This window comes from Accipiter gentilis, chromosome 28 (genome assembly GCF_929443795.1).
Source record: "Accipiter gentilis chromosome 28, bAccGen1.1, whole genome shotgun sequence".
NCBI classification, from domain to species: domain Eukaryota; kingdom Metazoa; phylum Chordata; class Aves; order Accipitriformes; family Accipitridae; genus Astur; species Astur gentilis.
The window spans coordinates 13,518,556-13,587,282 of NC_064907.1; the positions used below are offsets into that span (position 1 = coordinate 13,518,556).

The following is a 68,727-nucleotide window of genomic DNA, read 5'->3' on the forward strand; positions in this document are numbered from 1 at the left end:
TTGAAAAAAGCTTATTTTCATTCCAAAGCAGGCAATTTTGAAACCTTAAGAGGTTTTGCTGGACAGCAAAACTGTTGCGCAGTTCCACTATCCACTAACAATTCACAAGGACACAGAAACAGATGTATTGAGAATAATACCTACTTCAGGTTCAGAGCAAGTAAGGTATTGCTTTTTCCATATTCCTTCCAGATGAAAGTAAAGAGCTATATATTTTAATCCATTAATTAATGGATTAACTGAATATTTTACTTACAGCCAATAAGCTGATTCTGGAAAGTGCAATGCTTTCTTTAGCACATATTGACTAATAAAAATAGCCTGTGTAACATTCTTAATAAAAAGTCTTATTTTTATTTAGGAAATGGTAAATTCTCAGATTCTTCTCAAGGCAGAATGGAATATAGGAAATCTGGCAACAACAAATAAGGTAAAAAAAATTAGGATATGGTGGGAAGGCAAGAGATTCCGTAAGTCTGCGTTGGTAGCAACGTGAATTCTATCTTATGTGTATTGTCCATTTCACTCTGTATCATAAGTTCATTTGATAACTTTAGATGATTTAATTTTCTTTATGTCATAGCTTTGCAGAATCAAGGTCCCATCTCTGAATTTTCCAACTTGTCCTGCATGCCAAATGCTAGGCACCGATTTCTTCCTTTTGGCCTTCCTGAAATAGGAAGAGAGAAAAAAAGAATTAAGAGAAACAACAGAAAGTCAAGAAAATGCTTAATATGGTGAAAAGTGTCACCTATTTATGCAATCAGTGTTTAGTATTATGGAATATCAAATCATAGCAGGTAATGACCCGGGAACATTTATTACCTGCATAGCCATTCAAAATTTGCAGCACATTAGAGAATGATTTAAATTTTAAAAAGTTCAGAAACACAAAGACTTCTGGATAGGGAAAAAAGATAAAGAGTACATTTCAGTGAACCAGCTACACTATGATTAAGAATGCCACTTCACCTTTCAAGCCTCTGTATACTGCAGCTTATGTTCTGCAGAAATTATGCGTCAGGGCTGATGCTCTGAGTAAGTGGCATATCTTAGGTCCACACACAGGGACTTCCATCCATCTCGCCTCCAGCTGCAGTGTTAGACATGTTGGGGCAGAACTGACATATTTTCAGTTAACCTGAGTAACTAAAGCCTCCGAAACTGCTAGACACAGAGCAACATCCCTATTTTGTGACAGTTCTTCTCCAGCTGGGGAAGTTCCTTCCACTGTGATCTGCATGACTTCTGATACAAGGCTGTGCATAGTTAGATAGGGGAAATACAGTGGGGAGGCTATACAAAAGCAAGTTAGTTTTAACCACGGCTCACCTCTCCTGTTCTTTCTTCTTCTTCTTCTTCTTAAGAGAATCACCTTTATGTTCCTGTTTTTAAAGATACGTATTTTAATGGAAAAGGAACAGAGCATCTTGGCTGAACAACCATCTCCACCCAAAACACGCGGTAGCCTTTGCTTCACAGAGCAGCAGGCATTTCAAGCAGGTTGGGAGACCTTTGCAGAGTCCAAGTGATACAACGCGTTACGGAGGCAGTGCTAGGAGTGCCCAGAGCCCTTCCTGTCACCTTACGGAACGTACAGCCCTCTCATGACCAACATACTGCCCCTGCCACGTGAAGAGGCACAAATCCAGCAGCACGAGGAGAGAGGCTTAGCTTCTTTGGCATGGGACAGATCCTTGGGTCAGAAGATGGACTTGCTACCGGGCAGGCATGCCTCATCGCCTGACTGAGTTTACGTGGCAAAATAACAGGGTTCAACTGTGTCTGGTCATGCACTTTGAGCCACACGAGAAAGGAGAAGTAGGTCCCTTGGGAAAGAGGGTGGTAGGAAAGAGGCTGATAGAGCGATTACCTGCCCTGCAGCCTGCTCCCACCTACGTGAGAAGACTCCATGAGGAGGCAGGGAGCAGGCTCGGAGCCAGACAGGACGGGCTGTGCTAGAGGATGGATGCAACAGAAACCTCACCCTTGCGTTAAATAATGAGGCAGGATCCTAGATGGAATTGCACTGATATGAAACCAGCTGAAGATCCGGCTCTCTGTGGTTAGACCACATGCAACAAACTTTAATTGAAGACCATTTTTTTCCCTGAAGAGGCAAGGAAAAAAAAAAACCCAAACCAACAAACCTGTTGTTTTTGCGTCATCAATCTATCAACCTCAAGGGATGAGGCAGGGAAACCTACAACACAAGCCTAACTCTGTGCCCTTCATACTGCACACAACCAGCTTTTGCGATGAGATCAGTGCTGCTGGAGCCAGGAACCCACTCCATGGGGAGCAGCAGGTGTCAAGCTCGGGCACTCCTCCTGCGCCCGAGGCATTATCTGTCAGGCTCTTGGGCTAGCTCTTACATGCGGCCTTTTTATACAGAGAATTTCACACAAACCTTCCCCTTATCGTCATCCTTTGCCCTTTTTTTCTCCTTCATTTTCTCTTGGTAAGTCTTGTAGTTCACGTGTTCCTTTTTGGGGGGCTGCAATAAAGATTGGGAGGGATATCACTGATGAAATTTTCAAATGGGTTCAAAAAATATTCACACACTTGCATGGACAATATTTTTCAGGCGGTGGTGGTGAAACATTAGAAATCGTTTATTTCCTTTTTGGTGAGAGGAAGGGACTTAAGGAATGTAAGATACACACATAGAAACCGTATCTTTCTTGGTGGAGACAGTAGAGAAGGAGGTTCATGCTCTGTATCAGTCCTACAAGGTTTCCACATACACACTGAGCTAGAAAGAAAATCCATACCCCTCCCCACGCACCAGGAAAGACCTACAGAATTATTTTTTTCTTTTACACTACTGATGATAAATAAAACTGAAAAGTTTTCTCCACCTTTAACTCACAAAGAGTGAAGCTTTAAAAAACAAGCCCCTTCCTCCAATAATTTAGTTTTGAATGGCCTGATTAAAAATCAGTAAATGTTGTTTTCCACCCCAATCAGTCATCTTTCATCTATACAACATCTCTGATAACACAATCATATAATTTTCTGAATGTCTACAGGAAATAGACAAGACAGAATAGAAAACGCAAAAGTAAGGATGAAGTGAGAGAAGGGTCAGGGCAGGGGATCTCGTGTTTTAAAAATGTAGTGCCGACGCCCCCCCCCCCCCCCCCCCCCCCCAGCGTTTTTTACTGCTTTCCTGCACTGTAAGAGCTGGGTGACCGCTCGGCACAAACCAAGCAACAACTACCTTGGCACCCAGCATGATAGCACGCTCCTGTTCCCATACGCGTTGTTCTTGCTTCTTGTAGCCAGTGATTCCAAACTTGTGCACTTCCAGACGAGCCTAGAACATTACAGAAAATTGCAAGCACTTCATAATTTGTCCAACAAATAACACTTGACAGACCACAACAAAGTCATACTCCCAAAGAAACCCTGGCTAATACCCAAAATCAGCGTGCTGTAAAATAAAACTAACTGAGTTTGGAGCTATACTGCAGAACAGTTAACCGTTGTCCATCTAATGTCTAGGTAGCGAGGACTGTCAGGGGACAACTTTCGATTCTGCTCATTTCACACAGAACAACACGTGGCATGGATCTCCATATAAAAATGAATCACGTTGTGCTGCACAAAGAACAACGAAATGTGCTACCCAGAGCAACCAACATTTACAGAGTGTCCTCATTCCTTGGCTGCAGAGAAACACGGATGGGCAGATGGTGAAGTGGTTTGACTACACACACACACACGTATAGTTGACACCATACAAGAATAACCTGGCAAAACAAGTGGTGAATTCATAATCTTTTTAAAGTCAGTGGTTAAATCCCCCCTGTTCTCAGCAGTACAGAGCTCCACGGAGAATCTCCAGTGAGACATTTCACCGGCTCACAGCACATCCCTGAGCAGAGATCAGGCACATAAAACACCTTGCACAGATCTGTAAAGGGAGCAGTATCTAAGAAGGCCAATGCTAGCTGCAGTCACGTAAGAACAGATGAGAATAAAAAGACACATGGAAAGTCATCTGCTGTTTCAAAAATAGGTGCCAAGATACTTTTTTTCCCTCCCACATGAGACCAGAAATCCAAGACTAACACCATGGGCCTGACAGACCCATGCTAAACATTATGGGTACTCACATGGCTTTACACAGTGATCCTCCTCAAATTCTCACTGAAAGATCAGAAAGAAAGGCCACAGAGTTCTAACATGCCTCTCTTCACACAGAGCAGCTGACAACAGCCTGCATGCTGCTTCTTTGGCAAGGCACACAGCCAAAATTACCAATTAGAAAATCCTCACTTACAAGAGATAACCTTTTCTGGAAGCATTTCCCATCAGTCCCACCGTAGGTTTCCCTAGGATATAAATACACATACCTGCACGTTAAAGTAGTGAGATTAAATAGGTCCTGCTGACTTACTTTTTCAAAGTTAAATTCTTGTTCATTTGCATTTTTCTCTTCATCCACTATTTTGGTCTATAAACAAATAAAACATTTCAAATTAATATAACAAGTAACACCAGTCTGAATGCTGATTGTGGTAGTTTTTTTGGAAAGCAGTGAAACATAAAATGAGTTGTAGGGAAGAGTATACAGCTTTCCAGAAGTATCTTGTTCTACCTTTATTACCTGGATTTATTAAAAAAAACCAGTCTCAACAGCATCTTTAGTGTGTAGATATTACAGGGTCTTACTGGAACAACCTTGCACAATTTATAAGGGTACCAGAATAGCACAGCGCATATAGCTTTGTCCTGCATTTTTGTGCCTGGATCATCTGCTAACACTTAGAAAGAGTTTCATAATTCAGAATGATATGAATATCTGCAATTAATTTTTATACTTTCAAGTATATATTACATTTTATAAGAGAAAAACTGCCACGTGTGAGCTACGCATCACGCATAACGCCATTTCCAAATCCGTACCAAACTGCTAATGCAGGATAGGATGTGAACTTGAAGTCATTTTGTTTGAGACAGAGCACACAGCAGTAATAGTGCATGCGCTGATGGCAACACACAGAACAATTTGCAACTGCATGGACGTATATTAGTGCACATATCCAGCGTAATTAATGCAAGAGAAACCGCTCCAAAGGATGCAGTCGGCAAACAGCAGACCCCACTTAATGCTGTTTAACAAAACTACTTGCTCAAGACGAGATCAGTAAAAGCCACGTCTTTTCTACTCCACGATTTACACGGAGACTGTCCATCAGCAGTTCTCAATCTGCAGGGGAAGTATCCAGTGGGGACAGACCATATCCTAGGAAGAAAAAGAAGCGCAAAATCCCCAGGGAAAGCTCCACGCCTGCCCGCTATGGGACTGTCCCACATGGGACACTTCAGAGCAGTAACAAATCTCCCAGAGTTATTTTTGATTGTGTCCGACTCCTGATTTCAGGGAGGACGTGCTGAACCACCTCTCTGAGCAGATGCTCTGCCCGCTCCCAAGCGTGCCGATGCAGGCAGGCAGCACGGGTAGGGAAATGGCTGGCTGTTCGAGTAGCATCCGCTCGTCTTTCCCAATTTGCTGTCAAGGGCACTGTGCCCTTTAAGGAGGCAGGAGTACTACACACGTATTAAAACCGAATCTTTTCACTCTCCAGGACGTTAAGTCACATTGGGTCCCAGGTTCACGTCAGGGCTTCCCTCTGTATCCACCAGAGCCAACCCCAAACTTCTCTCAACTCTGCAAAAGCTTCTATATAAAACCGTCCATTTCAACCACAAATAAACCTGGTTATTTTTAGATTGTTTTACGAACAAGCCCAACACCAGTCTTTTCGGTCAGAAAAAATTAAGTTGTAAAAAGCATGAGAAAATAAACATCTAGGGCAACTTCTAGAGGAGAACATGCCAGAAAAAGCACAAAAGTTTATGGATTCAACCAACCACTCAAAAAGTTTATCAATTCAACCAACGTCTCTTGAACGTCCCAATTCCCAGCAGTCAAACCCCAGATCCCAGTAAGTCTCCTTGAATTCAAGACAGTCACGTGCTGGCCTACCAGAGCTTATTGTAGAATTGGGCTTCTGATGTAACGGCCATAAGCTCAACTCGGAAAAAAACAACCAGAGAAGCTATAAAATCTGGAGACCAATCAACCAGCAAGGGACCCTCTGCTCGGCGTGGAAGGCAGCTCAGCTTCCAGCCAAGCCTACCCAGGCCTCTCTGTTGAAGCAACTCAGCTACCGTTTTTGGTAGCACGAGGGAATTTGGCACCAACAAACCACAGCAGAGGACTGAGATGTAATGCTGTCATGCCTTCCCCCATCGACCACCCAACACCGATCCTCCAAGACGCACATTGCTTGTGAACCGCTAAGTGTTGCTGTGACGCCAGAGAAGAAAAAGAAAGTTTTGGCACCTCGCGTCCACACCTATTGACAAGAACAGAGCAGCACACAAAACACTTAGGGACAGAAGTAGCCAAGAGAAGTTTGCTTCCCATATCATTCACTTCTTGTCCTATCAGCAGTCCTACCTGCAGATCAGTTTATTTTGTTGGGATACAGCTATTTCAAATATAAGGTATTTATGCAGAGATGTTCTGAAATTGGGGGAAAAAAAAAAAATGTTTTCAAGTCCTGCCCCCACCCCTGCTTCAGCCTGCCCCTGCCAGCAGCCTTGCTGGAAATCAGCAGGACTGGATGCCATCGAGCTGAGCCCACCGTTCGCCCAAGGATCCCAGATTTCCAGGTAGCTGGATTAGCAAGAGGGAAGAAACTAGGTGTGGGACAGGGGAATTATGGAAGGTATCTCACAATTTATGGTAACAGACTGGGGAGACAAAAGAAAAAAAAAACCCCAAAACCAACCAAACACGCAGAGGGTTTGGTTTTAGCTGTCGCCAGAAAAGAGCATCCCGGTCCAGTACCCGCTCAATGCCAGCTCTCGCTGTGGCTTTAAAAAACAAATATAAAGATATCTGCGCTTTAAAGAACCAGCAAGCTACTGACGGGTGCCGTGCCCGGGGAGCGCACCCCCTTACGAGAGGGTCCCTGCTAGGGGCCAGGGGCACCCACGACCGCAGGAGAGGGCGGCTTCGGGGCAGCGGGGACCCCCCCGCACCCCCAAACCCGGTCCTACCTGGGCACCGCCGGTGGGTGCAGCCGAGGAGCCGGGCCGTCCCCTCCTCTTCCTCCCGCGAAACACCACGACCTCCACGGCCGGCGGCGCGGCGGGGGGCGGCGGGATGGCGGCGGCGCCCAGCTCGGCCCGCAGCTCCCCGAAAAAGTCGCGGGCTCCGCGCCGCCCCCGGCTCTCCTCCTTCTTCTCCTCCTCCTCCTCCTCCTCCGCCGCGGCTCCTGCGCTCGCCTCACCGTCCTCCGCCGAGCCCCGAGCGCTCGGCTCCTCACCTGCGTGCCGGAACGCGTACCGCGGGTCAGCTGGGCGCGACCACCGTCACTCCGCTTCAGAGTGAACCCTCCAACCCCCCCGCAGGAAAGGCCGCGGCCCCGCCGGCCCCACTCCCGCCCCGCGGCGCGGCCCCCGCTCACCCACCCAGATCGTAGAGGGCCCCCAGCACCGCCTCCAGCCGGCGGCACGGCTCCCCCGACCCCATGGCTGCCGCCGCCGCCGCCGGGCGGAAGGACGTTTGATCCCCGGCGGCTCCCGTCGCCCCCAAGATGGCGCCGCCCATCGCGCGTTCCCCCCGCCCTCCCCCGCAACGCTCCGGGCGGCCCAACCGGGGCGGCGGGGGGCTATGGGCGCCGCGGGAGGCGGCCGCGGGCGGGAGGACACCGCGGCGGGGTAGGGCGGCCGAGCGGGGCGCGGGGCGGCGCGGCGGAGCTCGCAGGACCATGGCGGCGGCGGCGGCGGCGGCGGCGGCGGTGCCCGGGCGGGCGCGGCGAGGGGCGCCCATGTACTCGGTAAGGCAGCGGCGGGACGGGGGGAGTGGGGGGCCGCGGGGAAGGAGGGGGCTGCCCGCCTCACCCCCGCGCCGGTGCCGTTCACTCTGAAGCGGAGCGACGGCGCTTGGCGCAACCCTCCCCCTCTGACAACCCCGATTGCCCCCCTGGTTTGGGGGAGCGGAGGGTCTCTTCTGGCCCTACTACCCCCCTCGCCCCCCGTGGCCTGGGCTGTGCTCTGCAGGGGCTCGGGAGGGGACGAGGTCTCTCCCGGGCCCCAACGGGGACAGGTAGGGGCCGAGCGGGAGCCAGGCGTTTCCCCTCACGAGTTCACCTTCCCCAGGCGCTGCGTGTCCCCCGGCCCGCTTCTCCTGCTTCCCCAGTACCTGCCGCGTCGGATGCGACAGGACCCCGAGCGCCGCTTCTCCCTTCGGATCCGCTGCGAAAGGCCAAGCGGCTTTAAAAACGCTCAGAAGCGGCTGAAACTCCGCTTTAGAGAGGTCTCGTACGACAACCCCGCGACCAGGCCCGGCGGAGAGGCTGGCTGGGGCGGCAGGTGTCGGAGGGCAGGGGTGCCACGCGAGGCAGGACGGAAACCTGGCAGCGGCGAGGAATTCGGCGCTCAAAAATTGTCAGGGAGGTGGAGTGGCTGAAGCGGGTTTTCCCGTGTTACGTGGTAGAAATGACTTCGTTGACCTTGGGTTTTGCCCCTGCAGCTCCTACGCCAGCCTCAGACAAGGAGATTTGGGGGCGGGGTGCTGAACCCCCCTCTCTGCTTGCATTTGGAGGAGGGGACCAGGGGAGAGAGGGGAAACAGCTCCTGGTTTCGGTAGAGATTCCCAAACTTCTCTTCGGTGTCTCCTTGGCTGTACGCTGGTGTCCCAAGAGCATCATGAGCACCCTTGGTTTTTTGCTGTCAAAGGTTGCATGGAAGCGGAGGAGTTCCGCTCTCCTGCTGTTTTGCTTTTCTACTTCACCGGTGTCGCAGTAGCAGTGCACGTAACTGCATTTTCTGATGTAAAGGTTTCCAACGGCGTATCTTCTAAACGTGCTCTCTACCAGTCGGTGATTGAAGCTGGAACAGCTTGGCTGTAATGCGTAAAAGCAGTTATTCTTCTTCAGTGGTTGGTAAAGTGTGTGTTCTGGCTCCCTCAGCAATACTTCAGGACAGGGCGTGAAAATAACTATTGCCCTGGGGAGAAATCAGTTGTACGTCAAATGTGGAAGCACCAGATGAGGAGCAGTGGCAGAGAGGTGACTTTTCAACTGGCCGTGGCCTTTGCAAAACCCCGCTCGCCAGAGCCGTGTTGGGGAGCGGCTGTAGCCGCGCGGTGACTGCTGATGTGGCTGACGCTACCCGAGCTGAGCGCTGGGTTTCTTTGTCTGCGCTTCGTGTAGTTGCACACTGCAGGGTTTAAACTTTGGTAATTGGCATAAATGTTGCTTAGATTTTTCTGAGCCGTGACTTGTCACATACTGATCTAAGTAGGTGTATGCTTAGAGCCAGCTAGTACTTGAGCTATCTTTTTTGCTAGTACAGAGCATAATGGATTGGTTTTTTCTGTTTTATTTTTGATCAAGGGTGTTGATTTAATGTGTCAATGGCAACAGATAGCTAATATAAACTATTTCCAATCTTAACAGTTGTTAGGTTACTTGGCTCTTGCAAAACACCAACTAGTTGAAAGCTGTGGAGGAAGAAAGATTGAAAACTCTAATGCTAAACCATACCGGAAAAAGACCCTTAAAGTTTTAAATGACTATGGGCCTGGGTTTAACACCTTGTATAGGATGTTTTAAAAGTCCCTGGAGGGTTCGTTCTGCAGTTATTTTGGGACAATTCTTTAAACTACAACAGCAGAAAGAAAAGTTAGACATCTACCAAATGCTACTGTAGTAGGAGGATGGTATCCAAGGGTGACTATACTGTGTGGGGAAAAGATTATGAGAAGGTCAAACGTTATAGCAGGATTTGTGTGCGCTGATGTTTGCTCTCTACTCACTTTAAATGTCAGCTGCTTTGATAGTGTTGCTGATGTGGCTGTGGTCAGCTGGCAGAGAAACCCGACTCCCTCTCCCGAGGTTGAAAACCCAGCCGCCGCTGCTGCTGGGCATTTTGCTTATCTCTTCCTGGTGTTCTCCCATGTGTTTGCTGGCCAGGCTTTCCTCCCAGCACCAGAAAAGGTCGCTGTAAGAGCCCAGGAAGCGACATGTTTTATCCTTCGTTATCAGACTGGTTCTGCACAGGTTGTGTACAGGGAGAGGAGGCAGAATGAATAAAAGGGATGGCTGTGCTACCCTTCAAGTGATGCTGTAGAGGAAGAGACAAGCATTTTTATGTTTAGCATGCTCTTCTAATAAATATGCTTGCTCATAACCAAAAACTTTTATATTTGTGTTTCCTAGAGGCTTGCTCCAGTTGCCTTGCGTGTCTGGTGGCTATTGCTGCTGTTTTGAAGTTCAGAGAAATACAATTTCAGTTTTGAAAAGACTGAGGGGTCATTCATATGAACTGTGGTGTTATAGGAGGTAATAGGAGACATCTCTCTCCAGGGCAGGGGATACCTGCTGACTCGAGGGGAAGAATTTGTCACCGAGGTTTCTGCAGCGGGCGGGTCCGCAATTTGTTCTTGATGTACCCTTTTGCTGCTTAGCAGTGGTGTTGGTTACTCGGAGCTCTCTTTTTACCTACGTGTGCACCATATTGCATTTTGATCTTCACGTGGCTGATAATAAGGTTTTTCTGGTTTGTTCCTGCCCGGCTGTGTTTTATGTACCTTATATCCAAGCTTGGTGAAAGACAGCACCAATCACCAAGGTCCCAGATGCAACTTAAAGTAGCAGGGATTATTTTTGTGTGTTGATGACTGTGTTTTTATAACGTCATTCATGGCATTGTCTTCATGCAGCTGTGAGAGGTGTTTTAGTTAATACCTATTAATCATGGAAAGGCTGGAGGCAAGGCACTTTAGCTTTCAAAGCCCAGGTGTTCTCTCAACTCCTTCCTGTTGGGCAGAATTAAGTAACATGTGGCATAGGGTGATTTGGGCATCTTTGCAGTTGGAAAGGGTTGGGGGTTTTTTTGCTGGGTTTTTTTTTCCTTTTCTCTTAAGTTTCTTTCTGCAGCATTGTTCCAACCAGGTACTATTTGTTCATGCACTCAGAGTGCGGCATGCAGACGCTATGGAAAGCTAAAAAGAAACCCCAAATACTGCAAAAGTATTGCATGCCATTATTTTGGTATTGTAGTCAAGCAGACCACTGAATAGCTCGAGGCAGTGTCTCACTCTTTTTTTATATGTTCCCAGCAGAAAGAGCTCACATCAAAGAAAAGAGATGAGTTTGAAGATATCTTGGAGGAAAGACGATTGTCCAGTGACTTGAGATACGCGATGAAATGTTATACTCCTGTGATCTACAAGGGACTTTCACCTTGCAAGCCAAACGCTATTAAAAGTGCTGTTCTCCAGTCGGAGCAAGTTCAGTATGTTATCAAGCAGGTGAGTCTGGACACGGAGCTAGCTGCAAGAGGAGGTAGACTGAACACAGCTAAGGTTTGTGTGGCAGCAGGGGGAAAAAAAGATTATTGCTGACCCTGTCAAACATGATAGGTGTAGTTTGAAACATGGTCCAATAAATTGGTAACTTCAGAGCGGTACTCTTTTGGCAGGAAAAACAAATACTGATTTGCCATGGAGTTGCCACTAAAGCTGTTAGGTACCTCGTTCATAAACAGTATTTTGGTTTTGTAGATAGGACACTTCACCATCTAACTTACCTAATGGGCTTGACTTTTTTTTTTCTCCTCCTCCTCCTCCGTTGTCCTCGCCACAGAGCAGCCCTGTGAAAGACATAAGCACTCTTTCTTAGTAGACTTTTTTGTACTTTGAGGATGTCTTGTAGGAATTTTATAGGCTAGTGATGTATTTATGAATCAGTCATAAATGCTACTTTCCCTAAAATGAGAGTTAAATTTCACAGAGAATTCTTTGAATTAGAAACACTGTTGAAGATACAACCAAATTTTTGTTTTAAGGTGAAGGGCAGCTACTACTTTGTAATGAATAAAATATTTTGTAGTCAAACTGGCTCATATTTTACACTGTGTTGAAATGGCTGAAATAAGTGTGTGTTAGTTAGCAGAGTAACTATTTTCAGTATTCATGAAAAATAATTCCAGGCCAGTAGAAGCATATAAGATGTTTTGGTTAGTCCTGAGTGAGTGGCTACCATAAAATTTTTCTATTTATTTTTCTTTTAATGGTCAGTGTTACCTATGATATATCAAAATCTGTTACAATCTGACAAACTAAACCGTGTCCTACAAAGTAGTCCTGTTGCCATCATGAATTGCCAAGTAGTATGAAATCCAGAAAAATTAATCTTTCAACTTTAGAAACACTAAAACATTTACTGAAAGAAAATATTTTACGGCAGATTTGAAAGAAAGGCATTTGTGTGATATTTTCTGAAGTGCTGCTTTTTTGATGGGTATTTTCCCGGCTAGCGTCAAGAGGTTGAAGGGGGTTACCAGACCTGCCATTGCAATCTAGTTATCAGCTTTGCACTAGAAATTACTGGAAGTATTTAACTGAGACTGTCTTGGGCAATATGCCCAACAGGCTACGATTAGTGTGCCTCCTGCCTGGGCAGAGTTTACGCAGCTTTACAGAGGCATACTAGAATTTGTTCTTGTGACAAATTGCTGAGGTTACTAACGTGCAGTATGTAAAATTAAGTGCATTTGTTTGGTTTAGCTTGCTGTATATGACTGGTCTGGTTTTTTGATTCCTGATTTTGGGAAGTGCGTGCTTAGCTCTGTAGTGGATGTGCACTGAATTCAGACAAGATCAACTGTGTGGTAGGCCTTTTACTGGTGAATGAGAACAGTATCTCTCTCCCTAGTGAATAACAAGAATAATTTTTTTGCTTCCTAAGAGAGATTGATTTTCTCAGGCTCAAGTGGAAGCAGTTTTTTGGCTTCTTTAAGTGGTTAAAATAATCAGTTATAGCTACATGTGGAAATATGCAGGATAAAGGATAATGCATTTAATAAAACAAAGTTGAGCCAGTAGATATGATGGCAAGGTGGTGTATGGAGGTAGGTTGGGGGGAGGTGGATTTTCTCCTCTGTCTCAAAATAGAAATAATAATAATAAGCAGTGCTGGCCTCTAAACAGAGCCATGCTTTTTTGGAGGCTTTTTCTTCTGCCACTCCTCCTCTTTCCTCCTCCATGTTCAGCAAAAGGCATGTTCCTCATTCCGTAACAGTAAATGACTAACTTTTCAATTAAATATTTCTAGATTCAAAGTATCAAATAGGAGGGACGACCGTTATTTAAGTCTGTTTTAAGAAACCTCAAAAGGGAATGTGCATAGCAACAGACAAAAGATCACTGATGTGCAAAATTGGTAAAGACGGTGCTTTGTATGCATTTCAGCTAGCCGTTGCCAAGTAATACATTACAAAGAAATTGAAGCACGATAGGGCTGAGGTTCTTCAGTCAAGTCTTAAAATCTAACCCAAATGCACTTCAAAGATTTATGTTGTGAGATCTCTGCAAACACAGGTTTCATTTTATTAGTCAAAGAAAATCACACACAGCCTTCTTTAGACCGATAATATAGGAAATGTTCTTTGAACTTAAATCTCCTCTGAAGATGCTACAGGTTAAAACATTCAGATTGTGTGTTTGGGGGGGAAAAACTGTTGCACGCTCTCCCCTCCACCATTGACATCTGAGCTCATTCTTGATTTTGAACAGCTTTAACTTGGCTTTCTCTTGTTGGCTGACACTGAACAGATTCTGTATGATGAGATGCATGCCTGTCACACACAATCAAATCTTGCTGACTATTGCAATAGTTCTGCCATAACTGTTGTGGCACGTAGAATGGCGTGTGTGGGCAAGGAGAAGGGAACAACATCTGATTGCTATTTTGTTTGTTTTATTCCTCTTTAGTTAGCAAAAGAGATGGGAGAATCACCTGATATTATTCAAGAAGAAGCCACGGAAATCCTGGATGAGATGGGTCACAGTATGCAGTTAGGAGCTGTCAGATTTTTTGCCTTTACTCTGAGCAAAATATTTAAACAGCTTTTCCAGAGAGTTTGTGTGAATGAAGAAGGAATGCAGAGAGTGAGTACTGGTGGGGGAAAAAACAGCTATAAAAGTTATAATATTTTCATACCAGTCACTTGGACAAAGACTCTAATCTTCGCTCCAAGTAACAAATATGAAAAAGACCCTTTGAAAAAAAAAGACTGCACTTGTGTTTATTACTGCACTTCTTAGTAAGTGTGGGGAGAAAGACAGATGATATATAAATATTTTAGAGGCAAACAGTCAGCAGGACTTTTTCTACATTTTCCAAATGCTTCCTATGGTAAGAAATACCATGAGTCAGTGATTCTGTTAGATCAGCCACTGAGAGAGTTTTTCTATCTGATACTATAAATCTAATAATGCATTTAGGTGAATTGGGGGTGAAAACCTAAAGTTATGTGGCTGAGTGGGTTTGCTGTTCTGCAAAACCTTCATACAGCTAAGAGTGGTGAAACATTGTGCACCTCTGAGGCAGGAGATGCTTTAAGTTTGCCTCGGTTTCCAGGGGAGCCGTTTTCCCTGTTTCATTGCAGGATGCCGCTGTTCTGGAGGGTGCAGTGCGTTCCCTGGAAGACAGCAATGTCAGCCCTGACAGCCCCTATTGGGTTTCCCATCCCCATCAAAAGGGATTTGAATTAGACTATCATGTAATGAGGTGGCCCTGGCTTTTGAGTCCTGTGATGCTTGTGAACCACAGGCTGCTAGTCTGGAAACTACTGCTCCAAATTTCCGATGGTTCCATGCTCAAAAAGGTGTAGAGTATATGGACAGAGAAATCACCCTCAAACAAATCAGCTTCTCTTTGCTTTAAGCTCTGTGAAAGTCTGTATTTTAAATTTCAACAGTCAGTCTGTAAATATTGGAACAATATTGTTTGTGCTGGGTGTTTTTGGTTTGTTGTTTTCTGTTTTTTTTTTTTTTTAGTTGCAACACGCCATTCAGGAGCATCCAGTTGTACTGCTGCCCAGTCACCGAAGCTATGTAGACTTTTTGATGCTGTCTTATTTGCTATATACGTATGACTTGGCTTTGCCTGTCATTGCTGCAGGAATAGGCAAGTATGTTCTTTTAACAGTGTTTTCAGGATTCAGAGAATTGGTACCAAGGGGTCTGGTAGCTGCTACTATAAGTAGTTGTGTTTAACTTCGGTTCCAAATATGTCTTGTTAAAACCTCTTTGGGCGAGATGCTTATGGTGCCTGAAAGCTTCTCATCGGTGCTGAGTCCAATCAAAGGTGAATTTCTTCATAGCAAGTTTGCCCAAAAGTACCCCATCTGTGGACCCAAGGCCAGGGCAAAGATAGGTGAAGAAGACTTCTATATTGCTTTTTTGGCCTGGGAACAGGCAAAAACTTGCCCAAGAGCTACTGTGTATACAGAACCTTTTGTGATACTTTATACAGTTTTAAGTGCAGTCACAATAGCCAGATATGAAGTGCCAGTCACCTCATGCTTGTTGCTGATGTGACTTATTCTCTTGAAGTATTGGCAGAACTCTGTTATGTGAAGTGCTGAGAGCAGAGCTGGCTGGAAAACAAAATTTCACATCAAAGGTCCTGATTTTGGACGCACTTAATTCTAAAGCAGATGAAGCCAGTATATTTGCGGGAAATGGTTCTTGAAGACTTTAACAGTAAACATCTTCTGAGTTAAAGTGCTTTTTGAAAATCCAGACTCTGGCAGCACTTAACTGAGAAACCTGATCTTGGAAGTCTTGGGTATCAACCAGGTCTTCTAAGCAGGCAGACAACAACCTTGGGTCTGGTGCAGCACTGTAATGCACACAGGCAAGCTAGCAAAGATCTGGGAACCTACTGCTCTGCTGTAGTCTACTTTTCCAGTCAAGTGGTTAGGAAGACCAGTAGAAAATCAGCAGAAGCTGGGAGAACGTGCTTGCTAGAGAAGACGAGATTCTGCTGGTCTTTGAGTCCGTGGTATCTTGCCTCTGGGTGATGTGGGTTAGATTCTGGTGAATTCAGAAGTTAATGTCTCATAGCTGCCTTGATCAAGGTGTTGCAGCTGCTTACCTGTCACATATTGTTCAGAATCCGGTCACATGCTGTCACAGGTATCGGTGTAATCCTTTGCTGACTTTTGGATTAGAGCCTTTTTGAATTTTGGACCTCAAAACAGTATCTAAAGATACTATTGGTTTAGCTTAGAGGGATTTTTTTAGTGGTTAACATTTTTTTCAAGTGTTTCGGGTGTTTTGGGGTCAAAGTTCTTCAGAATTAGGGGCTTGCAGCTTGATTATACTGCTGCATGTGTGTATTATTTTAAATGCCTCTGGAGAAAACACAGTTCTCTATGGTTGTAGTTGTATTTACTGCATATTTTGTTAGAGGTTCACAAGATGCCGTTTACAAACTCGCTCTCAAAGTGGTACTTGTGCTGAGTGGAGAGGCACTCTCCTGATACAGGTGGTAAGTGCCTCTGCTTTGTTAGTTATCGACGGGCTTCAAGTAGCATACGGATAGATCGGCGGGGATTAGCTGAAGGAACATAACCAGTTGCCACTAACACCGGAGTACATGCTCATACAGTACTACAGTGGGAATCTAGCTGGTGCTGGGACTGTGTTTCTGTCTCAGGTCTTGGGAGCAAGTCTGAGAGGTGCAGAGCTGGTGATATGGTGTAGGCGTGAGGTACGTGAAGGGATGCGTTTCAGTGCCGGTTTATGGGGTGGGGAGAGGCGTTGGGCGTGCAGCCGGCATCCTGCTTGGGAGGTTGAGTATGCGGCAGGAGGGTGGAAGTAAGGGAGGGGATGGAGTCTATGTTGTGGTGAGAGAGGGAGGGTAGTAGGAGAGTAGGAAAAAGATGGACCTCTGTACGTGGAAAGCTCTGACAGCTGCTATTGCTGCCCAGGGTCCTGTAGCCAATTTCTTTTTATCTATTTTTCCTTCTCTCTCTGTATCTCACATATATGTGCGTCTGACATATGACATCTTCAAGGCAGTCACTGTCAGTGTTGCAGCTGGACATGTGAATTTATTTTACTGAGTGAATATCTGTTCTCAAGTGTTTCAAGGAGTGAGTGAGGTGGCAAGAAGGTTGAAGTGGCATGTGGCCGGCTGCTGTGTAGACTCGTTTTAAATGCTTCCCTAAGAAATTTGTTAATGTTAAGTGTTTCCTGGTTTTGACAAGTTAAGTGTTGACCATCATTGCTTAAAACTAGAAAACTATAAAAAATTTTAGCTGGTTTGGTATACACCTCCCAATGCGATGAGTCAGGATCATGAATGGTATAATGTAGTGTAACTGGTCAGTTAATTTCTGTCTTCTACAATCCATTCAGTGGTAACTGATCCTTCTGCAGATGAGTGAGACAATGTACTTCAAAAATGTAGTCATTATTAGGGTTGAAATCTGGCCATCTAAATAATGAAAATAAGTTGCTCTAAGTGAATGCTGCTTACACAAAAAAACATTGAAAGCATATTATGCCATTCCTGTTTACATAAGTCTTGGTAGACAATCTGAAGCAAATAAAGGTATTTGCAATAGCAGAATCCTTGAAAGAGATCTTCTTTATTCTGGTAATTTAATCAGTGTATTAGAGAAAGTGGTTGATTCTGCTGGCTGATATTAATCAACAAGTTTTCTGTGTGTGGTTTTGTTTTTTGTTTCATTGTTTTTCAGATTTCCTAGGAATGAAAATAGTTGGTGAGCTGCTACGAAGGGCAGGTGCCTTTTTTATGCGACGTTCCTTCGGTGGGAACAGACTCTACTGGGCAGTGTTTTCTGAATACGTAAAAACGATGCTAAGGGTAAATAAATTACTGAACTCTCAAAATGTACACCTAAGAAATACTTTGTTGGAATGATTCACGTGAGATATGCACAATGTTATAGCTATGTGATTGAAAGTCTTCACTGGGATCTGATTAAATGTGTTTTACCTCAGAATTGCTGTAGGTGAAGAGCATGCATGCACTCTGTTGTTGTTATAGTTCAGCAGTAGGTGGTAAACAAATTGCTGCTCATCAATTGCTTTGGATCATGAGCCCCTATCTCATGACAGATACAGTATTTTCCTTAATTTAACTATATGGTGTGGCAAATACAATGGATGAATATAGGCTTAGAGATTACTGAAGTTAGACATGCATGGATTCCATTAAAAGAAACTTACTTACGTTTTAAGTACTTAAAACTATTTGTGGGCAGTAAAGAAGAAATGTTTTTATTTTTCTGACCAGCTTGTTTTGTTTTGTTTTACTTTTGAAGAGTGGCTATGCCCCAATTGAATTTTTTCTTGAAGGGACTAGAAGCCGCACCGCCAAGACTCTGACTCCAAAGTTTGGTAGGTTTGTTGAAAACTCGGAACTTTTAATGTTTATTAGTGCTTTCATTAGTTGCTATGTGCTTCTTAAGTTCTTCAGACACAAGGCCTGTTAAAGTGATGGGAAATTGGTGAGGTCTGTCAGACTAAGGAAAACACTATGGTTGGAGTTCCAAGGTCATACAAAGAATGGCAATAGGTGTCTCTTGCACTCTACTGCTTTCTCTCCCTTTGCCCCATTGTGTACTTAATTGCGTAACTCTTCACCCTCTTCTTTCTAGAAAATAGGCATCCCCTGACCAGCAGAGAAATATTGTAAGCTAACTATAAAAGTAATGGGGAATCTTTAGAACGAAGATGCTGTGTGAGTGTAGAGCAGTGCTGCTGAAAAGAGCACAAATAGCTGTCCAAATGCGTTGCTTACATTTACCTTCTGTTTTAAAGTTTGGGCAATGTCTTCTGCTTCTACTTGCTTGAAGAGAGAACAGGCACAGTGCACGCTATTAGCAGTTTCTAAAATTTGAAGATATCTTTTTCAAAGTTAAATTGCAGTTGCTTTTCCCTACTTGAAAAAGACAAGCGATTCACTGCGGGTTTTTCCCGTTTTTTTTTTTTTTTTTTTCCAATTTGCAGGTCTTCTCAGCATTGTGATGGAACCATTTTTGAAACGTGAAGTCTTTGACACGTACCTTGTTCCCATCAGCATCAGTTATGAGAGGATATTAGAAGAATCTCTCTATGCATATGAACTCCTAGGAGTTCCAAAGCCCAAAGAATCTACATCTGTATGTAAATTCCTTAAGAACAGAACATAGGTGGATGTATACACAGCCTGTAGCACCAAAATTTGAGTTTTGCTTTTCCCATTTTCATAGGGGTTGTTAAAAGCCAGAAGAATCCTCAGTGACAATTTTGGTACCATACATATCTATGTTGGCCAGCCGGTATCACTTAGAACCTTGGCATCTGGGAGAATCAATCGGTGCCCATACAATTTGGTTCCCAGGTACCACATCTTTCCATGGTGTATGCACAGGAAAAGCATTTGTTTAGTCCTCACCTATGTAAAATAATTAAGATGTTCTCTTGTACTTTGTTTGCAACCTTCTCTGACTCTTCCCCCATCTGACTACTTAGACTGCTGAACCTGCTTTGTCTCAGCAGAGCCTTATCATGCTTGTGACTGGGTGTTCCTGAAACAGATTGTTACTTGGGTAGCTTCGTACTGTGTCGAGAAGATGCCATTTTAAAATTTAATGATGATGCATGAGCCAGGCAAACCTCTGTTTTCTGAGAATTCGGTGTTCTTGCCACTTAAAAATTCTGCCTTTCTCTCCCTTCTTGCTTTATTTTGGCAAACTGTTACGTGAGCATGTGCCAGGGAGCTGTTGTCTATGACTGGATTGGGTGGCTTTTGCAATTTGTTATATAACGTACATGTTTTTTATATATATATATACACACATATGTGTAACGTACTATTTTTTCAAGATAACAAGTGTGCAGCATCAATGCAGAGATCTGTGTTTCAAATACTGTCATGAAGCTACTGATGTTTTGCTCTGTAATTCTGTTCTACATAGATAGCACAGAGATCGAATCACCCTCCAGATCCTAGGTGCTGTAAAGTAGTTATGGATCTGGGAGCAATAAGGAAGAAATAAGGAAGGGTGTGATTTATATTCCAGTTTTTGGAGCTTTTTACCTTGAACTGCATTGTTCTTTTCAGGCATCTTCCCCAAAAGCCATCTGAGGATATCCAAGAATTTGTCAGTGACGTAGCTTATAAAATGGAGCTCTTGCAAATAGAAAACATGGTTTTGAGCCCGTGGGTGCTAGTTGCTGCTGTCCTGCTCCAGAATTTGCCAGCCATGGATTTTGAACTTCTAATAGAAAAGACCCTGTGGCTTAAAGGCTTAACACAGACTTTTGGAGGATTCATTGAATGGCCTGGTATGCAGAGAAAGTGTTATTTCTATTCCTTTCATTGCTTATGAAGGATAACTTACATTTCTGTGGAAGCAGTGTATGGTGACAACTTTACAGAATGTTTTCCTCAGAGTTGTAAATGGATTTTAGGATATGCAAAAAATGATGCTAAAACCTGACAGGTTTTGACTTAGCCTGTAGAAGATAATACTTTGAAAAACAGTTAGGTGGAAACGGAAAATTATAAGGTACTTGTATTAGGGTACTGAGATTTGCCTTGTGTCTATCTTTCTGAATGCTATGTAAGTCACAGGCAATTACCTGATCTGCAGCAGTTAACTTGGTGTAATGCTATGTTTATTGCTTGGTATTGACTATAGTATAAGTTGTTACTGTGGCAAAGAACTAGTGGCAACAAATGGGTGAGAGAAAAAATCAAAACTATTAAGTTGTCTATTTATTTTTAAATTTCACTTTATCCCCAGAAACAGTGATGACTTGGGGAGAAGGCTTCCTTGGTGGTTTCATTTATTTATTTATACACACACACACACACACACACACACTCTCTTTTTTATATATATAATGTATATGTATATATTGGCTGCTGAAAGGTTGATTTCTCCTTCCAAACTTTCTGAATAATTGTTTTAAACTTCTCTCTGTGAGCCAAGGTGACACAAGTAACTAATTTTAGAGCCTCAGGACATAAGTGGTAAAGCTAGCAAAGAAAAATAATGTGTAATGCAAGTACATTTACCATTTCACTGTAGGTACACTTAAGCCATGGGTCTTTGCTTTTGTAGTCATGTGCATAATCAAGGATCCCTCTCACTACTGCAATAAAGAAATAGGAGCAGGCTACAGTTATAACAGAACTCTGTCATTTCTGAGAGAAAACCACTTCTCCTTTCAGGGATCTGCACTGCAATGAATGCAGACAAGGTCTGCTCCTGCTAGACTGGTAAAAGGAAGAATTTCATGGCAATATTTAAACATCATTTAGAATCTTACTGCACGGTAAACTGAAAAGCATACCACATTTGGGTTTGCTTATTTATTTTGTGTATTTTCTTACCAACAATGAATAAGCTTTTGCTTTACTAGAGTTGTGGTCAGGGAATAGCAAATAGGCGTGGTAATGAAACAGAGGAATGACAACAACTGAGCAGATTTTGTGGAGTGTGCTGGCGCCGCTCTAGGCATCAGTTATACAGAAACAGGGTTTGTTGTTTTGGATTGTCAATAATTTGAAAGAATAAATAAATTTTAAAGGCTAATTTGGCAATTTCACCAAATCAGCAACTACATGTGTCCATTCTTCTGTCTCCAAACAGCTAGTTGTTTGTGCCTTTGTCTTGCTGGTTGGTTGTTACAGGCAGAACATTTGCTTGGCTGTTAGAAATTTTATATTAAAAACAGGAACTGCAAAGTGACTTGCTCAGACTTCTGCTTCTTATTATATTGGGAAACTTGGAAGCTTTTGCAAAAATGGAACAAAGTAGGCTGCAGGAGCAAGTAAGATGCAAGGAGATTCTATGTGAAATCTATGTTAAGGGGAAAGCATATGAAATTTTAAATTTTTTTTTCTGTCAGATGCTATATTGATTTGATATGCTTGTGGTGCTGTGAACATGTAAAGTGTATTTTAGTGTTCAATAAGAAGGTTTTATTGCTTCTTTCCTTGCTTGCCAAAGAGTTAACATTTGATGAAGGGAATGTTTTGGTAGTGTTTAAAGTGTAAGGTATTTTAAAAAGGTGAGTGTATTTTCACAACTTGAGATGCTGCTCTTTATCTGAATAAAGTTTGTGGTGTGTCACACTGATAAAAAAGCTTGACCAAAGCCCACAGGTTTGTGAAACTCATGCCTGCCTTTGAAGAACTTTGTTGTTTAAAAACAAAAACAAAAAAACCCCTGAAACCGCACACTTGCTTTAGGCATTTTAAAAGGATTGTCTTATGAAACAAGAAGAGATTTGAATTTAAGTACAGTCTGGTTTCTCTTTGAGCAGGTATATTATGTACCGATACTTACGTTAGGATTTATTTAAGCTTAATTTGGGATGAGGCCTTCCTTGTATATGACAGTTGAGGAAAAACATTATGAAGACATGCATCTGATCCAAAACTTGTAGTGTCAGAAATGCCTGAGCAAAAGTATGGTCTCCATTTCCTTACTGATTAATATATCTGTCAAACAGATATATCCTCTTTTATCTGAAGGCTCAGAACACTTCTTCCAGAGACAAAGGAAGTATTTGTCATTGTTAGCAAGTGGAAGAATTTAAAGTGCTTTAATTATAGAAATGTCTGGAATTTGTTCTCTCCATCTCGTACTATGCCTAGGCTGCCCATTCCTGGTATGGATTATTTTAGAACATCTCTTTAACTGAGTGTTTGGGGTAATAATTGGTCTTCAGTGATAAAACTTAATGAAATACTGGTGCATTTTAGGCTGTTTCAATAGAGTTATGTTCCCTTTTGCATCTTCCTGAGCATTGTGTTTTCCTGACAGATAACTTGTGTGCCAGAAAAGCAGTCCTATCTGGCCTGACCCTGCATGCCAACATTGCTCGCCTTGTGGATGGCCACGTGGTCCTGAACGACAAAGGAGTGGAAGATGGAGCTGTAGGGGAAATCGTCTTTAAGCATGCTCTGGCCATCCTCATGTGTGCCACCTACAGAAACCAGCTGCTGAACGTGTTTGTGCGTCCATCTCTGGTGGCAGTTGCCTTGCAGATGACACGCAGCTTCAGAAAAGGTACATTTGGGTAGTTCTGAGAGTCTACTTGCTTTGCTCCTTGCGCTGTCAGCTGTGAGAGGAGCACAAGGTTCCTGTGACAGCTCGTGGGAGCTATCTGAGACTGTTAGACTGGATAAGTTCCCATGGTATAAGGTGGATGTGTTGGGAAAGGACCGGGGTATTTTGCTTGCCTTTTTTTGTTTGTTTACCCTTTGATACTTTTGAAAGTAGGTATATTCTGCTGTGAGGGCAAAGTTAAGATGAGCTGATCCTGGTTCCTGAGTGTCTTATTTTGTTGGCGTTTAGCAGACCAGCATTTTAGGTCACAAATTACACACAGCTCACTTGCATACGGTGCAGCCAGTTTTCAGTCTTTCTTCCCACTACTGTTTCTGAAGTATTTTAGCATTCTCCAATACTTGGCTCTTAAAGAAACTTTTCAGAATACATAACCTCAGTTTTGTTCAGCATCTAATTATGTGGTATTTAATGCATGTTCTGAGAAGCTACAACCCCCTGCTCTTTCCTTTTGGTAACAATTAAATCAAGTGCTTTGAGTACTTGCCGTTCTGTTGTGGTTGCTGCTGTATATGTACGTATGCTTTTAATGACAAGTCCAAATTTTATTTGAAGTAGGTACTCTAAAATAAGGAGTAAATGGCTTTTCACTTACAAGTTTTAAATTATGTTTTTAAACAACAATACTTTACAATATGTTGTTTCAGAGGAAGTCTATAGCTGCTTCAGCTTCTTGAGAGATGTTTTTTCTGATGAGTTCATCTTCTTTCCTGGCATTTCATTGAAGGTAAAAACATCCTTTATACAAAAATACTGATAGTCAGTAATGCAGCCAACTAAAATAGCATCTGATTTCAGGGCTCTGCCAAACAAGTGCTTTGTGATAAACACCTATAGTGATATCGACTTGATCTGTAGGTGGGAGGAAGAACTTAAAAGGGGGTCATTTGGTTAGTTGCAAAACATTGTCTGAATCCACAAGGTTGCATATGCAATCTTTCCCCCTACCCCCCTTCCAGTAAAAAACTAAAAATCCTGAAGTTGCCCAAGTCTGAACTATTAAAATGAACTGTAGCAGAAGTTTGGCTTTTCTGCATAAAGCTACCAGTCTTCCAGCACAAATGTAACAATATATGTAAAGCAGTCTTTTAAATGAACTGTAAATACTGTCCTCTTGCTCTACAGTTACGAAAGACACCTGAGGCTGTGAAGAAAAAAGTGTTAATGTAGATTTAATTGAAGTCATCACAGAGTGGGTATGTTCTGTCAGTGCAAAAACAAAATGAGAATTCTCATTGAGAGTACACCAGGATAATTTTTTCCTAAAAGCTCTTGCAGACTGTGTAGCAGAGGGGCAATGCTGCCCTTTCAGAAAGTTAAACTATAGGTATTATACCAAATAATGACCAACCATTGTATGCCCTTGTTATCTTTGACAAATAGAGTATGCAATTCTAAATTTAAGTACCTATTGTCCTCTGGTTGATTATACTCCTTCTAGTGCAGCTGTGATCAGTTGTTTTGTGTAGCTCCATGTGTGTGGTCTGTGATGGCAGGGCTACCAGAGAACTGTGCCAACACCCAGCACATCATCTGTTAAAGTATGCCTCTGTACCTACCTCTCCTTGACTGCACAGCGTGGTGGTATCTACTCTGTAGTGTTTACACAATGGCTAGTGTTCCTCTTATACCTCGAACTCTGCAGGTTTCGATGTTCCTGTGCATTAGTAAACTTTTTTTCTATATTTTGATGGCTCATGGTTGAGCCCTTTCAGCTTTTTATTACTGGCATTTATCTCCTGTAGATTCATATAGTACATCGCAAGCACTATGAGGAAAGTGCTTATAGTAAAGCCTGATGTAAATTTCTGCAGCCAAAATCTTCTGCAGAGTTGAGGCAATGCAGCCCGTGAAGGTTTTTGAAGGGATAACTTTCCTAATGGCATAACAGCGTCCCTCTTAGAGTCTTACGGAAGCTTTAGCCGCATGCTATTTGCTTGAAAAGAGCTTCCCCTCCTTCCCCCCCTGCCCCATACAACCATAACTCAGACAAAGCCAGTATTGTTCCTGCATACCACCTTCTTACAGGGCTCAGTATGGCTGCGTGCTCTCCTAAAGCAGCCGGACACAGGCAAGCTGTGAAAACTGCAGGCAGCGCTCTGCTCTCTGCAGGACTTGCTGTGTCAGTTTGTACACAATCCTGCTGGGTTGGAGCTGGCTCCAGTCCAGCCAGCTGGAAATGCAGGCGAGCACAAGTTTATTAGTAAAAAAACTGGTTCCGCCTCGTACCAAATATAAACTGGTAAGTCCACGTGTAGCTTTTATTTGGATTTAAAAGTGATTAACTGTGATTTTTATCAATGCTAAGGCCAAATATCTCATGGTGATATTTGCGATCTTTCCTGTGTTAAAAAAAAGAGATAAGCATAATTTTCATAAGAATATTCAAGACTTGGAACCATATTAAAATCTTATAGATTTTTATATAGAGGAGAATTGGGCCTTTTTTTAAAGGCTGATTGGCAGTGTTACGTTTAGTTTTCATTGTTAGCAATTGTTGCCTCTTGCAGATTTTTTTTTAAGTACCAAAACCAAGCAGGGAACAGGAAGGTGACTGTCTTATGACTGACTTTACTGGAGTCAAATGAAATAGTTTCTATAATGTTAAGGGATCTCTTAGCAACCCACCCCTCTACTCGTCCATGTGTCTGTCATGTCTGTGTCCCATCCCCTCATGTTCTGTGTGTGTGTGTGGTGTCCCTTGCGTTACACTGGTATTGGCAGTAAAATGGTTTTTGTCGTTGACATTTCCATAATGTGTAACTTTTGGCAATTGTGTTGTCTCTTTTGTAGAGGGCAGGTCAGTGAACTGTGTTATCATTTATCGCAGACAGTGGGCATGAGATAAAGGCAAACCCTGACTTTAAAAATAAATAAATAAATAAACCTGCAGAAAAAAAACCTTAACCAGGCAACCTGACCCTATTCTGACAAAATCCTGAGGGAGCTCAGGCTGGCTGTTACCAGAGCCGCTTTCTTTGCTCCTAGGCCTGTTGTGGATTGAGATGCTCTGTGTTTAAGAACAAGTTCCCACTGCCTTTTTATAAAGGTATTTCTGGGACATAGGAAAATTTTGGTTCCATTCTCTTGAGAACTGAGTTCAGAAATGGAAGTGGTGTCCTGTTGTGTGGTTTTTGTTGTTGATTTTGTGGGGAAAGGTAGCTGTGCTTACGGTAGATGTTAAAATTTCGGTTATGCTTCTCTCTCCCAGGATTTTGAGGAAGGATGTTTTCTACTCACAAAATGTGATGCCATTCAAACAAGTCAACAGGAAATCTACCCTACCGACAAAGGAAGTGTTATAGTATCTTTCTTGTCAGCTATGTTCAAACCTTTTGTGGAAGGTTATCAGGTATGTTGTTCTTCAGAAAATTATCGTTTTTCTCCTGTGTTTTATAGGAGAAACCAGGAGAGCTGTGATAATTCTGCACTATAAATAGTGACTGTTTTTGTGGCTGGAGCGTGCAAGAGTTGAGAAATAACAGTAATAAATATCTTAAACACCACCTTCTCCCCAGGATCCTGATTTTTAGCTTTTGGCTCAGACTTTTCCAATTGACTAAAGCAGTAACTACCTTGTAATGTGGTGGCCCGTTGTGGGTTTATAAACTTAACAGGGAGTGTGCTGCTTACCAGGTTCATTGGTCTTGCTTAATTCATTTTATGTAGGCTGTCCTGCCAGGTGCAGAAATGAGTTTGCATGTCATATCTGATAGCTTTTTTGGGAGTCATTAATTGCATCCATATCTCTTTAAATTCTTTTGGGTTTCCAAGGTTTTAATAAGACTAAGCACTTTCATTCTTGTAATAAGCGATGTATACAAAAAACAGGAGGCTAAAAATCTCAGCTATGTCAGTGTAAAATTGGTGGGACTGTAGGCATTTGAACCTAGTGGAGTCTGTTAATGATCTGGTGTATGACGTGGGCTGAATTGCACTGATTTGCCTAGTTTTTACCATCTGTAAAACAGGTATTGCTTTAAAAAAATTATACTGTTTTTGTTTGTGAGAACAGGAATGTTAAATTAATGTCTAAGGTAACTATTATAGTAATACTGAACCTTATTTAATATCAGGATTCTCGTGCTTGTGAAACAGTAATAAAAATTTCAGAAGCTCCATGTAATGATACCTTTTGAGTTCCTCTCCTACAGTTTTCAAAGTGGAACAGGATTACTGACTTATGAGGACACGTCTGTTTGTAATTCATAACAAGCTGACAATCAAAAGGAAAGAAGTGCTAATTTGTTTTTAAAATGTTAGTTAATTTTTAGATACCTCTCAAAGGAAACAAAAGAAGCCTTTACCGAGAAGCAGTTGATACCTGGAGTCCGCAACTTTGTTTTTCAACTTCTTGAGAAGGGTGTGTACAGCCATTATGCAATAAGGTTTTACAAGTGTAGCTGTTAATAGGCAGTGATAAAACTTTTAATTGTGTTTCTGCTTTCTCTGTAGGGAACACGCAGTGTTATGAAGCACTGTCTTCTGACATGCAGAAAAATGCCTTAGCAGCTCTTGTGCAACTAGGTGCAGTGAAGAAAAAGAAAATGTAAGTAACATTGGCTTTTTGGTGTATAGAAGTCAGCGTGTGGTCTTGCTGGCAACTCTTAATGATTGAGCTATTAGTATGAAGCAGAACAGCAGAACCCCGACTGCCCGAACACCAGTCAACTGAAGGTTGATTGGATTTACCTGAGTCGCGGTGAAGACCCAGGTAGTTCCTTTCTGTACACGTTGTAGGAGCAGAATGGCATCCTGTCACACTGGAAACACTCCTGTGGGACCCAGCAACAAAATTCATTAACTCACTAGCAGGCTGCTTCTGCCTCCCTTTACCTTTTGGTTTTCAAAGTTTCTCCCAAGGCTTTGATAAGCAAGGAGAACAGTCCTGCTTATTTTTAATAGAAGCGTTACTCTGTGTGTTAGAATGAGCCTCATCAGGCAATGCAAGCAATAATGGGAGATAATGCTGATTTTGGGGGGGGTTCAGCACTGACATCTCAAAGCAATTTAACTGAAAGCTTAGTCATTAAAGTCTTTTAACACAGTTCATAGTTTATAGGCCTAAGATTAAAAAGCAGCTATTGTTATACAAAAATACAGTGACATGCATTTCCTGTTACCAAATTAATTTGTGTTGTGGTGCTTCTTACTGTATTTAAAAGTATAACCATAGAAGTCCCTGATACAACTCCCCACATTCTCTTGAGTGTTTCACAGAATGTAGTTGGCAGCTGATGACCCTGAGCTATTTTCTTATGCCCTCCCTGTTCAGGAAATGAATTGGTTAAGGTTTGTAGTGCTCTTGGAAAGTGCACAAAGTACAGTTGTTATGTCCCCTGCCCTCTCACAGTGCTAAATAGATGTCTATAGCTAAATTCCCCTTTCAAGTAAAAGGAAAAAAATCAATTGAGTGCAACAGAATTTGACATCAGCTGAAGATCTGGTTCAGTTTCAGCAAGATAGTCATGAAAATTATATGATTGAAAACATGCAAATCAAGGGAATAATCAATAAAAATCAAGGGAAGAGAGAAACATGGGGACTGTGAACAAGGGGAAGGCTAAAGAAACCATAACTGCCCTTGAGTACAATCTGCCTAGAAGTCTGCCATGACCTTAAAATTAATAAGTATGCTGGTAGGATGAAAAATATGATGTAGTTATGAAAATGTTTAATTCAGATTATTTGTATAGCAATGACTGGAATAAGAAATATTCATTCAAGAGACAGGTGTTTTTTCTTTCAACGGTAGGTCCAATGGATTCACTTACAATGTAAATCAAGAGGCGGTTAATAAAATCCTGGACATGTTTGGTAAGTGTTCTCTAATTAATTTGAAGAGAGCTTCTCAAGTTATAAATTACTTTGGACAATACACGTACGTTAGATATAGTGATTTTTCCCTCGTAGTTCCTTAGATTTATCTGTATAAAAATTGTAATGATTTTTATTTATTTATTTTTTTTACAATACTTTCTCTGGTGTCATTGACTGCAGCTTTGAATCTCCCTACTTTATTTGAAATAGCGTGCAACCCAATGACCAGGGGAAAATAAAGCAAGAAGTAGTTTAATGGAGTGGTATTTGCAGCGTTTTGATGATAAGTGTTTACTGGTTTGTTTTTTGGGTTTTTTTTGCGTCAGACGCCAGGATACCTGTACAGAAACCTGTAGCTGCACGGCTCTAAGCGGTTCGCGATGCTGTGACTGGATGTAAGCGCCTGCCGAGGACACCGACTACCACCCAGCCGGAGCAGGGACCCGAGCAGGCGAGCTTCCCCACCACACTGGGAGGCGGAGGGAGAGGTGATCTCCCTCACCGCTTAGAAACTGCTGCCGCCGAGGGTTAGAGCTGTATTTGTATCCTCACTGTGTATTGTTTTTTATAACAGATTAAGCATTGGTTTTGGGTTGGGTTTTTTTTTTTGATAAATATTTAAAGAGATGCGCACAGTAACGGCTACTTAAATACGTTTTTCTAGACTTGTTAACAAGGAATGTGATCGATTCCAAATATTTCATGGATGTGAAAATGTAACAGGGAACTAGAAGACTTGTTATTAAAGTTAATGTTTAGAAAAATACATTGCTGGCTGGCTAAATGTAAGATAAGGCCCTTACGAACGAAGAGCACGAATCAAATCTTGCGCAATGGTCACAAACGCTAATTGTGCTTCATTTTTTTTTAATTTTAAGGCAACTTGGCATTAATTACTTTACGAATGTTCTATTTAAAAACTGAATTAAAGAAGCGTCTTCAACGTGTCTGTTATCTCCCCCCCTCTCCTGACTGCGCCGTCCGCCCTTCCCGCCTTTGCCCTGTGAGGAAACCGAACCGCAGGCACGCGGGGGGAAGCGGCGGGGGGCGGCCGCTTCCGGCGCGAGGCGAAGCCCCGCCCTTCCGGCGACAACATGGCGGCCGGCGTGGAGCTGGGCTTCGCGGAGGCGGCGGGGCCGGCCGGTGCCTGGCGGTTGCGCAGCGCCTGCTTCCCCAGCAAGGTCGGGGGTCGGCCGGCGTGGTTGGGCGAAGCCGGGTTGCCGGGCCCCGCCGCCCTTCGCTGCGGCCGTTGTCAGCAGCCCTGCGCCTTCCTTCTCCAACTCTACGCGCCGCTGCCCGACCGCCCCGACGCCTTCCACCGTACCCTCTTCGTCTTCGCCTGCCGCGGCGCCGCCTGCTACCGCCTGCCGGGCCCGCGGGGGCCGCTCTGCGGTGAGGCGAGGCGGGGGGGGGGCGGCGAGCGAGCGAGGAGGCTGTGAGGGGAGTGAGGGGGAGGGTGGCGGTGGTGAGGCGAGGGCCGCCCCGCCGACGGCCGCCTCTCTCCCGCAGTGTTTCGGAACCAGCTGCCGCGGCGAAACGACACCTACCCCGCCGAGCCGCCCCCCGAGGAGCCGCCCCCGGGCCTCGCCGCCGCTCCGCCGCCGCTCCGGCTCCGCAGCGGTGCCGCTCTCTGCCGCGTCTGCGGCTGCCTGGGGCCCCGCGTCTGCGGGAGGTGCCGCCGCGCTGCCTACTGCGGCCCCCAGCACCAGGCCCTGGACTGGCGGCGGGGGCACCGGAGGTCCTGCGGGAAGCACGCCGCTGGAGGTGGGTCTCTTCGGGGGCGGAGGTGTGTGTGTGTGAGGGGGGGACGGGACACCCGCTGCGAGCGTGCCGTTGGGCTCCGTCGTTTGTGAGCTGCGGCGGTGGCGCGGTGCTTGCCGAGAAGGGTTGCGGTTGCGAAGCCGGCGGTCCTTTCGGCGTGCCCAGCTTGCTCGTTCGTGGGGTAAGGGCCTGCAGAGGAGAGAAGAAAGGAGGTCGTGTCTTCTGCGTTGTTGTACGACGTGCGAGGAAACGATCGGTTGGTTGTTCTTTCAGATTCTCAGCCGTTTACTTGATATAAGAACGTGGGATCGGTGTTGTTCTTGGAAGGTTAATAAATGTAAGGCATGCCTTTGGTCCCTTTTCAAAGACCTCTTTCTGCATGCCTTATGTCATGAAAAGCTGAAAGGATGTAGACCAATTTTTTCCCTTTTAAGATGGCTTATTCATGAATTGTTAAGGAACAGACAAAGGGGACACCTTCCCAGGATAGCGTGACAGTTAGTGGGTGAAGAGAGTAGTTTCCATGAGTGTGCTATTTTAGAGACCCTTTTCTTAAACCATCCCCTCTCCTGCTCTCATCTCACTCATACACTTGTTTGCTGGTTGTTAAAGGGACAAGTACAGAGTATTTAAAGTATTTTTTTAATCTTCAGAAGTATCACGTTAATAATGGGGCAGTGAAACTTGGCGTGTGTGACGTATCTCACGTTGTACCTTGTGGGATGCTAGTCCTGAAAATTTTGTAGTAAGTGGAAATAAGCAGAACACAAGAAGTTGAATTGTGCAAATCAACTTATGGGTCAGACATTTGAAACATTTAATTTAAACAAGGGAGACCCGAAACATGTACTAGCACGTAGTTAGTACTGTCATTACAGAAGGTATATTTGATGCATTTGTGGAAACTTTTCCAACTCACAATACGCAATGGAAAAGTAAGAAAAATGGTACGGCCTCCAGGTGCCTGTTGCACGCTTGACTCGTGTGCCTGTGCTAGCTAGAATGAGATACACACAGGGCTGTCGAGCCACAGGTTTGGGTTTTTAAAATGCAGCTGCAAACGCTGTTTAGTCTGTCTTCTGTGTCTCTTGGATTTACAGAGATTCAGAGCAACATGTCACCTATTGTAGCTTTCTACTGTCCTTAATATAAAATCTTCTTTACCTTTAAATCAGGCCTAGCAGCAATGTAAATTGTTCTCGCTCATGCAGTGTTTGTGCTGTATTTTTGCTATGTAGTTTGCTGTGTAGCTTTTGGGGAGAAGGATGTAAAATACGAGATGACGTTGTGAAATGGTATCTGTTTTCTGTTTTGTAGATGATTCGGCGGATGCAATTCCAGAGCATAATGAGTTCCTTTTTCCAGAATATGAAATTTTGATAGAACCTGAGGAACCAGAATTTCCTGCTGACAGCAGTGTAGATCCCGATGATGAACAAGGAGCTGTAGATACTTCAAAGAACCTGAAAGAACAAGGGGAACTCGGAGCTACAGGCAGTGCAGGTAAGAAATAAGATGCTGTCTAATTCTTGCTAGAGAAGCCTGTATTACCTCTTTTAAAATATAAAATATTGTGATTTTTAAGTTCATTGTAAACTACTGGTGACAAAAGGCTAAATCTACAGTCATTTGTGATGCAAGTTTTTTGTAGACATCCCGTAATTTAAGTTGCTTTTAGAAGAGAGAGACTTACTAAGCCCCAACTCCAGGAGCTGTTGAAGTGGCTGTTGCTGCAGTGAAGCTGCAGGTAGCTGGGAGTTACACCGTGTCCCCGTATGCTTCCTGCAGGGAAGGAACAACTCCAGTGAGAAATACAGGGCCCTGAGCCCCTGCTGCTGGATGCTGTTGGAATCAGGAGATTTGCGTTAGATGGTCTTGGCTTGACTTGGTTCAATTTGTCTTAATTTATTAAGAAAATCTCCTTGTCTGTGCAAGAAGAAAACTGTTTTGAGGCTATTTGAACTGACCTTGAACGAAGCAGTTGAAGTGTAGGCCTCTTCCCCCCGGCAACCTTAAAATTCATTATGTGTTTGGAGCTCACCGCACTGGCTTTGCACCTGCCCAGGATGGAGAGTTTGTGGTGGTACAGGGGAAGGCTGCTGCGTTCCCAGCTGTCTCTTACTGGGGTCTAAAGCTATCTCGAGACTGCTTGGTGCCCCACGTTGATGTGAATGTTGGAGTGTAAGAGACACGCTCTTCAGTGCTAGAAACTGAAGTCTGGCACACACATGGCACGGGTGGCCTTTTCCAGGTGTCACATTCTGAAGGTTGAGCAGTCTAAGCAATACTAGCTGGGAGCCATAAACTTTGGTAGACTAACTCCTTCCCTTTCCAGCATTCCAGTACTGACATCTATGTTTAAAATGCAAGTAAAACTGGTAAATGGATCCGTGTGTGACTGAATCTTAACAGGTCACAAAAAAAGTGTCAGAGTGATTTACGGCAGGAATGATTCCCGAGAGCAAAATGCACTTACAGGTGCAGTATTGTTTTTAATTCTTGGCTGTCTTGCATTAGCCTGTAACCTTTGGCGTTTGGGGTTTTTTTCTTGCTTAGGTGAAGCATTTCAATCCTTAGATGAAGAGACACTGGAAGCAATGGCAAAACATGAGACTGAAGAAGACAAGATCTTCCAAATGTTTAAAGAACGAGTAGCTGCTGAACCAGAGCAGGTCAGAAGATGAGGCAGCCTTAGAACTTAGAGGTTCTGACACAGCATCCTGCTGCACCTGCAGAATGTTCCACTGCCTTTTGTACCTACGGTTAGAAATGGCGATGGGGATGCCTCCTTGTCCTCCACACACCTTGACCAATATACCCTAATCTTCTTATGTGCAGAACTTGATTCATGCTGAAGTAAGAATTTAGCACCTGCTCATTTATCTCAAACAGAAACTGGTCAGGATGAGAAGGCACAGGGGTGCTGAAGCCAACATCGCGGGGGGAGGACCTGCCATCCTCGGAAGTGGTTCTAACCAGAGGGCATCGTGAACCATTGCACTCTTCCTCAGCCTTTGGCCCTGTTGGCTTTCCTTCTCAGCAGAACCAAAACTGCAGAGAAGAGCTCTGTCATTGTCACTAGCTGCATGGGAGGGCTGGTTTGGCTTTTTTTAAGGTGGAAGAAATTAGTGGTGGCTTTAAAATTTCAACTATTTAAAGTAGAATGGAACTATCCTCCCATGCTATTTCTTGCTAACACAAGAGGCTGAAGAAAGTCACATTGTCAAACAAAATCATGGTTCCTTGTTCCATTCAGAGGAAACACTGGCCTAAATCCATAAAAGTGGTGGAGGACGAAGAAATTCTCTCCATGTTTTACCTGGTAGCTGAGGGGTTAAGGTGCCCACCCAGGAAGTAGGAGATTTTACGTCTATTCCCTCCTTTGCTTCCCTCCTTTGCTTGGGGTAGGCGCATCACCTCCCTCTCTGACTGATCTGCTTAAGTGTCCTCTTGTTGATAATGCCTGATTTGCTGTATAAATGTTTAGATAGTAACAGAACAACAAAGGATATGCATGTCTGAAAATACCTTCTTCTTGGATGTTAGGACAGTCCCCTTGCATTTAGATGCAGAACTGCAAACGGAGCTGGGTTGCATTCCTCACTTTTCTGTATACTGTACTACGTGCTGATTGTGAATCTGCTCTTCCTCCATCTCAAGACTATAAAATACATGACTGAACATTTCTGGGTCCCTTAATTAGACAAATACAAATCATTGCAGTTTATCCCTGGATCATTGAAAAAATACTGTTACGAATACTTGCATGATTCAAATAGTTAAGAAAACTTACATAAAGAACCTGTATTAGTTGCAAATGCAGTATTCTAAATTATAGACTTTGCCATGGGTATTACTTAAAGGAACTGACCTTTTTCTGCAACATCTTACAGCTTTGTCTATGTCAGTAAATACCCATTTTATACCAAGGTGAAAAGATGGTTTTGAGAACTTCTGCTCTATTTCAGATTATTAGATACTGCAGAGGACGAGAAGGCCCAATCTGGGTATCAAGTGAAAATATTCCTGATGAAAAAGATATCCCAAATTGTTCATGTGGTGCCAAAAGGATTTTTGAATTCCAGGTATGTGAATTCATTTAAAGGTAATATAGGTAACATAGTTTAGACTTAACAGGATCTAATTGTATAGGTGTTGGCTTGTTAATTAGAGCAAGGTGGTTGAAGTTGCTACAAACTATGCTAAATTGTACAGAGCCCTTATTTACTATCATAATTGCTTTTTCCTGTTAAGACGTCAATGTATAGAGGGTAGGTTCCCATCTGATAATTTGCACCCTCCATAAAACGGTGCACTTGTGAATATGGAACCATCTCATAAGTAATAGGAGTCTGGTATATTTTTAAAAAAGCCTTCATGATGTCAACTGGAAATACATCTGGCTGGAAGTATTCAGTGGTAGAATTCTGAATGCTCGAAACACATGTATGGTGAATACTCTTAATGTCATGCAAAGGCAAAACATAGTTACAAAGGTAAATTTCACATGGAAGGAGGCTTATAAAAATCAGGCAATGCTTAGTCAAATAAAACATCTATAGATAAGTAGGGCCATGCCTTTGATTCCCTGTGCATCTACTACACTGCTTTGGAAACTCCAAATTTATTTTATTTGAGCTGCTGTGTTACTTGGTAGCTTTGATTGCGATTTTGGTGTCAGAGAACGTAAATGAAGGCAGGACCCTTTTGGAAGAGACGCAGGGAGAGGGCAGAGAGCTGTGGCTTGCCTCTAAACCTGAAACCTTTTGTTTTTCCTTGAAGATTATGCCACAGCTCCTGAATCACCTCCAAGTTGACAGCCTTGGAGAGAGCATTGACTGGGGAACGCTGGTGGTGTACACATGTGCTGACAACTGCGGTGGGGGAAATGAATACCTGGAAGAGTTCATATGGAAACAAGACTTCTCTGCAGGCTCTATTTAACTTCCATCAAGTTACTAAGTTGAGTCATCTAAATAGAATACTTGCCTTGTTTCAGTGCATCTCTGCACTGTGCAAACAGGTAATTGAACTAAAGTCCCTGGTAACTGTGCGTCTTGTAACAGTTGCAGAACTACTAAAAGCAGACCTTGACAGGCTCTCTCTTGTGCTCCACAGGGGCTTTTACTTCAACCTGGTAATGAAGCCAGATGCATTTGTTCAGTGAATTTCACTTCAACTCTCAATTCTGAATGTTTAAATAAAAATGAAGTATTTTTGGATTGGTGAAAGTATCTTTTGTTGGTGGCTGAATGTCAAGAACTTAGATTGTTGTCTGTCAGGATTTTCTTTGTGCTACTGAAAAATTAACATAAATTCCCAGAGAAAAGCAGACTACTGTATGATCACTTGAGTGCTTATGCTCAGGAGGCATCCAGAAGCTATAGCTAAGACAAAACTACCTAGTCTTCCACTGTGGAATTTAAATCTGCTTCTCTTTCTCAAAACGTACACTGAATCTAACTTGGCAGTTGTTACATGTTCTGATTGAGTGGGTATTCAAGATAAAAGACTTAATTTTTGTGCATTTTATCTGACTTAAAACTATTACCTGAGTTAGTTAAACTATTTCTGCATGAGGCTATCTGGTGCAGAAGCAGTTTAAACAAAGCCAGCCATACCAGAACATGTTTGTCTTGTTACTTACTGCCTGTAGCAGCAGATTTTCAAGCTAAATTGTACCTGAAGTCTGCCATCTTTGGTGAAGTTTAAAAATAAGTAAGTGCCCTCTGTTCTTCTACTATTTGATTGCCATATAGCTGAGGCACGAGAGAAGTGAAACCATAATGCTAAATTTACTGTGGTAGTTGCTTGGCTATAGCTACATTTGCAAAAAAGATAAAGCTTTTTTTTTTTTGGTGTCTCAATATAGAATTTACTTCAGCTACATATTCCCTTATCCTGCTTAAACCCTTCATGTCTGCTTACCCGTGATTCTGAAGGTGATTTTATGAAAGCCCTAGGCCTGCTGTTGGGCTTTTTATTAATTTAGATGTTGGAAATGCTCAAATGAGCAGGCAGGGAATGCTTTACATATAAGCTGTTTTGTCATCACAGAACTTAATTTCTAAAAGGGTAGTTTTAAATCTTGATACATGTCACAGAACAGCAAACAGTATCTTAAGTCAGTGTAGTACAGCTTGACTGATTTTACTGAAAGTCATCCCACAGATAATTAAGGCTCCCAGCTTTGCAGGTAAGTCGGTAATAGTTCAGGATCCTGCAAAAGCATGGATGGTCATACAGTTACGTTCAAGAGTGCTCAGGACTGTTCACTAGCTTACAGCCCAGAGGGGTGTGGCACTGAAGGTGATGCAGTGTTTGGGTATCTTGAACTTAACCCTGGCAAAGCTCCATTATTGAACAGCAGTTTTCTGATAAGATCCATGAAACCAATTATTAAAACACCTGGAGAAACACTGGTGTATGCCACTATGGGGGGAGTAGAGAACACTAAGGACTAAGGATTAAGGTCACTCAGGATTTGCAAACGGAGCAGTAGCAAAGCCAGCTAAAGCTTCATTTTGTCTGGAATGAAACACCAACTTGGTAAATAAAGAGACCATGGTTACATTTGGGTTAGTTTTAGATAAAAGCTGTTTGAAAGAACGTGCAAGTCATAGAAAGGAGGTTACTATTACTGGAAACTTACTGGAGAAAAAAAAAGTTTATTTTTAGTTCTCAGCCCATTAAGCTTCAAGCACAGTTCAGAGAGAAGATTATGTACATACTGACTCTAGTCGGAAGGGCTTTGACATTTTACAGGAACACTAATATAGTGAGACTGTCATAGTTGGTAAAATACAAAAGTAGTAATTTAAAGAAATTCTAGAAGCTAAGCAGGGATCTTTGTTCCAATTCAGTCAAGTGTAGCTATTTAAGACTTGCATAAATCCCATCTGTTGAACATAAGGCAACACATACTTGAACACAAACTTCTTCAACCAGTCATCTCTTCTGCTTTAACATACTAGAAATATTCAAGCTAGATGTTGCCAAGGATATGACTGCTGGTAAGCAAGCCAGTGTTGTTAAGATTCTCTCAAAATGACAAGTCACTTACAGCAGTGCATGTGCTATTGAAAAAGTCCAGATTAAATTAAAAACAAGTTCTCAATGTATTTTCCTCTACCAGCTGGGTAATCTTAAAATTCATTAAGACAGTTCCCGTAATTGTATAAACAGGGTTTATTGTACATGTGGAGCTTAAGGAGGAAAGAGAAGGAAGGTATATATTATATATATATGTACAGTGAGCCATTTTCATTAATAAATTTATTCTGTCTTGCTTAATACTGGAAAGAGGGAATGTGTCTGGCACCAAAGAAATTCAAAATTGAAAAAATTTAAAAGCTTAAGTTCTGAAAATTATAAAAATCATGGTCTTATGGAAGTTAAAACATATATACATGGCAATTTAAGTGGTTTATACACTGAGTGACACCGTTGCATTTGTTTTTTAAACCAACTTACGGATTTTCTATTAGAACTGGCATTAAAACTATTTAAAAGCTAGAATATAAATAAAACTTGGAGGGACTGCTCCAGGAACAGCCCAGTAAAGCAACTCACAGTAACTCAGTAGACATAATCAAGAATACAGTTCCCCTTGAGCATCAGGGAAGTAGGCACTAACTGGGAAATAGTCCAAGTCCTGGTGTTGTAGTTTCACTGGAAGTCCATCTCTTGTTACTGCTGTGCCATACGCAATACGTTTTAAAATACACCCCTGATTTCTCCGAAAGATGTAGAAACTGTTACGTTGTCTTTCTGAATCCCTTTAAAATAGGATAGATGTTTTCAAATGCTTCGTAGATTTCTGCTCTTACTTTAGCACCTAGAAAAAGAGAGGGAATTAGTTTGTACCTTTTATCAAATACATAATTTTAGCTTTTAGAATGTTTATTTGAATGTGACTTTATACAAAGCCTATGCATATCCATAAATCCCTATTTTTACGATCTCCTTTTTTTTTTTAATACACATTTCATATAAAGCATACATTGTCAGCCTTCTTACCGTTTATTTTGCTAACTGGTAAAACTTCTATTAGCATCTTTGTGCTTACGCTATACTTGCAAATAGGATTTTTTCCCTACACGATTTCTGCAGGAGACCCAACTACAAAGCACAGCCCCATAGGACGTTTCTGCAGTCCTAACTGGTGGCTTTTTTTGTGTGAACATCTCGGGGAGCAAGGTCTGGCAATGGAGACAGCTGCAGAGGCCTGCCCCTTGCCATACTGCAGGGACATGCTTGCTCTTTTGTCTGAGAGTCTTGTAGGTTTTTTTCCTCCATAGTGAAGACTCAGCACGAGGGGAAAAGGAAGGGCGTAGGTGGAGTGCCTAAGGTTGAGGAGGTCGTACAGCTCACACAGCTCGGGTATCTCCCCTTCTTTGGCTGCTGTATCAAAGGAGAACGGCAGCAGCCTTCAGCCAAGCTATCAAAAGAACAGTTAGCTCAGTCACGCACAAACACTACCTGTGCTCTTACAGCTTTTTGGGCACCTGCATACTTGATTAGGATTCATGATAATTGCTTGCATGGATTTAGCCAAACCTTTGGTGTGCTTTATGCATTCTCATCCACAGAATACTGTACTATCTCTTCTTTCTCAGTACTGTCACCTCCAAAGGAAAGTACCTAGCAGCTTACATACCTCTGGTATCATTGTGTGTTCTCTGTAATGCAGTCTTGTTGGAGTAAGATACTGTCTTCACTTACCAGTTAAAACCACTTTTCCAGAAACAAAAATAAGCAGAACAATTCTTGGCTTGATCATTCTGTAGATTAAACCAGGAAACAATTCTGGCTCGTAGCTGTAAGAGAAGAGAGTGACAGTGTTTAAACATGGTTGCAGACACACGTTCCAGGCTTTCATCTGCAGGACTGCAGGAAAGGGCAGAGCAGATGTAGGCTTCGCTGAAACTTGGAGAGAATAGCAGGGAAGATCATTCTGATGGGTTCATATTGGGCAACCTCAGTTACACCCGAGGCAGCACAGCAACGGGAACAAAGATGCAGGTTTTCCCTCTGGTGCAAGGGAATAATCTAAAGGGATGTCACTCTCTAAGCTAGTCTATATGCAGCAAGAATGAAACATAAGCAAGCCTTTTTTTACCTGCTGAACTGCTGGTGTGTGAGTACCAGTCCTTCTAATCTGATGGGAAATTTCACATCACAGCTGCCCACCATGTTCTGAATTTTAAAATCCAAAAATTTTGCTGGAAAACCCAGTTTCTGAACAACTCTTGCATACTTCCTTGCTGCCAGTCTGGATTGCTCCTCACTGAAGTGAGAAAAGGATACTCATATTATTTCCTCCATTAAGTATCACTTGAAGCAAATAGCGTTAAACCACAAATATATAACTGGGAAAAAAGTGTCTGTGTTGAAGGGAGGGGAAGGTCACATGCAAAATTTTTACATCCAAAATTAACAACTAGCACTGGTTTGCATGCTAATTTTGGCAGTAGGATCCTGAACACCATTAATGTTGTACCCACTGTTTGTGAGGCAGAAACTAGTAAATTATAAATCCACATATTTCATGCTCTTAAAATATTGACCTGAGTCCCTCTAATGGGATGTGTTAAGTTTCAGTGTAGAACAACTTCTAACTACTACTGCTAGAAAATGCATATTTCTATAAAAATGTGTGAACTGCCAAAATTCTCTGCTTGATTCAACCCAGGCATTCAAACCTGGGTTTAAGACAACTGCACAGCTTTACACACTGTTGCAGAACTCTGTTTCCTTCAGCTTTGTAAACAGCTGAGAATCTGGTTGCTCCTGACACAGAGTAAGACAACTTGAACTTCAAGCGTGAGGAGGCAGAGAAAGTGTTTCCTGTACAGCTCTATTCATTCATCTCGGCTCATTAAGCTTATTCCTTCTGGATTCCTAACAGACTTCTTCAGAGCAGAATTTCTCTCCTGCTCACTGGAGTTAAGCTGATGTTTAGTTTTCAATTCTTATGCTTCAATGATCGTGTTAAGAACAGATCAGACTACGGGGACCAGAGACTTGGAGCTCTTGGCCTGTGATGAATGAAACTATTCAAATATAAAATCGCTCTTCCTCTGCCACCACCACTACAGTTTAAGCAGTTCCAGTGCATGGTCATTGAATTTTTTAAATTATTAGGGGGGAAAAAAAAAAAAAGAAAAAAAGAGAGATAACTGCAAAGCCAAAAAAGTGAATATAATAACTTCCACAAACCAGTTTATCAGACTGATTTATCAGCTATGAAAGAGCTTCAGAAACAGAACTACCATTTCCCCTTTCATAGGGAAGTCCTTTCAGTCATGAAAGGACATTTTGTGTAGAAACATCTATTAAGTCTATTTGAAATAATTGGGAAGCAAGCTTAGTTGTACCTGTACAACCTTGTTGTATACATACAGATACTGTATACAAATAATCACACTTCTAAAACATCATGGTGCAAGGGAAAAGACAGCCTGAATTAGTTTGCTTGTAATGCCTAAACATACCTTTTTGCTCCTGTGCACACCATTTTTCCAGAGCTGAATATAAGTGCAGTAGTACGTGGCTCTCTTATTCTCATAATAACAGCAGCAAAACGCTGAAATGTGAATGTTGAGACCATTAGTGATACATTGCTGTAATCGTTACCTTAAAACCAAATCTGCATAATCTAAGTAGCAAGTTACACTGTATTGCAAAGAAATACTAAGTTCAAACATACTTAATGGATCACTCAAAATTTACTTGAAATGCTTGAATTGTAAGTAGCTTCAAACACACACAGTGTGAGGTACAGTCAGGCAGAAGGATATTTACCATTGCATTCCTGTTTTACTAAGCTCATCTCTCATTACTGTATATACAACATATAAATAATGCTAACATTTGCAACACAGCAATAGAGACAATCTTAAATAAAAAATTTCCTCCACACGTCTTGAAATTTGTTTTAAGCAAGATGGAAGACTATCTATCTGCAAATATGTTATGATCGGTTTTGTTTCTGCATCTTAAAAAACTGAACAGTGTTATAATACCAGCAAACAGAAAGCTGGAGATCAAAGTTCTGTGTAAACAGCAGTCGCCTCAACTACCGCAGTAGAACACAGCAGCCCGGTTAGCTCTAGCTTTTTATTTTAAGTACTGTAACATCTCTGCCTGCATTTCCAAATATTCTTAAACTCTCTGAAGCAAGAGATTCTAGAAACTGATGTGGGCACGCAGACACAAACCTCTGTTTGCCTGTTGTATTTAACTTGGACCAGCTCCCCATGCAGTCCCATAAACCGTTCTGCTGACATAACTGAGGCGGTAGCGTGGGTTACCCAACAGCACGTTTGTCAAAATATGGCTTAAATAATACAGGCAAGCAACATCTTTCTTTGATAGATGAATGTACTGACTAAAAGTCAGGAGTGTGTTATGTAACCCTTATTTCTCTCTGCTGTGGAAAACAGCATTTCATGTTGATTATTCTAGCCTACAAGTTTTACACAGCCACCTACCCCTACCTTAAAAGTTGCCATGGCATGCTCAGATTTTTGCTGCACCAATATCTTACTCACATGCAATTATGTAACAGCATCACTGATATAAACTTACAGTAACAGTTATTTATCACATATGTCTGCATGCTTGCTTTAATCTTTGAGAGCAGAGTTCAGGTAAACTGCAGCAAAATCCCAAATACTAAAACAACAAAAAAAACACATCCCAGGAAAACTGAAGCCTTCCCAAGGCAAGTCAATTCAACTACACAACATCTAAACTTTTACTAGAAATCGTGTCCAACTACTGTGGTTGTAATGACAACATTTCTAAGAGGAGCCACCCAAAAGAAAAATGAAGCAACATCATTTTCTTGATTCAACACTCCGGGTCCTCTGCTGTTGTTCCAAGTTTCCCCGAGCTAAACAAAAATCCCGCAGTTCAACAGACTGCTATTTAGAAGCGGCAAGCAACTTAGAAGGTAACATGCAAAAAGAAAAATCATTTTCACTTTGCTGTTCCACCAAACCTAGCCACCAGGAGCAAGGAGATGGCAGGAGTACTGGGGGACAACATAAAGGAACAGAGCTCAGAGGGGAAGCGAGACTGTAAAAAATGAGTGACTGCACTGCGACCACAAGAATTCCAAGGGAACAGCCAGGTTGAGGAAGCCACAGTGTATACAGAACAACTGTGGCTCTGGCAGGAGCCCAGGAGTTGAACTCTTCCTTCCTTTCTCCTTGTTGGGAGATAGGGGACAAGACCTCATATATGAAAAAGGAAGTTTCTGAGCACTAAGAACAAACATGCCCACATGAATAGCAGCAAAGGCCAGCTCTACAACAAAAAACTTGGCCAGTGTATTACACTGTTGGTTAGGTTCTTCCTAAATGTGCTGTGTTCTTTCTAAATCTACCAAATTACAACCTGGTGTAAAACACAGCTACATCAGTATAAAAATGCTTTTTACTAATTTGACAGAATGTTTTAGGTTTAGTAAAGATTTTTTTTTTTAACTATAGTATAAAACTGCATCTATAGCAGGAAGGTTTTTCAATCTACACCCACAGCCTGTGCCTTTGACAGATCCATTATAGGATGAACTCTGATACATTTCTCTTACCTTGGGATTATATTCAGCATTTCGGGCACGAAGCGCAATAGTTTTTAGGTCAAGTTTGCAGCCAAGATTCACCGTGGACACAATATTCCTGAAGACAGTTCAGAGAAATGCATTAAAAAGACAATAAAGAATTCATGTGTCTTCCTCATTTTTTAACCAAGCTTGATTAATTTTATTTTTTTTATATATTTTATTTTATTTTAATTTGTTTCTCCAAGTGAGTTTGAATGACATCTTTCCTACCAACATGAGCACTGAGCAGTGTTTTGGCTCAGGAACCTCCTTTTGTAGGGCAGTAGCTCCTAAGACATGATTGCCGATTCCTCCTTATCTGCCAGCTATTATGAAAAGTGTCTCATGAGAAGAATCTTTATTTCAGTTTGGCAGGAAAAATTCTTGATACTGAGAGCCCCCACCATGATCAGAGAAGCTGCTGGAAACCGGAGAAAATGAGGTAGTAATAGTACCACCTGAAATTTTCCTTGGTATGCCCTTCAAGGAGGAATAAGAGATGCAGGACTAAGTGGGAATGACTCAGGAGGCAAACCCACTGCCAGGTGATAGGACAGCAGGTCTCTAGAAAGTTTAAGCGAAGTTCCTAGATGCGAAATTTCCTTGGAAACTTGTTTTCTGGGAAACCCCTGAAATCTAAAGGTCCTCAATGGGGAAAGAAAGAAATACAAGGAATACGCTTTCAGTGCAAAATTCACATTATCAACCACTTCTCTTTGGGCCTTCCGTAATTGCTGTAAAAGTCTCTGTAAAACTAAAGTTCAGTGAAAATACTTTCATACCTAAACCTAGAACTAGTCCTAGGTTTTCTTCCCTTATTACAAACTGAGCTGTAGCCATGAACTAGAAATGGGAACACGGAATATTTAGTACAACTTAGCTCTAGTTCCTAGACTAGCAACTAGTTTCTTTCTCTCTACCCATTTAATTCCCTTTCAGCTGTGATAGTTCCCATATTCTGCTTTAATATCTCACTAACAAAGTTCTACGCACAGTGAAGTGGAGCTGTTTGCTTTTCTGTGAATAGGACACAAGTATCCAGCAAATTACAAATGAGAATGTGTTTCCAGGTATACGTATTTTGAAACACCAGATTATCAACCCAGACTACTTTATAGCGAAAGCATGATGAACTCCCAAAGTGCATAGAGTTAAAAGTTACAATGGTGCTAAATAAAGACATATGTAACATCCTCCACCGGTATGCCTGAAAGATGTATGGTTGACAAATCAGTAAGAAACTGTTTATATTACTAAGTGGTTTAGTAATGAAGCCAAGCTAAAAATAAAAGCAAAAATGACTCATATTGCTAGAGGAGACCCATAAATTCTCAGGACCTCCCTTCCCACCAAAATGCAGTACCCAATTCTTTATGTGGCTTTGGTCCTAAGTCTTTAAAGGGCTATCTGAGAAAGGACATGCTGCACTAACACATGGGACACTCACTGTAGCTGTGGCACTATCCCAGAGCTCTCGGACGCCGGTGTTGCAGGAGTTATTGGAGTCATCGGAGTCATTGGAGAGGGGTACAGAGGTGTGGTTCCCGGTAAAGGGGCTGTGGTAAGAGTCTGTGAGTGGAAGAGCTGGGGAGTTTGACCAGATGTTCCCTGTGTCGCTTGCTGTGATGTAGATTGCTGCGCTGCTTGTTGCTGCTGCTGCTGCCGCTGCTGTTCCTCTAGGATGGACAGACTGTTGGTGCTCTGGACAGGCTGTGGTGTCAGTCCTGTGCCATATGGCATCATTGGGCTAAAAATTGGAATTCCTGGAGTCATTGCACCCTACAGAAGAAAGCATGAAACAGAAACCACAGATCCTGTTGACTCCATTTTGGTTTTAAGAGAAAAAGTTTTCAGAAGGAGTCTAGAAATAAATCAACATAAATTGATCATACCAAACCTGAGGCATATAGTAGTAACTCGCTAAAAACAGAAAGCCCTTGGAAATGCAGTTCATCTATAGAATAAAGTATTACTCTAGAGATGTCAGTTTTAGATTGTTCATCTCCAGCCAGTGATGCCGACATGCTTCTCACGCTACCTTGCAAGCATGTCTCAACTTTGACCCACAACTTAATTTGCAATTGTTCGAACAAAGACTGTGCCCATTGTACCAAATGCATTCATAGTACATTGACCATCCATTATGTGTGTTAAAGGGCAACCTCCAAAATTAAATTAATATTTCCAACTTGTCAGTCATGTTTCAACTTGAAGGAAACCCATGTATCTGCATGTTTCTTATTTCTCTGGATATACAAACTGGTGGTTTTAAAATTCTGCTTTATACTAGTATTATTCAATACCCAGCAGAATTTTTCAGATCTGCAAAAAAAAATCCTAAAGTTAAACGCAAGAAATGGAAAACACTTTCACAAAGAAATTCAGATCGTAGCTGCATATCAAATCATTTGTTTTTACCTGAGGAGAGGCTAAGCCTTGAGCGTAGGGTGGCAAGCTGTTGTTCTGATCCATGATTCCAGTTATTTCTTTGGTGAGGCCAGAAGTATTTCCTTTGATTAATTTAAATTAGCTTCAAATCCTAGAGGGTTTTTAACCCTTTAAAACATTCCAGCAAAGTAGCTTTTTAAGCCAAGCTGAAACGTTAGGGAAACATCAGCTCCGGAGAAATGTGTATTATGAGTCTAAAATACTAATCAAAGCCTGAAAAGAGAAAAAGTAGTATCCTGAGAATACTACCTACACACAAAACCAAGAGCAAACCTATCAGTTCCCAAGTTAGATAAGAGACACCCACATACCAATACATATAAGAACATTCATACGCATGCACACACACGCGCACAATCCATAAAAATAACCTTTTTCAGGCACACTATAGAAACTTTGCAGTGTGCTTCTGCTGAATTCCCTGGCAGGTAACCTGACTCACATGAGCAGGCCTCTGTCTAACTGAGCCCTCCTGCACACACAACTCAAGCTGTTAATGCTCATTCTACTCCGAGCTTTGCTTCAGCTGTAAAAGCACTGGTTTTTTAGAATTTAATTCTAACTACTAACCAAAAAGCTTACTGACACATTGCTTCTAAGTCTCTTCCTGACAATTTTAAGGCTCGGGCTTCCAAAAAATATTTTTTCTTCTATGGGAAAAGTATCACTGGTTAAATCAGAGCTAGGAAACCCTCTTCCATTCACATACATAAAATAAAGCACCAACAGATTTCAAACAACAACATGCACTTTATAAGAAAAAAAGAAATATGTGAAAGCCAATTTCAGGTACACGAATGAAATGTATGCATGATTTCTTTATATTTTTTTTAAACTATACCTCTGCTGCTGTGTTATGGAGATAAATGATACAAGTGGAGAATTTAAATGTTACGCCTTGATATCAAATAATCTTCCATTAACTTATAGTTTTCCTAACTAGACACCTATTGCCCAGAAATACTCAAGGTCATTTTTAGGCCAGAGGTAGACCACCTCAAAATTTGAAGAAAGCCTATTCAGCCGCCTTTTTTTTTTTTTTTTTAAGGTATGAAAGCTCAGAATTACATTAATATTTACACTGCACCTGAAAAAGCATGCTTTTTTTTCCCCCATGACCATAAGATACGATCACCTTTACCCTCACCGAAGGTATCAAACACAGCATCCGGGTTTTACAGCCCAGAGACAGGGGTAAATTAGAAACCTAAACATGACCTTAGAAGAAATAAAGTCAACTAAATCCTGGACAGCCCAGCTGTTTAGCAAGAAGTCTAGATCCCAGGCAGGCCAGAACCCGCACTTAGGACAACACCTACGCAGAGTTCCATCTTGTAACCGCCTAGCCGTGCCTTGCTCGCATCTCCACTACTGACGCTGGGCAACCTTTCTGTCGAGGGAACATGAGTCTAGAGGCAAGAGACACCCTGGAGAAGGCCCCGACCCCCCCGAGCCCCCTTGCAGGATCTCCCCCCTCACACCCACAAGCCGTTTCGGCAGCATCAGGCGACCCCCCACCCCCCCCCCCCCCGCCTTCTCTCCGCCGTCCGGGCCTCCCACCCGCCCCAAGACCGGCCCCAGCAGCGCCCAGCCGCCCTCGCCACGACCCACCCGCCCTCCCTCACACGAGGAAGGCGCTGCCCGCCGCAGTCCCACCGCTGCCGGCCCGCCAACGGCACCAACCGCCGCCGATCGCCCCCGGGACGCGCCGCAACCCCGCGAAAGAGTGGGTTGGGGGGGTTGGGGGGAGGGCGCTATTTTCTCCCCTTCCCACCTCCCCCGAGGGAGCCCTTCTCCGCTTTCCCCGCCGCCGAGCCCCGGCGGGGAGGTAAAGAGCGAGCCCGGCCCCGCCCCCGCCCTCCAGGCCCGGACCGGCCCCGCCTGGCCCTGAGCACCCGTCGATCCCTCGCCGGGCGGCGGAGCGTGCAGCGGCCCCGCGGAGAAGCGGGAGGGGGGTGGTGGTGAAGGGGGAAGGCGGGCGCGGCGCTCACGGTACCTGCTGCCGCCGCCGCCGCCCCGCCGCCGCCGCACAGCGCCCGCCCGTAGCCAAAGCTGCGCCCCGCGCCCCGCGCCGCCGGCGCGTCCCGAGTGCGTCACTTCCGCCGCGCGCCCCGCACCGCCTCTCCCCGCCGCCATCTTGAGTGAGGGCGGAGGGGAGGTCGGGGTTGGGGTCGAGGTGCCGGTGGCCCCAAGAGAGCGGGGGGGCGGGCGGGGAGTGGGGCCGTTGTTTCCTCAGCAGTGCTCGGCGTTAGCACGCGTGGCTCCTGCGGCTGTGAACGTCGCTCCCCGTTTTCTCGCTGTACAAACCGCACCCCCTGGCCCACCTCAAGGACCGCATGTGCTTCCTGACCCTTCCTCGCCACAGCCTTGCTCAAGGTGCCCCCCCCTATCCCCTTTTCCAGAGGGGGAGCCGCCCGGCTTCCCATCTCCACAAACACAAGGGGCTCTTTGATCACCTCACCGCTGGCTTCCATGAGCAGGCGCTCAGAAGGCGGGGGCTGACCGCGCTCGGACCGGGAAAGAACGGCTGCCGGTGCTGCGCCTCGGGTTGGGGGACACACGCCGCTAAGCCCAGGCTGGGAAGGGCCCTGGGGGGGACGACGACGACAGGCTCGCAGCCCGGCCGCTAGCAGGGGCGGGGGCCGCTGAAAGCGGGGGAACCAGCCGGCAGCGCCGGGCTCGGCGTCCTCCAGAGCAGATGAGAGGAGCGGGCCGCTGCCTTCCTAGAGCGGTGAATCGCAACTTCCGGCTCCGGGGCCGCCATTTTGCCGTGAGACAGCACTGAGCTGGGTCGCCGGGATGTTGTCCACCGCTGGTTACGCGGACTTCAGGCCTGAGATGGGCTACGAGCTCGGCGCGCCCGTGCAGCACCGCTTCTCGCCCTACACCTTTAACGGAGGGTGAGGAGGGCAGACAGGGGGTGGGGCGGGCTGAGGCACCCTCTTCCCGCAGGAGGGGGCCCTGAGGAGAGCGGCGGTAGGGCTGGGTCTTCCTCGCCTTGCTCTTGCCTCCCCCCGGCTCTCTGTGAAGGTTTGTCTCCCGTTGCGAGCGCCTTTTTGTAGAAAAAGGCGGACAGTGCGGGGGAGAGCTGGGCTCGGCCTTGCCCTGGGCTGAGCGTCCCGCGGGTGCTTGCAGCTCTTCGGGGTGGTGGTGTGTGTCCGTGTGGGTTTTGGCACGCTCGGGCTCCCTGAATTTTTGCGGATCAAAATAAGCACCTTCCGTGCCCCGCAGAACGGTTTGTTTATAGTGGCTCAGAAAACGCACGTAATGGTCGTGTTACCAGCTTTTAAACCTGTAACTGGGTTGAAAGCTACTTTGTCATGACTGTTAAAGGTAGATGGTGTTTTACAGACACCTGCTCTGAGTTGGTGACAGGATCTGGCCAGGATAGTGTTATTTAGAGGTTTTGTTTTGTTTTGTTTTATAAGGCCTAACTGCTTTTTAAATGACATCTATTTGTTACTTAATAGTAGCACATGTGTGGCAATCACAAAACTAGTTATTTGGAAGTAAATAACATAGAATAACATCAGATTTAAAAAGTGACCATAATTTAAGTATAACAATACTGATGCTTAGTACTGGGCTAGAGTGGTTTTGCTTGGAGGGCCAAACTGTTTTAGGAGGGTGAATCTTTAATTAGCAGGCATCCAAATTGCTAAGCAATTGAGTCTGGTTCTTGCATTGTATAGAAACTCTGTTTTACCAAGTTTCCATACGTTTTTTAGTCAAAGTAGAGAATCACATATGTATATTTTCTTCAGTATGTCTAGTATATTCTTCCTCCAATCTTGAGTCACTTGTAGGGATGCGCACAGTTGGAAACGTAGCAAAGAATACAAGATGTTTGACAAAATCTGAGTCTGGATAGAGAACTACTATCTGGTCTGTTCTGTTGCCTATGAAAATGTTTGTGCTAAAAGTCATGATTGTATGAATACTCTTCTTTAAGCACTGTGTTGGCGATTGCTGGAGAAGACTTTTCTATCGTTGCCTCTGACACACGACTGAGTGAAGGTTATGCAATTCACTGCCGGGACAGTCCAAAATGCTACAAACTGTAAGTCCAGATCCTGTAAGAATTGAAACAGACGAAAGGTCTTTTGTATTACTGAGCATGTCACCTGCCTGGAATACCTATCACTTTCTTTAAGCAGAATTCTCAGAAGAAAGTATAGTAACAAAATTGATTTTGGAGTCATGGTGACTCTTGCTGTAATGCAAGATGTGATGTGATGTTGTAAATACAGCCGGATTTCTGGTTGCATGCTCTTGAAGTTAGCTGATAACAGAACGTTTTTAGCATGATACAAGGCTTAATGTAAGCTAGGTCAGTTTTTTGGCTGGATGATCAGAAGAACTTTTGTCTTAACTGTAGCAAAACTTAATCCTGTGGTAACTCCTTCTGCTTTGTCAGGACACCTGGTGTTGGTACGCAAGCGTGCCCATTGCTGCCGCTTGTACTGTGTCTCTCTAGTCAACAATCTGGTACTTGGAAGAGGTGTTTGTTTTAGGAGAGGTAAACCTGTCAGTAGTTCTGTTATGGAACTTTTTATGCCTATTTTATGCTTTTCTTGACTCACCTGGATAGCATTCCCTTGGTTTAAAAATACATATTGTTTACATTCTTTTGACTGTAGCAGGTGCTTACTGAGTAGGCTGCCATCAGCTATGTAAGCAATTTATTTATTTTTTTATTGTTGATGACACAAGGTCATATGAACTTAAGTTTCTGCTGCTAACTCCTTGCTATATATATCTTTGACTGTCTGATACTGTCCAAATGGAAATTGCTGTGGTACAATCTGCATACTGCACATGACGGCTTTGTGTAATTCTAATGACAGGCTGAGAACATTTCAATTTAAACTGTTTTCTGAATGACTACTTTGTGTTAGTCTGTAAGTATGCATGAATGTTTGTAGACTCTCACCAATTTACTAGAATTTAAATTTCAAACGTGTTCCTGTAGTTAGTGTTCATGAAACGTTTTGAAACTGAGCAAAGAACTAACCTTCTACAATGCATCTGCAGCCCTGTTAACTTCTGCTGTGCTGACACAGAAAACCACCTACAGTGTAAATGTTACGTAATAGTTGTACAATCTTAACGCATTCCTCTGGCCAGATGGAGTAAAACTGGGCTGAGTGATATGATGTAACAGGCTCCCCATCTCAGAACAGATCATGTAGCAAGACTGAATGGTAATAGCTAGAGTTAGTGTCACATGAAGAAATTAAGAATTTCCTTTTGTCTGTCTTGCTGTGGAAGTCAGTGGATTGAAGAAAGACACGTGCATGGTCCTTCAGTTAACAAGTCCTCTCCATGGTGTAGATTGCAGTTACCTTTTATACAGATATAAAATATCTGTTACTACATTTTAGACAACTGTTTTGGGTAGCATTAGAGAAACTGAAAATACATTTGGTGTTTTCATAATAATCTACTGTGTAAGAAAGTGGTGTAGCTCATACTAAATCTAAAATCACAACAAAATTTTATGTTTTACAGAACAGAGCAAACAGTCATTGGATGCAGTGGTTTCCATGGTGACTGCCTTACCCTTACTAAAATTATTGAAGCAAGATTAAAGGTAGCTAACTATCTTACTGTATTTAGAAACTTATATTCTTAGTGTCACGTTTGAGACCAATAGTATGATAAGTTTTAAATATAATTTTTGCTGTTTTTCTTCAAGTGTTTGTATCATAACTGTATGGCTAGTGAAAGATCAGGCAGGGGAAATTGACGCTATGTTCTTACTAAGTGTAACATCACAGATTTAAAGAATGGAACAGCTGGAGAGGATAGCGTTAATGAGGCAGCATCTATTCTTTGCAAAACTTTGGAGAAATACTAATTTTTGGCTTGTAAGAAGGCTTTACTTTTAGACCAGTGTGTTTTCAGTAATCATGCTACTTAATAATCTTGCTTAGCACCGGATTCTTCTGTAGTGAGGTTATGGAAAATATAATTGGGATTGAGCGTAAAATTTAGTGTTTGACTTTCTTCTTGAACATGCTGTGCCACTTGCAGATGTACAAGCACTCCAATAACAAGACCATGACTACGGGGGCTATTGCAGCAATGCTGTCTACAATTCTGTATTCTCGACGTTTCTTTCCTTACTATGTTTACAACATAATTGGTGGACTTGATGAAGAAGGTAAGACTTCAAAAAAAAGAATAAAAAGAGAGGCTAAATTTCTGTGGGTGAATAGCTATCCTTTCACATCTCAGGTGTACTGATGGAATAACAACATTTATGTTCCTATTCCTAACACCTGCCTTTAGGCATTATGGTACTTACACAGGTCAGATGAATATTATGCATCTGACCTGTTTCTTAGTTTCTGCTACTAAATTGATCTTCCATTTCTGAAGGTCTGAAAGTCTAAAAACTATGTTAGAATTATTTGATGCCAAGAGAAATCTGCTAACGTTGCTTACCTCTGATACTTTAGACTGGAAGATTTTATAACAGTTTTGCTGGATTTCTTAATTGTGTCTTTAAAGGAGATGTTAACAGTAAAATTGTGTATATTTTACTCAGGCCTGTGAGTGTGGTAGAGTTTATTAAATGCGAAGATTTACTCCAGAGACAGGTTTCTACAAAGGTATTTTTAAATGTTAACTAACCTGTAGTGAAAATCATGACTTCTACATGGAAGCTGTAGTTCAGTGTACATCAGTGTACAGCCCTTCCAGGACTTACTGGGCTCTTGTCCAAGGATTTGGTTGAGTTGCTAAAATACTGTGTTCTCTGGCTTTGAGCAGGAGCTCAGAGGTGGTCTTGTTTGGATAATTTCAGCCATTCCCTGCAGTTTGTTGTTACCATTAAGTTATACTGCTTTCCCAGTCTTGCTAAGACATGTCTACAATATGTGGAGTCTGGAAAGGGATTAGTCTGCCCTGCATAGTGTTAAATGTCAGATTATGAGGGTGCTGTAGCAACTGATAAGAATCAGAGTGCAGGTTTGCGTGCATGGACTTAATTTGGGTCCAGCAAGATTGATTTGTTTTGATTTAGTATTACTTTCTGGATCTCTGCTGGCTTTCCCAGGGCTGTTTAGCTACCTGTGCTGTGTTGCCAAGTGCACTGGCCAGTTTATTAAATGGGGTGCAGCCTGTCTGAACAGAAAAGCTGAGCTTGGCCAGGTGCTGGGCTTTGTCTAGTGTGTCCTCACCAAACCCTGATGCTTCAGAGCTACAGTGTGTTTGCATCTCTGATGTTGGCGCAAGCTAACAAGGTTTGCACAACCTGGCCCAACTCCAGAGGGAAGTACGTAGCCCAGAGCATCATCCCTGGTTCCGGGAAGGTGATGCAGAGGCATCCAAGCATGCTCTCTGGAGGGAATTCAAGAACTGTATCGTTCAAGAACGATGGCTAAACTGCCTCTTGATGGTAGCTTTAGAACCAGCAGAGTTCTTTGTGCAGCACTGCACTCTAGCACATTCTCCTGCTTTGATTATTCTGCATCAGCACTTTTTCTGTGGTAAGGCCTGTAGAAAACATCTGTTAGAGCATGGCAATAGCTTAAATATTGAAAATAACCTTGCATATAGTACCAGGCCAAAACCATAGTGAGCCTACTGTACAAAGCATTGTCTGAACATACTGCAGTATTATTTGGTAAAAGTTTGCTGGGATCTGTGGTACTGCAGAGATTGCTTATGGAGAGAGCTGGTTCTTGATGTAAATGCTTATTAGTACTCAGAATCTTTCTGGATTGTGATTACATATTTTGGGTTTTTTTTCCAGGGAAGGGAGCAGTATATAGCTTTGATCCAGTGGGCTCATACCAGAGAGATTCTTTCAAAGCAGGTGGATCAGCAAGTGCCATGCTGCAACCCTTGCTCGATAACCAGGTAAAATAGTTCTCTCCACCCCACCCCTGCCTTTATTATCTCAGTAAACATTTGTGACATTCAAATTAATGTAGCTTTAATTCTGGGGAATACTTCTTTTGAGACAATTTTTAAATGTATTACAGGTAGGACTGTTAATCCAGACATTTATAAGTTGTGTGGCTTTACCTTCTCAGGAGAAATCAAAGTTTTTCTTTAGAATCTGTTCAGGTTTTTAATATGCTACAAATAGCGGACTGCCTGTTTAAAATACAGGTAAATGTTTTAATTGGGAAAATATGTTTCCCATAGAAGCAGTTTGGGGTTTTTTTTCTGCGTTTTTTTTCCCTAGCTGATAACATAAATATGCCTGTTACTTAGCATGAAATAATACTAAATTAAGAAGATAGAATTAGTAGGTGTATATAATACATTTTATCAGTTAACATAGACTTGTTTAAAAGTCTTAAGCTTTGTACAAAACTCAGACACGATTTTCTAAGAATGTTCTTACATAAAACTGCTGGAAACCTAATTAAATCTGTCTAAAAATACTTGAAGAATGTTTTCATATTTAATTGAAGCTGTAATTGTTGAATGAGAGAAATACCAAAGCATGTTTTACTCATTTTATTCTCTGACATCGGAGTTGGTATTTGGTCAGTTGAGCCTGATGTCAACACAACTTTTGTAAAAAAAAAAAGCAATAAGCACTCTTAGTTCTTATCAGCTGAGAAAGGAATAGAATCTTTCCTTTTTTTATTTTTCTTTTATTTAAACAACTCCAGGTTCTCAGCTTTGACTTAGTTTTGAACGTTATTAGCTGAAGAAAATAAAATATCTTCTGCAGAAACAAAGTTGTCTTAATTAGCTTTTTATTGCTTATTAGGTGAAGTAAGTGACTCTTCCCCTCCTTCTCCTGTTCTGATGCTTAAGTGGACACTTCAGTTTATCAGCTAAAATACACTACTTAATAGTACCAGTTATGCTCCAATATAGATGGTTATTTTTGAATTCTAGGTACACTGAGGAATATTTGCTTTTAAGAAATGTTCCTAACTACAAGTGACAAGGGAAAAGGCTTGTGGGCAGTTCTGATACTGCTAACGCAGTGAGAAGTTTCTGAAGAATTAGATCAGTTCAGATCTGAATGTTCATTGTGATCTTGTATATGCAGAATGAGCGGGAGGAGCTATGCTGGCTGTATACTGGATCTGCTTCTAGTTACTCTTGTGAGAGTATCAGCATTGGTAAAGTTCTGATCATGCAGGTATAAGCTGTGTGGAGGAATACTTTTGCCAGCTTTGGGTTTCTAAAATAGGCCAACCATTTCTTCTTTTTAAGTTGTTAAATCTGCTCATTCTAGTGCAGAGACCGAAACAGCTTTCATGCTAGATGGATCATACTTCCTTTAAAATGCATTTTCATCTTTTCTTAGATTGGCTTCAAGAACATGCAAAATGTGGAACATGTACCTCTGACCCTGGAAAAGGCTTTGCAGCTGGTTAAAGATGTCTTTATTTCTGCTGCTGAGAGAGATGTGTACACTGGGGATGCACTTAAGATTTGCATTGTCACAAAAGATGGAATTAAAGAGGAAACTGTCCAATTACGAAAAGACTAATTCAGTTCACTTATAAACATGTAATCTATGATGTACAATTTACCTGTATTATGAAGACATTTGTCTTATTAAATTTTTTCAAGAACGTTGACTACTGTAATGCTGAATATTTTCTCTCTTTGTTAGAAGTGATAGTGTTTTTTAGAAATTAGACTAGTTCATGGTAAGGAAGCGGCGAAGAGCTACAAGTCAGTTTTGTTCATCTCATCTTAATCTATTGATCAGTCTAATTCCAATGCCAGTTTAATCCCCTTCTCGCAATCCCTTATGCTACGATATGGGGGTGTTTTAAGCTTACTAAAATTTAGGTTTACAGGCTTTTCTGATAATGCTTTCATTTCAGCCTTGGTTTAGTGAGAAAAGCATTTGTTCTGTTTGTGCTGCCTTCTCTGCACTTCATAGCTTGCTTTTCCTGTCGTCTTTATCTCTCTGACATGCTAACCTGACATTTGACCTCTCAGTACTTATTTACAGAGACTATAAATATGAGTCACCTGAAAACGATTTCACTTTCCATAACTTAGTATGGAGATTCCTGAGTGCCTTTTAATGTCTGGGGGCTTTGTTAGCCCTACTGCTGCTTTTGGTTCTTGGGAAATTACATCAAGTGTAGACTGTCTGAGGGGCTGTATCGCACTCCTGGAAGTTAGCTTGAGTACTAGGATGTTTAGAAAAGCAAAGCTGCATCATCAAGGGCAAAATAATCTTCTCTGGCCCAGGAATCCTTTCAGAGTCTGTAGCTGTTTAGGAAGGGACATAGAAAATATCTCGTTGCTTGAGGTGGCATACTTATTTTTCAAAGAACAATTTTGGGGATGTTTTTGACCCGACAGTAACCTTGTCTCCTGTTTGGATGTGGCTGACTGCCTTCAGTGCAGCATTTCAGATGCTGTGCATTTTCCCTAGCTCTGGCTAGTCTTCACCAGCGATGGTAGTCTAAGCTTTCTAGACAGTTTCAATAGTGGGTAGCATTTTGCACCTCAATAGTCAAAACAGCTGGTGCATTTAAACTGACTCTAGCTGTGTTTAGGAAATGCAGTGAGTGGGGACTTGAACAGCAGCCGTTTTCCAAAATGTTCATGAAAGCACTTGACCACTGGGTGCCACTGTTGGGCAGAGTAAGGAGGGAACACTTCACCCCTGCGTAGTTAGGCAGTAAGAAAGGTGTACAGCATCTCGGTCTGAATAACACTGGGGCTGAAGTCACTTGGTCACACAAGTCAGAACTTCCACACACGTTCAGGTAACTTAACGGGATGTTTAACGTTATTTGCAAAATTCATCTGAAATGGACAAGGTTAGTTGTATAAGTGACTGTGTAGCTACATGCTGTTCTGTACTGAGCAAACAGCGTGCAGTGCAGTAAAGCCTACAGAAAGCTTGTCTGTTTAAAGTACAAATCAGCAATACCAAATTAAATACATGCTCACTTACTTTTATAAAATTCAATTAAGCACTCTAAGCTCAGCTATCTTTGATACCAGATTTGTGTTGAATTGCTCAAGTGTTTCACAATAGATCATTACAGCTTTATGCAAAGTTGGTGAAGTCTAGTGAAACTAAATAGTATTTTAAGTTGCAAAGAAGAGCAGCTGAGGGTAGCAAGTTGACATGCCTGTCTTTGGGACAGGTCTGTTTGCAATATGCGAGATCTAAACAGTGAAGGGAAGGGCAACAAAGGGAACTATCTAATTTGTACCTGAATTATTTTAATGCTTTTACAGGATGCCAAATATGTAGGAGAGTTGCAGTGATTCAATTTTTTAAAAAATTGATAAATTTGGATGCCTTTATATTTAAGGGTAAAAATTTTACATCCAAAATAAATGTGTGTCCAACAGATTTCTAGGAATTACTGGGTTTAGTTTGAGGCATCTAGGCTTGTCTCTGTAAGTTGTTTCAGGAGAAATACAATGTGATTTAGAGTGTTCAGGCCTCATTTGCAATCTCAGAAGAGATCCGACAGCAGGTACTGGGGATGCAAGTTTTCCTGCCCCTGTGCATCAGTGCTGTCCTGCTGGATCACTTGTGCAGGCGAGATGGCCATTTTGTATCCTTTTCAGTTTTCCATTTCCCTGCAGAGTACATCTGGCTGAAGAACCAGTAGGGGATGGAAGCTTTTTCACAGGCCCGTTGGACTGAAAATACCAAATTTCTTTTACAGAAGAAGTTAGCACTGCATTCATTCCCTCTGTGGATGGGTTTGGATCCAGTGATATGGGAAGGTTTGTTTCCCAATGTGTTTTTAACTTCCCGGTTATGCCCTGCCCCGATACCGTCACCACTCATGCTCAGAGTTGGGAGTTGCAGGAGTGACAGAAGATGTGCGAGTATAAAAATGTTCACGGGCTACTCAGCTAGAAGTTACTTGCTTGCTCATTAGTATTAAAACACATTGGAAAATTACAGATGTCAGATGCGTCTTACAGATAAAAGGCACCAAGAGGGTGTTTTGATATTTTTTTTTTAATCCACGAAGTTGCTTAGCTTTGTTTGCGAAGATCGTCGTCGCGTGGGGCTGGAAGGCGGGAATGCCTTGACTGTCTGCATGTCTCCTTAGTTCTCTACCTGTACTTCCTATGTATAAATCAGGTCAGTAGTCATCTCGCGCCATGTCTACAATGTAAATTAATACTTTATGAAGCACTTGGGAGCACTATCTGGTTACAGAACTGTCTAAGCAAGTAGGCTATAGAGGCAGTGAGGCAAAACAAATGCAGCAATACAACTTAGGGTTGCTAGAAGCAGAAGTCTGGGTTTGGCAGATCTGCTTGGCCAGGGATTAGATGTCTTTAATAAAATTTTAGGTAAGAGAAAGGAGGGAGAGGGAAAGTGTTTATCTTGCAGTGCCTTTTCTTTAATATTAAACACGTTACATGTGTCTTTTTTGAGAGAGAGCCGTACTGCAGGATTTGACTGATCTTGGAGTGAGCACTTCTAACCACCTTGTTCAAGAACTTGCAAGTGACAGGGTGTGTGTAAGGAGCAGCGCACAGTAGCAGCAACAGCTAGCTCGACTTCATCTGCAGCAATACTAAGGGCCACCGTAAGATGGCAATAGTTAGTTGCTATCACAGGCGTCAACACGATTACCCACGGCATGGGTAAAAATAGTCATACATACTTTACCAGTTTCCCACTATAATGTGCTTTGCGGTACTGTTTACTGAGGAGATGGGAGGCTTTATTTTGATCTCAGCCAAATGGCAGCATACCCTTGCTTATATAAGGGACTGTACAAGGTCAGAATCAGCCTTAAAAACGAGGTTTGTAGTAAAGGAGACCTTGCTTTATTTTTGGATGTGTTTTCAGCAATATTGTTTATACATCAAATCCATTTTGTGTACAGGGGAGGAGGCTTGTTACTGTGGAAAGTGAAAGTGCTTGGCAGGACATAAATACTGCATATATGCTTCTAAAAGTTTAGTTCACTCTATCATTCACTATATATACCTCAGTGTGATGAGAGTCAGGAGCAGGCTGCTTCTATGTTATTGCCATTTCCTAGAGAAAACAATTTAAATGCAAATCATAAAATGCTATTTGAAGTATAGCAGTTTGAAGTAGTCCTACTGCAACTTACTCCTTTACATTATTTATTTACTTAGGGAACAAAGTTGTAATTTCCCACACTTGAAAAACTTTTCATCCATCCTGGAAAGCAAGAGAAAGCTGTCGTGGCAAATGATCTCAATTTAGTGATTCAGTATTTTACAAATTTAAGCTTGGGGGAGAAGTGGCAGGAGCAAGTGGGAAATGATTAAAGCAGCATTCAAGTGAATCTGAGCAAAATAAAGTAGTCCTGTTTCTCTCCAGTCTAGTAGAAGATACTTTTAGGAGCACAAAGTAATTGCTGCCTTGTTCGGGGTTCCTGATCCGGAGTCCGGAACCAACTTTTGAGTAGAAGGGATTTGGAAATGACAGCTTTCAAATTCCTCTTTCTCTTTCTTTCAGCCATTGCTTTTGTTTAGCATGAATGTCCTTTGCTTTTAGGCCATTTGGGGCAGTCGTAAACCAGACAATATGGCACATGGGCCTGAAGTTAACTAAGATTTGTCTCCAGATCTGCCTTCTCAAGCCAAATTCCTTTTGAGAAGGGGTTTTGTCTGTGTGAGTGCAACAGAGTGAGACCAGCCTTATATTCTTTCAACTCTAATATGTAGTTAGTTTAATTGTATGGACCATTTTATGTGCACTTCCTTTTCTAAGCAATTCCAACAAAGTACTCATAATTACAAAAACATGGTTTAGCAGAAAAACAAACAAAAAATCCTCAGTATCTTTCCTGTTAGGCTGTTCTTGGCCCTTTTCCTAACAGTTGCTGGCAAAGTTCAACTTCACTGTTCATTTCAGAGGCTCAAGTGGGGGTAGGGATGGACTTCACTGTAGCCTACAATAATTAATATTCTTTGGCATGACACACATTAAAGGGGTACTGGCAAGAGAGTAGTCACGGTACCAAAAATTCAACCAGTCCTTTGCACTTTAGATCAAAGAACCATAAAAGGAAAGTTAAAAGACAGGATTCCCTTTTTTGCTGAGGAAGAGGAATAAGATGTGGATGATAGTAAGTTGCACTGCAGTGTTATAGATACTTCACGGCTGGGATAAAGAGACCTGGCTTCTCTGAAATTTAGATATTTCCATCGCTTAGCTTTCTCCAGCCACATGAGTTTGGCGATCTCCTTGGTGGTTCTACAAGAAGTCACTGATGTGTTGATTCACCTAGGCGCCCACTCAGGTGTGGGTACGTGACATCTGCAGTGCCTGGCCCACTGAGGTGGTTTAGCTGAACAGGATTACAACCCCTCCGGACCAATGCTCTGTTTAACCAGGCTTTGTGAAACCCAGCCGAAATCAGCTTGGCCATCATACCTGGTGGATGATCAAGCTTTTTATTGTTTTTTCAATGCTATGCTCTCATACAGGAGACCCTGTGTGGCTCAGCTGAGTGCCTCACCTCTTCACAGCCAACCTGGGCTGCTGATGGAGCTGTACCCAGCTGGGGGTACCTGGGAGGTGAGAGATGCTGTGGAGAGCCTCAGGAGTCTGTCCCCTACCAGGAGCCCATCCTCAAACGTCCCAGTAGAAAACATACTTCCGTTTGTAGCTTGCTTATGTAGCCTTTGCAAAGAACCTCATGCACTGAGATACCAGAAAGTTAGGAGGCTGGGAGGGGGGGGGTGGAGGGAAGAAAAAAAAGAAGGGGGAGGCTTTTTCTCAGGTTTTATATAAGCAACTGTTCTGGAGAAAGCTGCATTCCAGTGTCACTGCCTTATGCTTGAGCTGAACTTTTCTTGACATGTACCCTTGAATGCAGAACGGTTAACACAATCTCCATTAAGTCCTATGGCAAACAAACATTTTGGTGCGGCTGGTATTTGTTTGCTAGTTGCAGACAAGTCGATCTCATTAGAACTGCATTTACAACTTTTGCCAAGCGTTTTGAAACCGGTTGACACGCGCAACAGCTGCCTGAGCTGGAATGGCATTCCATTCCCCGCCTCCATCTTATTAGCACAGGGGATGGCTTGATTAATGGCAATTAGATGGGATTTTTAAAAATGAAAGATAATTTGTCTTTGGAAGAGCCGCGCAGTGTGTTTTCATTCTCTGATTTAAAATAAGCCACAAAGTCTGGGGTTTTATGGCTTTTCACAAAAGCCAAGAGAAGTGCTCACCCTGAGCTAACCCACAAAATTTGAAGTAAAAACATTTTAAGGGGTGATGCAAAGTGTTTTCAGCTGGTACTTAGTGGGGCTTTTACATTAAACTGTTCTTTAAAAAACACAACCAAACAAGAAGATTTCAATGGTGACACTTAGATTTTTCCAATGCAACTCCAACGTGGGGATCGCTGTGTGAGGTGGGGGAAGGAGAACCTTGCTGTCCGCACCCTATGGCACGTCAAGTGACGCTGAACAGAATTCACATGAGCTTATGTGAAGACCAGCGTGATACGGGGCTCAGCTTGGGCTACACATTTGTTAGATGGGTGCAAAACAGAGTTTTATCTGCACTCCTTAACTCTCCAAAGATGTCACCTGGGTGGCCATTGTCTCCTGGCCAGCTGTCCTGTTTCAGCCAGAGCATGCGCTTGGTCACAGCTGAAAGCAAAACAGGAACGCGAGGACCCAGTTTCACCCTCATTTCTCCAGGCCCTCAGTGCTGGGCTGTTGAGCTTACAGACTTGAATAGACAGGCTCTTGATTCAGTGCAGGCTATTACATCTAAACCATCAAATGTATTTTGTTTGGCTCTACAGGCTTTAAAGTCAGGGGCTGTGGTGCCCTTCACCTCTGTTAAGATGCTTCTCTATCAACGGGACACTGTCCATCAAACTCAGCGAAGCACCAAACAGCCAAGATGCTCTTCTCTAAGCAGCTGGGGAGTCACAGTGGCCAAAGCAGCATCTATATGCAGGCGTTCACATGCGTAATTTCACCCATAAAACTCCTGCATAAACATTTAAGAGAGGTTTCTGGCAGTTTAGTTTAAACCCCATGTTTAGTTTAAGCCCTGTGTTGGCAGAAAAGCTGCACTCATTTTCACTCTCTGCACAAACCTGAAGCTCTGAGCTCTGATTCGTGCTCCCAGATAAATTTAGCTATGGTGCTAGAAGTCATCATTGCAGTTAAAATTAAAAAAGGACAGTGAATCAGCCTCCTGAAGTAGGTGAGGTCCTTCTGCCTAGCTGGCTCAGATTAAAACAAGATAAAATATAGACTTCTCATAAGAGGATGCACTTGCAGTGGTTTAACTAATATTTTGACCTGCAAAGGTAGAGGGGTTTCTTCATAACCTGTTTCCATTCAAAGCCAAAATGCATTTTGGAGCTACTCCAAGACTTTAGTTTCTATTAGAGACCACACAACTCTGCCCTTTTCTTGCACCATTTCGTCCTCACACTCTCCCTAACAGAAAGAACATTGAGGCCAAGCTATCCAACGGAGACCAGTGAGTGGATGGTCCTTGAGTGTCCAGTTTGAGATCCCAAGAAGTAGTCTTGACTATGAACTGGAGACTAAAAGCCACTATTTGCTGATTTTCATTGAATTGCTCCAGTTAGTCTCATTACAGAGAAGGTAAAGTCAGAGGTGGTCTGATACATTCACGCTTCATCTTAGAAGCTGTGGAATGAGTACACAAGAGGTGCACTTTCCCGTTGACCTCTGCATCCACATCCCAACCCACGTGCAGGCGCTTGGTCAGCCAGTGTGGCTCTAGCTACAGTGTTGGACTGCAGGATTGCTGCCTTGTAAGCGCTGATTGTAAGTTTTAATGAGACAACCCAATTAGATGGCTTGACAGACCATCACAACAGTGACGCAACCGCGCTCAAACCCCATTACAGAAGCAGCAGAATTTCAAAGAACCGCTTTAAAAGAAAAGTCACAGAATAGCTCGCACACAACCCTGCAAACAACAACATCACCCACAGGCTGGCGGAGCAAGGGGAAGGGCTGTGAGAGTAAAGGCAGAAACAAGACAAGTCAAAGGAATTAAGCCAAATACGGATTTTCACTTTCTGACACTCAGCATGGGCGCAGCTTGGGTTTCAGGTACCATCTATGGAATATAACTGCTTTACATAACTCCCACTGTATTGGTCTAATGGTGCCTACGGAGAGTTATAACATAGCCTTAGCGAAAACACGCGTGTACAAAATCACTTGTGCCAGGCGGTGCCTTACGTTGTCCTGCAGATACTGACTGATGCACAGGGCTGTATTCGCTGATCTTCCCACACCCACAAGGCATTTCCTACCCAAAAGCCAGAGGAAGATTTTATCACCTTAGCCGCTGACTTCAGAGGATCAATGGATCTGGATTTTGGAATTTTCTCTCCTCTTCATCCTCCCATCAGGCATTGGTCATACGTCACCTGCTGTCCCTCCTGGTTTGAACTAGGAGGCTGGCCATCCCCACAGCTTGCTACAGGCAAGCTCTGTGAAAGCTTATCCCCAAACCGCTTGTTTTTAGCAGGTTGAGCCCAACACCTTAAATGTCACCAAGCCACAAGCTAGCTAATGGAGTGTTTAGGTGACACTCTGCGTTCCCTTTGCAGAGTGTGCATTGAGTGATTCTCAGCAGTTAGTTACAGTCCTCTCCTGTTGACCAAAAGAGAGGCCAAATAGAAGGTCCAGCAGGCTTGGCAAGGGCCCAGTTGTCAAACCAGAGCATTTTACAAAGCTTTTCTCCTTTCCGAATGAGCCTCTTCTCATTTCTACATATGTGTCAAGGAGGATCTAAGACTAGCAAAGAGAGTAATTAAAAAGTTGCTGGCTACTGATACCACTGTGGCTTGTCAATGTTATTTTCCCTAAATTAAAAAGACCCATACACACACACCCTTCTTGAACTGCATGACACGTGCGTCAGAGAAGGAAATCGCAAGCCCTGAGCTGATGCTGAGAGAAGCATTTGTTTGCCTTGCCCACAAGAGCGAAGAAGACCCCTACGGTGCTGCTGTAGTACACTGAGAGAGATGTGGGCAGCGGGGGCTCTGTGGAACATCTGCTCTGCCCTACAGATGCTGTCCAAGTCTCTCTTCCCAGCCTACTGCTAGTTGTTATTCAAAGAAGTATTACACAGAGAGGGACACCTCCTTTTCCATCAGCTCTCACTGAGCCCTGTCCCAGTGAGCTGTTGGTGGGAAGCACCCACTGAGGACTGGGAGGCACCGTACTGTGGTTTCAGTCTCAGATCCAGTAACCATCACGCAGCTGGAGCTGCAATGCAGGCCACCGCAGGCTGCAAACTCCCTCCTTGCTTTCCATGTTAGTATAAATCACTTGACACCACGTGAAGTATCGCTGCCAGCTCTGACAGCCTCTTGGGAAGATCCAACACACTATGACATGTCAGCGGGAGTTTTGCCTTAACAAGTCCAAACTGAGCTACCCCAACCCTTGCAAGTAAAGAGCAACACTTCAGGAGAACAGACGAACTCTGTAGCATTACAAACGTGTCCGTATTTGTTTCTGTGGGGTAAAACATCCTGTCAAGCAACAGGTTGTTAACACATAGATAGCCAGTTTTCAATAAACTGGTGCCCAACTCCTGTGATATTAAATGACAACCTAGTGCCTAGTAGCATCGGTGAAATCAAAGGACGTCTCACTCCTAGCCACCACCTGGTCATAGCTCTGGAGGCTCTGACACGCACAGCGATGCGTGATACGCTTTTGGGAGAGGGGAGGTAAGGCAGGGCAGCGTGGTACAGGGCAGAAAAGCTGGTCTGCAGACAGCGAGGCCACTGTAGGTGTGTGATGGGTTGGCAGGGTGGGAGATACGCACCCCACAGCTGCCCTTACAGCTCTTATCCCAGCCCCAAAGGGACGCACCTTGAGAGCGCGTCCGCTCCTCCCGCGCATCACGGACACCAGTGAAGAGCTGCCGTCGCGGGGATGCGGTGGGCAGCGCGCGCGACGACTGCCCTCGAGGGGCACGGGCTTATGGAGGGGACGCAGCTGAGTGCGCCGAAACAGCCTCCTCGTTTTCCACACTCCATCCAAAACACTAGAGCCAGTGGCGGGTCGGACCTCCGCAGGCATGTGTCAGGGGTTAAATAAAAGCCAAACTCCTGTCAACGGCAAAGCGAGCCTATAACCGTATGCCAAAACGTGGATGCAGGTCTGCAGCGTGCCCCCCTCGCAGAGCACCCCGACGCCTTTCCGCTGACAGAGTCTTTGCGCCGCGACTCAGGAGGCAGAAAATCGAGCCAAAACCAAAAAAAAAAGCAAGATGGAAGAAAAGCAGTACAAGTGGCTCGCAAGGCCGTTAATTGCGAGACGAAAGTCTCGGGCGCAGTGACTGTGTGGTTAGGCCAGTCAGCGAAATTCGGAGCAGCGGGCAGCAACGCCACGGAGGAGCAGCAGGGCACCTGCGCGACGGCGTGTCACGACGCGGCTCGGTGCTCGAGGCGCATCTCCCCTCTGCCCCCCAAAAACCCAGCCGAATTTGTCACAACGGCTCAAGAGGGAGCGAGGCCGCCGGCTCTCCTCCGCCGGCCCCCTCACAATAGAGGATTGCCCTATTTGTGTGCAAAGGAGAGGGGCTGCCGCAGCCCTTGCATCTGTAAGGGCTGGAGACAAGCCGCACAGATAGGCAGAAATCAATAAGCTGGCGGATCAGAGGGCCGGGCGGAGGAGCCGCTCCGTGCACACGCACAGGGGCCGAACATCTGTCAGGCAAACAAAAAGCAACCCAAGCGGAACAAAAGAGAGGATTATTTTCACTCAAGTTCTTCTTCAGTCTCAGCAGGCAACGTTCAAGCCGTCTTCGTATTCAGACACTGAGGCCTTATGGAGTACGGGCTGTCCGGGAAATGCCAAACGCTGTTACCAGAAGACAAAAGAGGGGGGAAAAGAAAAAAAAAAAAAAAAAAAAAAAGAAAAGTAGATATGGAAAATTCAGACTGCCTTGTTGAGTGCGATCGAGCAGGGGGAAGGTGGAGGGGGCACCGATAAGGGGGTGGAGGGCAGGGAAGGGAGGAGGACAGTGTGACAATGCGACGAAGAAGTTGATGGCAAATCTCCGCAGCAGCGCTTGAAAACAAAGCTGATCGTATCAGGCGCGCCACAGAAGCACGAAATACTGGGGCGCAGCTCTGGATTCACGGGCGCAGAGGCTGTCCCCCCCAGTTCCCCACCTGGCACGGAAGGGCAGAGTCCCGGGGGAGTCGGCAGAGCTGGCCCCGCACCCCGAGGTCCTCCTCACCTGGAGGGAGCCCGGCTTCGTCCACCACCCCCCAGCACTTCTGGGGAGCGAAGGATTTAGGATAAGCTGGGAAACAAGCTGCCATGCCTCTCCCTCGCGCTCGGAGTTAGACAGCGGACACGGTTGCTTTGCAGCTTGGTTTCACCAGCACAGCTCTCTCTTCTAATTGGTGTGTCCTATACGTGCTAGAAATAGGTGCAAAAAAGTGAATTTGTGGTGAAACAGATCAAATAAAATCAGATTTGGGCTTAAAGTGTCAGAAACCTTCATCCTTTCTGAAAGACAAGACTTTTGTCCTCTGAATCATTTCACAGTTGAGAACTCCCTGCATTGCATTCGCATGCTGCTGCTCTATGCCCTTATGCCACAGTTGGCTTGGTGCATTTTTAAACTTAAGTTTTATTAGGGAGAAAAACCCTGTAGGCTTTGGGGTTTCTTCAACAGTTTCACAGTACGTAAGCTGCCTTCACTGCTGAAAGCAGGAGCTGTTCTGGATAAAGGTGAATCTGCTTAGCTGAAGATTTGCATTCTGACCTTGCAGCTCTGTGCCCGTGGATGCACCCACCCGTCAAACACTAGCCCACAGCATCCTGCAAAACAGATATATGTCTCGGCCTTGAAAGCGACTTGCCATAGAAGGCACAAGGTCTTAATGGCATTTTTAGGGAGTATCACACTGGTATTTGACCTAGCTTCATTTTGTTGCATTGTGTTCGGGGTGAGGGAGGGATGTGAACTGGAAGAGGTCTTGACTTAAGGAAAACAAGCACCTGTGTTAAAAAAAAAAATCCCAAAGTAATGACTGGAAAAAAAAACCCCAAACACGTACTGAGCTGCTGCCTTATTTTAGATGCTCCTAAATTTCCTTTGCCTAATTTACAGACACAGCTGGGTCAGCTGCCTCAGTGAGAGCTCCAGAATGACCCTTAAAAAGAGTAAGCCCTGATTTTTGTTTTCCTTGAGAGAGTGAAGGAGAGGGAAGGACTGCCTGCCCCATCCCTGAGAAAGGTCTGGGCTCTCAGTCCCAGCTGGCCACAGGTGGCTTCTGGACCTCTTAAACTCAGCCTCCGCACATCAGGGAGGAGTAAGTATGCCATGTGTATTTTGCTCACATCTACCACCCACCTGAGAGGAACCAGAGGCAGCAGATGAGGGGCTCTGTCAGCAGCGTGTTCCTCCGTCACTGGCAAACCAGAGCATCTGCCATAGACACAGCACCTCTTTTTCCCAGGAGCTTTGCTCAGGTGGACCTTGAGCACTTCATAGCTTGCAGGCAAGACAGTAACCTCCACCAGGCACTGCAGATGCTGCAGACCCAGGTACCTTCAGCACACATACCCCTGGAGACTCCCCCGTGTTCGTGGAGAAGACAAACAGAGGTTCCAGCAGCCGCAGACATAGTCTGCGTGCTATACCGCAGGTCTGTGCACGGAGAGCGTACCCAGCCGCCTGCACATGTCCTACACAGATCACACGCACCTGGACTGTCCCTCCGGATACTGGAAGGGCTCATGAGGCCAGAAAGATCAAACCTTCTTCCTAAAACAAAGTAATTCGTATGACAGCCTTTGGCATCTCCTTATCCAAGCTGCACCGCTCCCTATCCTTGAGTGAGCTGTGGGATATGCGAAAAGATTTTGGCCGCCGTATAGGTGAGCATATTATCACCTGGCTCCTCCGATGCTGGGACAATGGTGCTGATAGCTTGGAATTAGAAGGTAGGGAAGCCGAGCAGCTTCCCACTGCTGCTCTTGACCTGCCTGGGCTCTTGTTGACTTTCCCTGGCCAGCAGTTACTCAACTCACCTGCAGCCTTTCCTGGACGCCTCCGCTCTGCCTGGGCTGCAGTGTTTTGTAAGAGGTATTTCTAACCGACTGCTTGGTCATGTCTCAGGAATTTCGGAGGTCCCCTATTTACCTTTTGCAAGCAGTTCTCACGTAGACCGTCAATAGCAAATCAATACCTTCTTATCTCACGGTTAGGATATTACTGGTATTTGTCCATAGTCAATGTTTTTCCTTAAAGCCAAAGCACTCGAGTTACTTTTGCTCGTTTTGGTTATTTTTCACAAGCCTTGAACCACATGCAAGTACTATCCTAAGCTGCACAAGCAAATACTGCTATAAACCTGGGCTTTAGGGGGAGGGTGTTAAAACAAGGGGTTTGTGTTGATAAATAATAAAAAAATAATACAAAACTGATCATTTACAGGAGAGTAAACTGTTTAATGTGAGGAACAGTATCCTCATTAACAGTATAGTACATTGTGCAATAAAACAGGGAAGATTTTGTCCTTTACTTTCTACCACAGAAATCTGCTCTTGATTCTCCTTGCACAACGGCTCCTCCAGAAGCTGGATAAGGACCACAGGAAAAGGCGATAAAGGAAGGTAGTAAAAGTAATAGATATATGTCTATCTTTCATGCAACATTTTGCAACTTTGCCTTTGGAAACTAAGCATGTTTGATGTGTTTAATTTTGCCCTTGTCTACCAGCAACGGAAGAGAAGCCGTCATCTCATCAGTAGGATCTTTTTTGGAGGAGATGATTGGTTTTGAGTTAATCTGGCTGTGAGAGGCTCCTGGATTAGGAGTCTTTGGAGGGGTCTTTTTTGCGCATAAAGTCTGACATGGTCAGTTCCTTAGGAAAACGGGTTTTGGGGTTGCTTTGATGCCTGTGAGGTTGCTCCACAGGCAAAGGATGGATCTGGAAGACGCAAGGCAGGGACAGGGACCCTGCGCAGCAGAAGGCACCGGTCACCTGGGAGTGGAGGCTGGCAGAGATGTGCTCTGAGAGCAAGCCTGACCTGTCAGTTTGACGGTCTCCCTTTCCTCTGGGGTCATGGAGCACCCTGGTGTTCCCTGCAGCCTGTCGCACTCCTTCTCAAAGCGCTTTTAACTGAAACATTAG

General features: G+C 43.5%; 5 protein-coding genes across 12 annotated transcripts; 3 read left to right on the top strand and 2 right to left on the bottom strand.

Moving 5' to 3' along the window:
- Positions 1-540: 540 nt before the first annotated feature.
- C28H1orf131 (chromosome 28 C1orf131 homolog) lies at positions 541-7,555 on the bottom strand. Its single transcript, XM_049831511.1, has 7 exons — positions 7,495-7,555; positions 7,081-7,349; positions 4,406-4,462; positions 3,224-3,319; positions 2,411-2,497; positions 1,333-1,385; positions 541-670 (listed from the first exon to the last, which is right to left on the bottom strand). The coding sequence occupies exons 1-7, from the start codon at positions 7,553-7,555 to the stop codon at positions 541-543; spliced, it is 753 nt and encodes a 250-aa protein (XP_049687468.1).
- A 59-nt stretch (positions 7,556-7,614) lies between these two features.
- GNPAT (glyceronephosphate O-acyltransferase) lies at positions 7,615-29,747 on the top strand. 2 transcript variants are annotated; one of them, XM_049831408.1, is made up of 16 exons: positions 7,615-7,862; positions 11,150-11,341; positions 13,805-13,981; positions 14,873-15,002; positions 17,587-17,714; positions 18,175-18,250; positions 18,863-19,014; positions 19,105-19,235; positions 19,959-20,182; positions 22,675-22,920; positions 23,628-23,707; positions 26,192-26,332; positions 27,244-27,343; positions 27,436-27,529; positions 28,736-28,797; positions 29,127-29,747. In XM_049831408.1, the coding sequence occupies exons 1-16, from the start codon at positions 7,620-7,622 to the stop codon at positions 29,168-29,170; spliced, it is 2,220 nt and encodes a 739-aa protein (XP_049687365.1). In that variant the 5' UTR covers positions 7,615-7,619; the 3' UTR covers positions 29,171-29,747. The 2 variants fall into 2 exon arrangements, with proteins under 2 accessions (XP_049687365.1, XP_049687366.1); XM_049831409.1 differs by having other exon boundaries at positions 11,153-11,341.
- Positions 29,748-29,791: 44 nt separating this feature from the next.
- On the top strand, positions 29,792-35,790 carry PDCD2 (programmed cell death 2). Of its 2 annotated transcripts, XM_049831410.1 has the most exons (6): positions 29,812-30,192; positions 30,310-30,564; positions 31,879-32,064; positions 33,118-33,233; positions 34,530-34,646; positions 35,344-35,790. In XM_049831410.1, exons 1-6 carry the CDS (start codon positions 29,895-29,897, stop codon positions 35,503-35,505), a joined length of 1,134 nt encoding a protein of 377 aa, XP_049687367.1. In that variant the 5' UTR covers positions 29,812-29,894; the 3' UTR covers positions 35,506-35,790. The 2 variants fall into 2 exon arrangements, 1 of the variants encoding a protein (XP_049687367.1); XR_007509871.1 differs by lacking the exon at positions 35,344-35,790 and having other exon boundaries at positions 29,792-30,192; positions 33,118-33,417; positions 34,530-34,620.
- A 1,423-nt stretch (positions 35,791-37,213) lies between these two features.
- TBP (TATA-box binding protein) lies at positions 37,214-48,185 on the bottom strand. Of its 6 annotated transcripts, none has more exons than XM_049831413.1 (8): positions 48,079-48,185; positions 45,593-45,835; positions 44,622-44,953; positions 43,163-43,250; positions 41,058-41,149; positions 39,683-39,850; positions 39,286-39,380; positions 37,214-38,398 (listed from the first exon to the last, which is right to left on the bottom strand). In XM_049831413.1, the coding sequence occupies exons 2-8, from the start codon at positions 45,644-45,646 to the stop codon at positions 38,319-38,321; spliced, it is 909 nt and encodes a 302-aa protein (XP_049687370.1). In that variant the 5' UTR covers positions 45,647-45,835; positions 48,079-48,185; the 3' UTR covers positions 37,214-38,318. The 6 variants fall into 6 exon arrangements, with proteins under 6 accessions (XP_049687370.1, XP_049687373.1, XP_049687372.1 ...); XM_049831416.1 differs by having other exon boundaries at positions 48,084-48,184; XM_049831415.1 differs by lacking the exon at positions 48,079-48,185 and adding an exon at positions 47,619-47,684.
- Positions 48,186-48,284: 99 nt separating this feature from the next.
- On the top strand, positions 48,285-55,183 carry PSMB1 (proteasome 20S subunit beta 1). Its single transcript, XM_049831417.1, has 6 exons — positions 48,285-48,522; positions 49,575-49,682; positions 51,134-51,215; positions 51,659-51,788; positions 53,385-53,491; positions 54,909-55,183. Exons 1-6 carry the CDS (start codon positions 48,422-48,424, stop codon positions 55,092-55,094), a joined length of 714 nt encoding a protein of 237 aa, XP_049687374.1. The 5' UTR covers positions 48,285-48,421; the 3' UTR covers positions 55,095-55,183.
- The last annotated feature ends 13,544 nt before the right edge of the window (positions 55,184-68,727 follow it).

Bases quoted from the DNA above. Each gene is read 5' to 3' on its own strand.
- TBP (XM_049831413.1), bottom strand. From the start codon at position 45,646: ATGGATCAGAACAACAGCTTGCCACCCTACGCTCAAGGCTTAGCCTCT. The intron at 41,150-43,162 runs GTAAGAGAAATG...TTCACATTTCAG, and splicing joins ATGCTGAATATAATCCCAAG to CGTTTTGCTGCTGTTATTAT. The intron at 39,381-39,682 runs GTAAAAAAAGGC...CTTCTCTTACAG, and splicing joins ACACACCAGCAGTTCAGCAG to CTACGAGCCAGAATTGTTTC.
- PDCD2 (XM_049831410.1), top strand. From the start codon at position 29,895: ATGGCGGCCGGCGTGGAGCTGGGCTTCGCGGAGGCGGCGGGGCCGGCC. The intron at 33,234-34,529 runs GTCAGAAGATGA...GCTCTATTTCAG, and splicing joins TAGCTGCTGAACCAGAGCAG to ATTATTAGATACTGCAGAGG. The intron at 34,647-35,343 runs GTATGTGAATTC...TTTTCCTTGAAG, and splicing joins AAAGGATTTTTGAATTCCAG to ATTATGCCACAGCTCCTGAA.
- PSMB1 (XM_049831417.1), top strand. From the start codon at position 48,422: ATGTTGTCCACCGCTGGTTACGCGGACTTCAGGCCTGAGATGGGCTAC. The intron at 51,789-53,384 runs GTAAGACTTCAA...TTTTTTTTCCAG, and splicing joins TGGTGGACTTGATGAAGAAG to GGAAGGGAGCAGTATATAGC. The intron at 53,492-54,908 runs GTAAAATAGTTC...ATCTTTTCTTAG, and splicing joins AACCCTTGCTCGATAACCAG to ATTGGCTTCAAGAACATGCA.
- GNPAT (XM_049831408.1), top strand. From the start codon at position 7,620: ATGGCGCCGCCCATCGCGCGTTCCCCCCGCCCTCCCCCGCAACGCTCC. The intron at 17,715-18,174 runs GTAAATAAATTA...TTACTTTTGAAG, and splicing joins ACGTAAAAACGATGCTAAGG to AGTGGCTATGCCCCAATTGA. The intron at 27,530-28,735 runs GTAAGTAACATT...TTTCAACGGTAG, and splicing joins GCAGTGAAGAAAAAGAAAAT to GTCCAATGGATTCACTTACA.
- C28H1orf131 (XM_049831511.1), bottom strand. From the start codon at position 7,555: ATGGGGTCGGGGGAGCCGTGCCGCCGGCTGGAGGCGGTGCTGGGGGCC. The intron at 3,320-4,405 runs GTAAGTCAGCAG...GTAATGTTCTAG, and splicing joins AAGAATTTAACTTTGAAAAA to GCTCGTCTGGAAGTGCACAA. The intron at 2,498-3,223 runs GTAGTTGTTGCT...TCTTTATTGCAG, and splicing joins CTATCATGCTGGGTGCCAAG to CCCCCCAAAAAGGAACACGT.